Source organism: Candoia aspera, chromosome 8, assembly GCF_035149785.1.
Source record: "Candoia aspera isolate rCanAsp1 chromosome 8, rCanAsp1.hap2, whole genome shotgun sequence".
Classification (NCBI taxonomy): domain Eukaryota; kingdom Metazoa; phylum Chordata; class Lepidosauria; order Squamata; family Boidae; genus Candoia; species Candoia aspera.
This window is the reverse complement of record NC_086160.1, coordinates 34,673,417-34,745,505: the sequence shown is the minus strand read 5'-3', so window position 1 is coordinate 34,745,505 and position 72,089 is coordinate 34,673,417. Positions and strand designations below refer to the sequence as shown.

The following is a 72,089-nucleotide window of genomic DNA, read 5'->3' as shown; positions in this document are numbered from 1 at the left end:
CATGCTGACCCTAAGAAAAAAATCATATTAAGACAATACCATTTTTAGATCATCTAAAGCAAGAAAATAATATATAATCTTTTGAATCCATTCACCAGGCAAGATGGTAAACAGTTATATGCAAAGTAGTTTGAGTGTAAACAAAAATGGTGTTCAGGGAACCAACATCAAGGTAATCCCAGCAGACACTGATGCTGCCAGTGTTCATAAGACTGCTGGTTATTTTCCCCAGAGGGAGAGAGGGAAGGGAATGCTGGGCTATGCCATTCTACTCCAATATCTGTTCTCTCCAGATGTTGCCATCTAGAAGAATGCCCTGTATTTGCTTTTCATGGAGTTGTTTGAGCAGCAGTTATCTATGCATGATATGGCAAGGAATGTAATTATGGTCCTCTTAATCACCATAAGTAGAGATCCCTGGCATTTTCTGTGCTCTAGTTGTTCTTCACAATGAACCTCTAAAGTTTAGAAACAGCCATGCTGAGTCACCTTCTGCCTTTGTAACTTTAAATGTATTTATATTTATATTCTAGGAAAACTCAGAAGAAGACTCCAAGGAATGGCAGAGCCTTGACAACCCAATCTCACAGTTGAAGTCCTTGGGTAATAAGCATGCATTCATGCTTGACATCACAGGGACCTAAGACTAAATGGGAACATCATCTGCAATTATGATGTCCCCTATAGATAGATGTTCAGGGTTATATAAGTGGCCCATTCAAGGAAAGAGAATAGGCTGTATAAAGGAGGAGAGAGCTGGTCATTCAGAAGATCCACTACCACTTTCAAGAACAAGTGGTTCTTGGTTCTAGCATGGAGTTCTTTATGGTGTGGCAAAGCTTGCTAACCTCTTCTTAGGGCAACATAGTTAGTATATGAAAGAAAGAGAAGAACCATCTGTTGGCTTGAGCCATAGGTCAGAATTCTCTGTTTTGCACTACCTGCATGATACAGATGAAGGTGTGATGATGGGCTGACTCCTTTCAGGCAACCAATGTGTCTCTTGCCAACCAAGGCAAGGCTTTTATATCCAAGGCAGGTAATGTATGACAACTCATCATTAGTTCCTACATGAGTAATCTTCCTTCTGGCAAACTTCCCCTCACTGGACTAGGCCAACTCATACTTCAGGAGGACTGTACGGCCTGGAGAAAGACATTTCTGTCTTCCCCAAACTGCTAATACCCATCTGCTCAGTTCCCACAACTCAATCATGACTAATGGCAAGAAGTGAATACTGTTCCTCAGATAACGAATTCACTATGTCACACTCAGGTTCAGTCATTGAGGCACTGACTGACTTAAACAAATCATACTTTGATCCTTATTCATATTAGCTGAGAAATGCTTGCTAAATGGAGGAGTGCAAGGTGTGCAAGGTGGCTTACCTGAATGACTGTCCAGTAAATATTGCAGCATAGGAGGGATGATGTTAACAATGTGTAAGTTCAAAAATTATAAGGTCAGAAACTATCACAGCAATTCTAATTTGGGTTGATTTGTTGAGTTTATTTATGTATTTTGTGCACACTCTTGTGACTTCTTGATATTGAAGATTCCTTTTAAAATGAACTAACTCTTAATTTTCAAAGACATTCTAAAATATCCTTGTTAAAGTAACAGAAAAGCTCTCCTAAAATGTCCATATATGTATAAATGCAAAAAACCAACACAATGTCCTTTCAAAAATTCTATTTTCTCTATCCTAGATTTGGTTAGGCTTTTGTGCTTGTTGATATAGAGTTTTTTTGTTGGTTTGCTGAGCTTTTGATGTTTAGGCATTGTTGTGTACCTTGTACCTTACTAATGTTGCATGCAGGTTGCCTTTGCAACATTGAAAAGACCACCTGTGTTGATTTGGTTGCTGGTGTATAAATAAAGAACTGGTTGCTATGCTTTGCTGAAAAGCTGTTAGTACATTTACAGCTGATATCATTGCCAGAGTTTGGCAAAACAATAATCGTAGGGGAGGGTAGTTTCTTTTGTAATGCTGTAGAAACATTAATGAACGCTGTTTTTTTAAGTTAAGCAACTTCAATCTTTGTTTTTTACAACCAACATGACCGTGAACAAAGAGTTCTCTGTTTTGTCAGTTAAAATAATTTATTTATTATATTATTTATTGAATATAATATTATTTTAACAATATATTTATAAATCTATTAATATTAATGCTTCTTTTCCATTTTTTAAAAAATCCCTTCTTCCATTCTGTCTGCAAGTAGGCTGGATAAACATAACAAGACAGGAGTGCCATTAGCAGGAGAGATGAAATGAAATAAGGACCAAGTCTGTATAGGTGCTTTGGTGGTGGCCATGGTTAGGAGTATTTTTGTGCTCTTCAGTTGATGGGTCAGGTATTCTGTCCTCTGGATAAAGGATATCTTGCCACTGGTCCTGATCACCAGGGCTGCAACTAGGAGGGGGCAACCAGGACATGTGCCCCGGATGCCACACTGGTGGGGTGCCAACATGAGCACTGGGGAGGCACCAAAATAGGCACGGAATCCATGTTTGCCCCGGGTGACACAGACCCTAGTTGCGAACCTGCTGATCACATCCAGATTAGACTACCATAGCTTGTTACTCATTGCACGTTGGACTGTCTTTGAAAATTTCAGTTAGTACAAAACGTCAAGTTTGGTTTCCATACACTTGAAGATGCACAGCCACTCCTGAAAAATGAATGAAGGATCTATTGAGCCCTACGTCATCTTTCTTCCTATTTGGCCTCTTCTGGGAATGTTGCACTGCACTCACGTATGATCATTAAAACAAGACATTTCTGTGCCTCGCATGAGTTATGCAGGAGTCTAGCTTCTAGCACTGTGAAGGCTAGACTCAGAAGTATGGCTGTAATTAAATCTAGTACAGATGTGCTAATTTTTGCTTAAAATAATGCAATAAATTTCATTCAAGTGTATGTTAATATCTGGTACAATAACTTCTTCTCATTTGCAGATGGGGATTTGTGGGATTATTAAAACCAGTAGTGATAGCCAAAGCTATCATTATTTAATCAACAAACTCACGAACTTCAGTAGAATATAATCCACAAGTAAGGATATATAGCACTTTTTTAAAAGGAGCTTTTACTTTTTTCTAACAATAATCTTTCTGTTTTAGTATACTGACATATTTTAGGACACTTTTTCTCAGTCTGATTCAAGTTCATTACTTCTGCATGCTTTTCTTCTGCAAAATTAAAATGAAGTCTGCTACTTACATTGTGATTCAGGACCCCCCAAAAGGATTCCATTCCTTTTCAATCTGTGTGTAAAATTTTTCTCAGAGTACTCCCATGTAGCTTAGCAACTAGTAGAGACATTCATTCCTAAAGTAATGTTACAGGCCAAAATAATGACTGGCAAACAATGAAACCAAACTGGCATTGTTGGCATGCCTTTCATGCCAACAAGTAAAGCAATGCAAATTTGCTTCTCCTAGTTTCTTTTTCCTGTCTAACTGAACTGATGACCAGCACATATACTGTTTGAGCAGGAATCAGATTTGCTCCTGATATTCTAATAGACTTATTGACTCCAAAGTAGGCAAGAAGTACATTGAACTGCAAAGGCATAGCAAGAACTGCAGAATTCTGTGAAAGGTGAAATATAGTACCTCAATATCTTTATGCTTGAATGCTCAAGTTTACTCATTCAGCTAAGATTATGTACACATGCTCACATATATTGTAAAATTATATATGTATACTACACACACACACACACACACACAGCTCCATGAGGCTCTCAATTTAGACTTCACGCCTTCCCACATGTCACTTTTTCCTTCCTGATGTCATTCTCTTATTCCTCATTCAAGGATAAGTATAAAAAGTGGAAAAAAATCACTACATTTGGTGCTGCCACATGAAGAACCTTCAAGGATTGTATTCCTGGCAAGGATATGATTCAAGTGCATAATTTATTATATAGCTTCTCATTCCTACTAAAAAGCATTATGTGAAAGCCTATGTTGACCAACTCTTAATGGGTTGGTATGTGAAAGCAGTATGTGAAAACCTTGATGCGTAGTGGAATTCAGTATCTTTGGCACTATGTGGTGAGGACTCTGGCATATGGAAGACTGCACTTGGAATATAAAGAGCATGAAGTAGTTATATTAAAGAAAGAAAAAAAGAAATATTTTTTTAAAAGTATGAACTTGTGCCATCCAGTTTGTTATGGTTTCATATGAAAGTTGAATTCCATAGATTGGTGATAATTGCATGATGCACTCCAGTGAATGGTAATACTGGAAGAACCAAGAAGGAAATTTGGGGAAAATTAAGCAACATTCTGAATGAATGTGATCCAAGGAAGAAAAAGGTGTGTGTGTGTCTGTGTATATGTGCATGCACACACACACACATACATATATACTGTATATACACTATATACGGTATATATATATACACACACACATATACTCTGTGTGTGTGTGTGTGTGCATGCATGTGTATTTGGTGCCTTAAATGAATAAGTGGAAACAATATGAGACAGTATAGAAAAAAATAATTGAGACATTAGAAAAAAGTAACTGAGACATTCGGAGTCCCAAAAATGAATGAGAATGGTGGCTGTTTGGTGACCTTAGAAAAAGGCCTGCTCACTTTGAATATGTGGTTTAAGCATAAGTCAATCTATATGTACACTTGAAAGAGAAATAAATTTAAATCTGAAAATGCAATAGTTTAATTTATGATGAAAAATTATAAGAATTAGTGAATAATAGTAGGAAGAGAAGTTCTGAATGTGGGACAATCTATTATTTGTAGTGCCAGAATGGATTTTGGGAAGAAAATGGGCATGGAATGAAATGAAAAAAATGAAAAGAATTAGAGCAAAATCAGAATAACTGCAGGAAAAAGAAGTACAAGTATTGTATGAAAAGTATTAGAATTAATTTTCCATCAGAATGAATGACAAGTGGACATAAGGAAAAAGGATATAGAAGTTGCTTGGAACAGAGTGAAAGCAATTTTATAAGGGTACCATGAAAATGTGTAGAGCTACACCAATGGTATACTTGGATACTTGGTAGAATGTTGAAATGAAAAAGACTGGATGAGAGAAAATGCATATAAGACAATTATTGCTGCAGAACAGTTGAATGCAGTTTCTACAGTTGAAATGCATTTTCTACAGTGTTAGAGAGAAAAAAATATAATTGCAAAGAATGTAAGGAACCATCAAAATTATAAAAATGCAAAGTGATTTTGGTTGGAAAAAGTGTTTAGGAAATGAGTGAAAGGGCTAACCAAAGAACCTTGAGAATAATAGAATAGAAGTGAGGACATTCTGAAGATGTATTTTAGAGATTTGCATGAGAATGATAATGATATGCCAGAGCAGAACCAAAACAAATGCTATGTAAGTGTTTAAAAAAAATGATGAAAAGAAAGTTATATATGTTGTACAAATTTTGAAAAATGGTGAAGTTGCAGATATAGACAGTGCAACTGGATAATTACTAAAATATGGATGTGGTTTGTTTATGGAGTATATTGCAACTTTTTAAATTTATGTTTGAAGATTGCATCTGAAGCTGTCTACATAGAAAAACAAAAAGAGATAAAGAATGATTGGGTGATGAATGAATATAAAGTGAATAGTAGAGTGAATTACCATTATGAAAGATGTACTTTGAGGTAGTTTGGTGATATAGAGAGAATGAACAAGGATTGACTTGCAGAACAAATACATGAAAGAAGAGTGAATAGGCAACAGAAAGGGGAAGACTACTGAGATTATGGGAGGGTGGAGTTGATGGAACTGAAGAGGTGTGAGTATTTTAAAGAACAAAAGGTGTGATGAAAGCAAGGATGGTTTGCAAGCACAAAAAGGTATAGTGAAGGGTGTTTGTGTAAATTAGATTTATCTATATTTCTTTTTCCTTTCCTTATCTCCTGTCTTAATTTCTTTGGCTATTCCTTACTACTTTTATGCACCTCACATATTGTTCTCTGCCCTGAAAGGAGACAGTTATATATGTATACAGTATATGTAGGGACAAGAATATTAAAATAAATTAACAGTAAGAAATAGAGCAGAGAAAGGTCACTCCATGATTCAAATAAAATCAGGATAAAGACTACATGTGGTTCATCTTTAATGCTACAACTAAACATGGAAAATATCCATGAAGTAATAGTTTTAAAAATTAAAACAATGTATGAAGGTTGTATACTTTTTAGATGTGGCTAAAATTAATTTCTGTGCAATTTCTTAATGACATTTAATTATTGTCTTAGGGGTTTCTTTGAGATAGGGGAGGAACTGAATATGAAAGCTCCAAACTGCCTCTATGGAATTTGTCGTATGTTATCATTGTTACAAATGAGGAGGAGGACTAGTTTAAAACATCAGGAGACTCCGTCTTTCAAAGGTTTTCCTGTAAAAGATAATTATGACTGACTGCCACCAGTCAGGCTGAACTGCCTGAAAACTCTAGTTGAGAATTTCTTAGCCCTTAGACCTGGGATAGGCAGATGTTGTTGTTTAATAGTATTAAAGGTATCATCGCAGGATGTAAGCTGTTCCAAGATATTCCAATGCATCATTGTTGCCACTTTGTCATGCCGTTGTCTGTGCAATCTTCTTGCAGCAGCTAACTAGGTGGCCCACTGTTTCTTCAACTTCTTTGCAGAGGTGGCATGAGTGACTATGAGCAGGGTTTCCCGCTCCAGGAACAGGTGCAACTGAAGGACAACTTGAAGTTGTGGAATTATAACCTCATAAACTACTCAGGAAGCTAAAATAGAAGGATTTCGTTTGATATGCTTCTGAATATGACAGACAATAACTACCATTGACTACTGTTATATATTTTGAATTACTATTCAGAAACAGGTAAAATAGATTTGAAATTTTTATTGACTGATCATTTCCAATTTGGATTCTCTTGCCTGAGATTTTAGAGGTTTTTAGTTGCTTTCTAACCTTGGTGAGAAGTCTATTTTACTACACTACCAGATTTACTTAAATATGGTTGTACATTTAAGATGATCTTTCCACAAAATTGAAGCTGAGTAATGAAAATATTTTTTACTTCCATGACCATAGTTTCAATTAATCTGAGATAACCCACTCATTTTAAAGGTAAATAATTTTGATAGAAAAGAATTATCTTTCTTTCAAGTACATATAGGCAAGTAGAACTTCTCCAAGGGAGAAGAGAGTATTTCAAGTGCCAGTATGAAATAATTTATTGGAAAAGCCCAATTGTTTCCTAGAGATCCTTTATGTAAACCACTGTGAATATCCAAAATGTTATCCTTTTATACAATACATTATTATTGCATTTGAGGTACTCTCTTGCTCTCTTTTGGTGGTGGTGGGGGATTTGCATACTTGGTTTTTTTTCCTTCTGACTTCCCAGTTTAACCTATAGCACCAAGATACCTTCTTAATATCCTATCCAAGTACTAACTAGGTTTAGCTTTAATTCTTTTCGTTTTAATATTAGTATCACCCTAAATTGCTATTACCGATATTACGCTATAATATTGCTACCCACAAAGGGCACTAGCCAAGAAAACCAAGAGTCAGATGATTTAAAAACTGTCATACATTTGCTCTGGACAGCTGTTGTATAACAGGTTGTAGGCTATGTTGCTTGCATCTAAATCAAGGATTTAAGGACAAAGCTCAGTCAAAAACATCAGTAGTCTAATAAGAGAGTAGACATACATTGTGGGCAGTAAGTGGAAACGTTCAGCTTCCACTCCGTTGGCCTTATTTTTACCAGCATACACAGCTCTGTAATTTCTTTATGAGTCAGTGAGGGTTGTGTGGTTTTTACTTCTGAAAGTAAAATGTGCCCCAAATAATGCATTTCATGTGGCAGATGTCATCACAAGAAATCATATGTTTCTGAGCCAGAATATATGCTCTCTTTCTTTAGAAACCAGATGAAATGGAAAGATGTTCTCATTCCACAATATTTTACATCCCGTTTATGATTATACAATTCAACTTGGAACTGATTAAACATCTTTAGAAACAAATGTGTGACATTCAGGAGTCCCAGTTCCTTTTTGCCTGTGTGGATTCAGATCCTTATGCCAGGCCAAAGAACAGACGACTATGAATTGTTCCTTCCTGTTATTTTCTTAATTATACCCATTGCCTCCTATTTAACTCATAGGAATAGAAGTGATCAGAGGATCAGAGTTTATTGTTAATGATGGATTAATAGAAAAGCCAAAATCAGGATCATTTGAGGTGACAATGATCTGTAAAAGCTAGTTTTGGACAGTAGTAATTCACATTTCAGGAAGGCATACCCAAACCTAAATAAGTACTGTACATATTGGCAAAAAAATAATAATAATCATTTTTCTTTGGAAGGAGGTCACTGGAGGTCAATATAGTGTTTTATAATATTTTAGTTTTTTTTTACAGATATACCAAGGTCAAACTGATAAAACCCATGGAACATCCCACATTAGGGGAAAACTTAGTATAGAGGGAGAATAGACCATAAGGAGAAGAATGTTCCAAAGTAAGGCAATGGCTAAAAAATTATTTTGTGGGTCAGCACAAAGCATGTGGCATTTTTCATCACAAGTTCATATAAGCAGCCACTTAGTAGCAATTCTTTCTGTGACAGATCACACATCAACCCAAGTCCATTTTTTAAACCAGTCAAGTCAATCTTGGTTTTTTTTCCCCACAAAGGCAAGTTAGTTGAATTTCCCTTCCTTGACAATGCAGTTGGGCATGTTTTCAAGGACATACACTAGAACAATTTGAAAATGCATTGATGTAATCCAGGTTTCCCTAGTCTTGCCCTCTCTAGATTTCCAGCCAAGATGGCCAACAATTTGGGAAAGGCTGACACCTTTTAAGAGGATAATGGAGGAAAATCAGGTTAGAGCCTTCCCTGTGTTGAAATAAAGCAGCATAAAGAAGTGTGACTCAGACTGACTCATGTACTTTCTGTCTTCTTCCCTTGCTATCTCTTTCTGTCTCTCTTTTATAGCACTCTGTTCAATGGACAGTTCTAGAAAGTGTATGCGTTCTTTTGTGCCCTTTTTGGTTAACCCTGATAAAGGTATTGGGGTATTATGTTTTTTCTAATGGAGTAGAAAAAACAGCGCATTAGATATTTCTACATCCAGTTGTCCCAGACAGAGTCTGTCTAAATAGGAAGAATGCTTTCTATATTCCGAAAAGGAATTGGGGAGCCAAATGGCCTTATTTCTTCCAGCTATTAAATAATGCCACATAACTGGAGTGGGTGGTTATATTAAATCTACATCATCATCATCATCATCATCATTTTTTGGCTAAATTACTTTCTGCCTATTGATACATTATATTCTCTGGTTTGACTGATACAAAGGCTGTTATGCCTTTCCCTCTCTCTCTCTCTTTCTCTTTCTTTCTTTCTTTTCTCTACTAGGTCAGGTGTAGTGAGTTTTGCCAATGGCAAGAGCCAAAGTGACATCTAATGGCCTATGATTTCAGAATGGAGATGAGCCAACATTTTCTTTGACTTTGGTGAAACCTAACACCAATTGCACCTACAGTTAACAAATGCATTCAGGGCTGATCCACACAATTTGTTTGTCTAAGCGTGAATATGGGCCACTCAGGCAGGAATACACAATAGCATACTCTACCCACCCCCACCCGTCCAGGAAGGCGACCTGCAAACAACCATTTTTTGCTTCACATTAAAAGTAGTATTTCCTAACTGGTGCCATCTCAAATGGTGCTGTCTGGTTTGTGCTCTGCACTTAATTAAACACTCCACTCCAGTTGGTTACTGTGCACTGTGACAGAAATACCTTTTCTCCTCCAGTCACTGGTCACTATTCTCCACAACCATTTTTTCAAGTTCCATAGTGAAATGGTGAAAAGCTATGTTTCTTCCTCGTCCTCCTCCTCCTCTTCTTCCTCTTCTTCTTCTTCTTCTTTTTTACAAATTCACTAACAACGTAGTGTTAACTGATGAACCTGTTTTTGTTTAAAACCACTTTTCTCTTCTAGCCCAAATAACACGAACAATGGTAAAATGGTGTTTTCTTTTTTTTTAACCAGTCCAGGTAGTAAGGAAGCTGGGGAATCTACCAGTCAGGGATCATGGAAAACACTGCCTGGACCATGTGGCTAACGCAGATGAGGGGTTGAAATCTGGAAAACGATTTATGCTGGTTTCATTTCCAGCCAGCTCACTCATGGAGTCCATTAGCAAACATCATTTTGAGACTGAATTGAATTGGAACGACAGCATTATGGCTGTATCATCCTTTCCTATTTTAGGATTTCCTTGCTTCTTCCATATGCCCTAATTTTTGCAGAAAGTTCCCTAATAAAGAGTTCTGCACAACTGTGGATTTCAGACTTTTTTTCATGATGTATCAATCTAGCTATGATTTAAATCCTACATCAGTCTAGTCACTCTGTGAATCTGTATGAGCTGTAACTCATAAAAGAGTATGCCTTTAGTAAAATTTGTTAGTCAGAAAAAAGGGTACCAGGATCCTGTTTGTGCTCCAGTGCTGTTCAGATAACAGGATTCGTAAGATAATATTTCTGAAAATGGATGAAGGTATTTGAAGGTACAGTATAAGTTGATTGATTCATGATCAATGGTTCTGTGAAGGTGGAGAGGATGTTATATTTTAACAGCAGTTTCTGCTAAAAGCATGAAGATTTGTAAGAGTCTGTATCTTGGATCACCCTTTTCACACCTTTTTAGCTTTATGTTGTTAAAATTGTCGGATCTGTGCTTCTTATGGTCCCTTTTGTGCAGATGGATGAAAAAAAAATGCAGAGAATCCATGAAGATTGAATGTGCTTTGGATCCACATTTTATTTATTTATAGATTTATTTCCCATCTTTTGTACAGAAACTCATGGTGGTGTACATACTGCCCCTTCTATTTTTCCCTACAATGATCCTGTGAGGTAGGTTGGCTGAGGGAGTGACTGGCTGAAAGTCACCCAACTTCTGTGGCTGAGGGTGGACTAGGTCCGGGGTCTTCCTGTTTCTACTTACATATCTTAACCCTACACCACACTGGCTCTCTTCTTTTGACACAGTGGTGGTATCAGGAAAACATCAGATCCATGACTGTGAAGATGGTTATGATTCTGTGGAGACGAATGTTAGGGAATGATCCCATGTAAAAACAATTAAGACAAATGAGGATCTACAAGGACCCAACGTCTACTTTCTTCCAGTCAAATTCAAGAAACCTACATTATGGATTAGTGCACGGAATGAACTCAATCTAAACCTAGCTTCCAATCAGGACAAAGAAAGCATTCCAGTGGGCAAAATATGTTCCCATCGGAATATCTCCCCTCCCACTTTCATTCCGTGCAGCAAATGGATACGAACGTCTTAATTATCTCGGACAGCTTTTTGTTAGCAAAAAGCATTTGATCCACAGCCAGCTAACAATTCTAGAAACAAATCGTCCTGATTGAACTTATGTGCTAGTACTGGGATAATATTCTAGTTTTATGGGTTCAGGAGAAAAACTCCAACAGCCAAAAACTGCGAGGTGCGCGCGGAAGAAGGGAAGGGAGCGTAGCCGTCGCCAGCCCGTCGATGTAAACTTGAAGGCAGTAAAGCGACGGGGGCAGAAACGAGCAAGGGCAGACGCCACATTGCCACAGCACATGCGCAACAGGCTCGCACATGCTCCCTCTCAGCCTCTCAAGGAGTGTGCACATGCTCAGTAGCAAAATGGACGCTTTTTTGATGCGGGGCTCATTTTCATAACTCAGCGGCGGCTCTCGAGTCTTGCTTCGTTTTTCTTCCCAAACGGGCTGGTGAATTTCGCTTTGGCCATGGGCCGCTGCGGACTGCTCAGCCACCTCTGGCTATAATCCCGGGAGAGGCAGGGGAGGCTGGGCCGTCCCGGGCGTCTCTTTCCTGGCTAGCGGTAAGTCCTGCTCTTGGCTGGAAGAGCCGTATCGCTCAGCCAGGAGTTTATCCGTGCTCATCCGTTTAGAAAGGGAAGGGGAGGCTTCGGGCACACATGCGGAAGGCACCTGGAACGTGCCCAGCTGGTAACCCCTCCCGTGAGGTCCCGGGCTGGTGCGGCATCTCTCCGCTCTGCAGAGGTGGGCGACCGGCGTCTCTCAGCTCCATCCTTCTCCCCTCCAGAAGTACCTCCGTTCAGTACCTCGGCCAGCAATCTGAAGCTTCTGACGGGATGTCGCCCTTCCTTTCTGACAAGCTCCGTGGCCGGCTCTTAGCGAGCCTGGGAAGGAATGTGGGGACCGCGGGATCCCCGGGCGCTGCTGCTGTTGCTGAGACGCGAAGAAGAAAGAGGGAGGAACTGCGGGGTGGGGGACGTTTCCGCCTGGGGGGACGGTGCGGGTATCAAAATACAGGAAAAGCGGTAGGGCGCGAATGTGAGGGTCTGGGTCTGAAAAGACAGGCTTCAGTGCTCTGTTCGGGCCGAGGATTTGCAGGGAGGCAAATGATGTTCAGAGGCCTTGTTGGTTCGACAAGGATCAGGAAGGGCAAGGAAGGAACCGTGCAGTATTGCTGCATGGTGGGAAAAAAAGAAAGTGACATCTGTTGCTAAGGTAGCACAGGCAATCACTAAAGACTGCTTTTTTTAAAAGAAAAAAATAGTGTTAGAGATGCATCCTCAAATGCAAGATGCTATTTCTGTGCCTTGAAATCTGTTCAAGTTTTTCTGCAGATCTTCTGTGTGAAGATTCCATAAAGTGTGTTTGTCTGTGTGTATGAGTGTGTGTGCGCGCTTGTGTGTCTTACCTCAGTAATATTTGGTGATGCTTGATAACTTGAGAAAAGGTCACAAAGAACCCTCTATAGTGAATTCAGGAAAAGGTGTCAGGGAGACCTTCCTCTCACTGAAGGGATGAGCGGGTACCACCACCATCTACCACTGCTACAGCACAGGAGCATGTCCTTGGTCAAAGCCTGGATGTGAATATGGAGAGTACAGAGAACTCTATGCCTCATAATTTGACTGCAGTCCCTACCACTGTTGCTCTGGGCAGAAGAAGATGCTTCTTCTGTTGGCTGTGGAAGGAAGACAAGGATTCTGTTGCTACGGCAGAAGGGATATAAATATCCATCCTCTGCATTCAGAGTAAGAAGGAGAAAGAAGGATGGAGAAAGAGAGATACGCAGCTCATATTATAATGCTCAGTCACTTGCTCTAGAGAGCTAAGGCTGGTTAAAGATCATAAATGCAGAGGGTTTTTTTTTTCAGTCAATGTAGCTTGGAGCTAGCAAGCAATGTTTGTATTAAGTGCAAACAGTTATGCTGCTGCTTGTTTAGCTATGTGATACAGAATATTCAGTGTCATGCAAATAGCATATAATAATAAAACAGCTTCAGTGATAGACACCTACCATTATTATTTCCATTTGTTAAACATAAGGTTATTGATAATTCATGTAAGTATATTCACTGTAATAAAAAAAATCTATGAATATTGTAGTGGGAATGAATATACTACTTAGTAAACTTTCTGTTGACATTAATAGAACGACTAGGAGAATAAAATTCTAAATAGGGCCTGAAACTGTATCTTTAAAGAACATAATATGAAAATACAGTTATTACATATCAATGACTCAATGACTTAGTATAATATGTGGGAAAATTTTGGGACGCTTCTGTGGGTGGATTTGCATGCCTGTAGCTTTCTGTGGATAAACATTATTCTATAATGTAACTTTAGGTTTTATTAATAAAGGATGACCTTATGTTGAAAAGTTTGTGGTGGCAGTTAAAACATATAGTGCCCACAATCTAAAACAGCTTCAGTTAGCTTTAAAATGTTTGCCTTTTTTAGGTGTGTGTGCCTTCAAGTTAGTTTTTGACTCCTGGCAACTGCCTGGACTAGTCTCTGCAGTCTTCTTGGCAAGGGTGTTTTGGAAGTGGTTTGCCATTGCCTGCTTCCTAGGGCTGAGAGAGAGTGAATGGCTCAAGATCACCTAGCTGGCTTTGTGCCTCAGGCGGGACTAGAACTCACAGTCACCTAGTTTCTAGACTGCTGCCTTAACATTTACACCAAACCAGCTCTGATATATGTCTATTTTACCTTTCCCTAAATCATAGAAGAGCCAAATTAATAAGATCTAATAACTGATCATTAGAGTATAATCATATGTATATACAATGTTTAATAGTGTTTACTTCCTGTATGAAGTATATCCTATTTCTTCATTGAACCTCATCAAATTGTATTTCTGTTCTTTCTTATCTACTACAGATCAACTTTTATTCTGGGCTTCAAGTCCCCACAATGAAGTTTTTATTGGCAATTGTTGTGGTTGCTTTTTTGTCCTTATACGTTGAAGAAGTCTGTTCCAAAGAGAAATCATCAAAGAAAGGAAAAGGAAAAAAGAAGCAATATCTCTGTCCTTCGTATGTACATTACATTTTTATACAATTTATCTGAAATACTGCATCGATTCTCATTAAGAAATGGTCTGTAATAAAATGTAGGCTTCCCATAAAATAAGACAATTCACATAAGCAGTAATTGTTCACTAGAATGTATGATTTTTGTTAAGGATTTGCCTATGATGGTATCGATCTCACATAATTTGTTATGCAGGATGGAGTAAACCATGTTAATAAAATAGTATATAGAAACATATGAAGTTGCATTATTCCGAGTCAGACCATTTATCCATGTAACTCAGTATTATAACTGACGTTTCCTGGAATAACTTTCCAGGGTTTCAGACCAGGGCCTTTCTCAAGTTAGAATTTAAAGCTGTGATTTTGTAAATGCAAAGCATGTGTACTATCATTAAGCTGTGATCAAATAAGACTTCATGTAAGTTGATAATCAGAAACAAATATTATGATCAGAGCCTTAAAAAAGTCAATTTTTAAAATGTTTGAATGTTGTAAAGCATGTTAATCATTAATTTGAAAACTGCATGTACTATGCCTGTTAAGTCCTTGTGCAGGTAGTTTGATTTTGCATGAGCAGAAGAAATTACTGTGTTATGTTTTTCCATAAGTAGATAAAGCCAGAATGTGGCTTGCCAGGTAGATTGACATGAGAGAAATCCTCACCCATATCTTTACATATTTGAAGGTTCGGAGGATGTACTGTAACCAGCCTTAGCAAGCCATGGTCACAGATAAAACGCTGCTTCTGTTGACATTAGCAGCCAGCATCTGTGCAATTATCTGGCCAGCAATCTTGAGCTTGCACAGTGCAAAATTTTGTCCGCTTTTTTTTTGTTTGTTTCTTAATGCATAAATGTATAGCTTTATGCAGTGACTTTTTAGCAAATCACTTCACTGACCTCCATTATGAATAGGATCTCCTATTTCTATGCCTGAAACAGAGCAAAAACTTACTATTGATTTTCATGATTCCAGTAGGGCCCACCTAATATGAGTCAAGGATGGTAGTATGAGTTCTGTTTTGAAGTTTGGACAATACAATTTTATTTTGTGCAGCTATGGTTCTTTGCTATCTTTTGTTTTTCCAAACATATGAAAAGGGTAAATATATTGTAAAACTTTAAATAATATGGAAAAATGATAGATACACTGAATTTGAATTTAGGCCTTAGTCAAAGACACAGTTTAAAGCAATTGCTTCATTGGACAGTGCAAAGTCAGATTATAACCTCAGTAATATATAATCCAAAGTGATTATATCCTCCTAATACATATGCTGTTATGTTTTATATGTTTACCTTTGTATAGTGAAAACCAGTATAAATACTGTACCATCTTTTTACAAGATACTTATACATACGAAAATGTTTTATGGATATAAAAATATATATAGTTATCAATTTCTAAATCCATATATAGTCTTAATTTTTTATTTTATAAGTCTTAAAGACAAACCATTCCATTGAAAGAAAAGTATGACTGCCTATCCTAAATTATGAAGTATTTAAAAGCTTCTAATTTATAGGTATCTAAATTAATATATAAATAATTTAATTTAATATTTATCATCACTTTCATGAATGTTTATAATTTTCTGTGTGAGAAGTTCTTTAATTTTACTTCCCAAATAAACTCTAGACAAACTGTGATCTCTTGGTCCATATGAATACAATCTTAGATATTGGAAATTAGTTTTGTTACAAATTTGCACTCTGACAAATGTGAATTGATTACTGACAGCAAATTGCTACTTTTATGAGTTCCTTATTTAATACTGAAGCTTTCAAAGTTATACAGAGCTTTTTTTGAAGTTAGTAATCCTTCAGATTCTTCTAGAAGTGTGATTTTGCCTAATTGTTAGGGGAAAGCAATGTCCTATTTCTACTTCCTATATTATTTACACTGCTCTGCCTGGAAAACTACTGCAACATTAATCTCAATGTGTGTTTGAGTGGGTGGGTCTGGGTCTGGGTCTGAGTCTGAGTAAAGGAGTTATGAAATGGAGGGACTTATATCAAAAATGAAATTTAATTTAAATAGTTAATATAGTTAGTAATTAATATTTACATACCATATAATTTCCCTTCTAGCACAGTTTGTAAAAAGTTATAATAAATTTGCCTCAAGTTAAGCACACCTGATCTAGAGGAAAGTATACAGAAGACAGTAAAGCTAGCTAAGTGAATAGATGGAAAGATGGAAAATTATGTGTGGAGGAGGATACTTGAGAAGAAATGAAAACGTGGGAAGGAGGATAGTAAGGCTTGTTAGAGCCATTTGTTCTCTCCAGGAAGACCATAAATAAGTGAGGGAATGATAGCACTGAATGAATGAAGTCAAAAGATCAGATTCAGTAGCAAAATTTGGTAGGATCCAAATCTAGATTATAACAGCTTCTCCTGTCATTGGAAAAATACATACTGTAGAGTCAGAAGTCCCTGCTAAGTAAGGTGGATAGTGCAGTAGAAAGGAGAGATTTCTCCACAATCATTGTCCAGTAAGGTCTACCAGCTACTGAATTTCTTGGGACTAGAGAGGCTGCTAAAAAAAAGGGGGGGGTAGTAAAATCTACTCCTGCCAATCAGGACCACTGAAATCAAAAGCATTTTGAAGTATTTTGTTAAAGCATTTATTTCCAATCAGATCTACTTCACATACTGTCTGTCCAATTGTCTATCCAATTTCTTCTGTATGAAAAGCACCATGTATTTACAAAATGATGAATATAGACAACCAGCTTTTAAGTGTTAAGCAAGTCTTTGAGCTTCACACACAATCCATATCAGTGGGAGAAAAGCAGCTAGATTTCTTTTTATCACCTGAATTTAAGCAGATGGTTTACAAAATACACAGTGCCTGGGATCATACATTAAGAAAGCCATTATGTAGTTTATTTTGTGTTGGTTTAATATGAACCCAGCTATCTGAGTGAATGCTTTATATAGCACTACTACCAACATTGAAGAGAAGTCATAGTTAAGTGTGAATTTTGTCTATATTTACTAGCTTTCTATATAGGTTTTAGAAAACATTTTTTGATATCTTGAAATTGTTCTTCCAATTTTTAAAATATTGTTTTGAATGAAAAATAAATCAATTTTCCTAACTGCTTGTTAATTTGAACTTTAAGAAAGTTATATACTTGTGTATATAAATATGAGAATTATGCTGTAAATTTCATTACATTGGTGCAAATATTTAAGTGCTTCTAAAGTAACTTAGCATGAGATTTATATGCAGTCTAGATTCCTAATCATACGTTGTTTTGGTTGAAGGACAAACTAGGCAATAAGCAATTCATTATGAATTTTCATAAGCAATTAAATATTCTTGGCTTGTATGCTTTCTGGTTCCATGTACATTGTTTCCTCCAGGCTGGCTGTCAGCTAGATACTATCTTACTGTTTAAGTTGACTAGAGCAATATGATGCTGCATGAATTATTATCAGGGCTGTATAGTGCTTTGGAATTGATCTCCAAATATTCTTTGGAGCATGTGGTAACACAAACCTAACTCCTGTTTGCAACACCCTAGAGAAGCCACACCTTTAAGGCAGATATATGATCTTGGGGGAAAATATACAACTATTTTAAGATGTACAGACAGGAGCTAAATGGGCACTTCTGTGCATGCTGAAGCATCTTTGGAGATCAAATACAAAACATTGCATAGTCTTAATTATTATGTTATATGCAAATATTTTTCCAAAACACTTTTCTGTCTTCCAAATAGGAAAATTCTTGTCATAAACCTTCAGGCTTTTGTTTAGTTTTAATGATATAATTATTGAGTGATTTGAATAACTTTTTTCTGTCTGTTTTGATCTCAGTCAACTTGTTTCTCAGTTGCACTCTACGATACTGGGCATCAAAAGAAATATTAAACAAAACTTCAAAAAATCATTTTTCTTTGTTTCAAAGTGATATTTTTAATACTATCTAATTAATTAAATATATGATGTCTTTTTCTCCTGATAGTAGAAATGATGATACAAATTTAATTACATTGCTTTTATCTGATGTAAGGATTGCAACAGATTCATACTAACTCTTTGACTTATGCTGAAACTTTAACAGATGCTGTTCGTATTCAGCTTTTATCAGTCATGTGGCTGAGTCAAATTTCAATACTTTATTACAATATTTTAATTTGGCCTTCCTCAACTTGATCCTCTAGAATAATTATGTTAAAACTATGACAGAATTCACACCTTCTTTTTTGGGGACTGCAGCTCTGATGAACCAGCTACAAAGGATATTAGGTTAGGAAAAATTCCAGTACCATTTTTTCCTCTTGAAATGCAAGCTGTGAAAGTGAAGGTAAAATCTTCCTTCCCAAATTTGAAGGTCTTAATTAATTAGTAATAGATAACTAATTTTAGGTGGCTAATCTTTCATTTATGAATTGAAAATATGAAGTGATTAATCAGAAATAAGAATATAGCATTCCCATTAACGTGACTAGAACAGAAATCCTTCTGGGCTCTGCTTTATCTTCTTATAGTCCTTTTTATACCTTCTGCTAATTACTGAAATGAAATCCTTACTGGAATATCACAAAACAAAATAGGCAGAAAGTAAAGGACAGGGGAGAATACTAGGAGAATATATTTTTATAGGGGTTTTCTTGTGTGAAACATCATTAAAATTTGGAGAATCTGTTGTTCTCATGTCATACTTAATCTTCATTTGCTTTTAGTCCTGGGGTAAACTGCAGGGGAAGAATATTAGTATATACCAATAATTCTTGGAATAGAAACAAGTAATTTTCTTCTGTTTATGCCTGTGGTAGCACAATTTATTTTTCATATAAGTTTGCAGATGGGAGAAAAGGACATTAGGGCAGATTCATTACTGCACATGCATTTTTCATCAGTGTTATGCAACAATGTAGGATTCCTAGCTTGTTTGAAATATTAAGAAAGAAAGCTGAACCACTGCCATAGCCTTTGGAAGAGTCTCCAAGCATTAACTAGCTGCTGCCACTATGACACACATTCAATTATTTAAAAACAAAGGTGGTCCTGTTTTCTGGAAGACATTCCAGCTGCCATAATAAATGGCAAATCAATGGCACTCACATAGAACAAATCAAGTCCTTAAATACTTAGGATCCTCTTTCATTCATCTTCCACATGGAAGCAACAAATTGGCAAAGCCTCATCTCGTGTATAGAGGGTCTCAGATCTGATGGCAGATATGTTAGCCATAAAGGCAGCAATCCTGTCTGAATGGCAATTAAATTGTTCAGACCTACAGTACTCCTCCTTTACTCTATGGCATGCAATTCAGCCTATTACATATTACATTTCTAGAAGTAGTTCATTCTAGATTGAATCATTCTCCATGCCCCTGAGTTATCCCTAAAGCTTTATTGAGAACTGAACTAGGTTCCTTATCTATAACGACTTGAATGTGAATTTGCCATCTGAGATACTGGTTAAAATTAAACTTTTGTAGGAATTCTTTACTTCAGCTTTTTCATACAGATAAGAATTCATCCAATTCTTCTTGAGGAAAGCCATAATAAATTATTTTTCTTTGAGTGGTCTCTCCATCAAGCATTAATAGTGATGGGTATGGGCCAGGCATTTCAGAGGCAAAGCAATGCGTTCTAGATCTTGATTTGTAAATTCAGAGACCCTCCCCCCCTCACTCCAATTATATGTTAAGGATTTTTTTTTTAATCTCAGTCCCTTTGATATTCCCAAATTATTTTTTAAGATACTTTTCCATTCACACAGAAAGGCATTCATACTAGCAAGATTTAATGCCATACCACCAAAGCTTGTAGAAGATGATTTAATAATATGCTCTGTTTAGATTGCCACTGCAGATGCTCATGAAGTAGCCACTTTATCGATAGCTCACATGCTGTTTCAGTGTCCATTATATTAGAATTGGCAATCAGTTCTGATATATTCTATTTTTGCCAAACATATGAGCTGGCCTGAATCTGAAACTGTGCACATTTTATTAGCAGATAACATTTAAAAAAAAATAAAATAACTTATTTTACCTGTTTTTATCACATTTGTTCATTTTCTTAACCTGTTTTATTACTATCACAGTGTGTATTTTGTTGATTCCTTCTGTGTTGTCTCTGACCATAAATGTATAAATAAATAAAATTGCAAGAAATGTTCTGAATCAGAGAGAGACATCTGATTAAGGAAACGGACATCTTTTCTTGGCATTTGATTTCTATGAGAGCAGCAGTTACCTTAGAAAACATCTGTTAAGTTTTGTTAAAGCAGTATCCTATTCCCTTGTATTACCTGGCCCTGGAACATATTGGAATCCAATTAACTGAATATTGGTCAGGAAGTCTAGATCTATCAAGGGAACCATATGTCTGTCCCTACTTACTACTTACTTCAATGGTATTCCCTGTTTTTCCCCAACCACCAGTTCCTGGCAAAATCTATCAATGTTTGTTTTAAAAGATGGTATCAGAATTTAGAACTGTGCTCTCTGAAGTCAGGCAACCTGTGGCCCTCCATATGTTGCTGACTACAACTTCTAGGACTGACATAAAATCACATCATACCTTTGGCATATCAGATTAATGGGCAAGGTATTTGAAACAGGGGTCATGATTTCCCAGCATGCCAATTTTTAAATAGTGAAATAATCACGCAGGCTACCAGCAATCATTTACTGTGTAACACTGAATCATACTGGTACAATAAATATTTCTGTAGGCAACTGTATAGTTTTTTGAGTTTGGGTTTGGGTTTGAGCTTCATAAGCTTGCTGAAACCTTACATAAAGAAGATAAAAGCTTTACAAGCAGGTTCAGAATTGTTCTGTCAGATAAAACTACCAATCAGAGAAGAATTCAAGCCAAATTCTTCAACTTCTCACTGGCTCCAGGTCCCAATCTCTCTTTGCATATTAACAATCTATTGCTGTAGATCAGATGTAGATGTCTCCTTCCAATACTGTATAATAATTCTGGATATCCACCAAGCCAAAAAGGTCCATGTTACTGATGATACATTCCAAATATTTGTGGAATGGCCAAGAACATATGCATCTTTAGTGCACAATTATTGATCCTGTTGATAATCCTGTTGATTTCAATCCAAAATAATGGAAAATATGTTTAGAATAGACAGTAATAGAAAAATCCAAATTATATTTGAACTGCATAAAATGGCAAGGTGATTGCAATAAACCCTTATTAAATTTAACTGAGGTGTCCAATATGTCCAAAACCAATACCTTATTGTTGTATTAACCTAATTTTAAGATAAAATAAAACTTTACATTCTTAAAAGCAAACTGCCACTGATTTCTCAAGCCAGTACCTTCAAGCTCATTTCAGATATTCTACTATAATTAATTTCAATTTTATTTATGTCCATAGTCTTCCTCTGAAAATATGATACTGGCTTAGGAGCTTCACTTGATTCCTCCCCAAATCTCCAGGTATTGTAGAATCTTAGGAACCACAAGGGCCAAATAAAAAGTCCTTGGGTTGTACAAACTGCCAATAAGCACTCTGAAGTAAATCAAAAACAGATTTTAATTCAATCAAGTTTTAAAAACATCTCCATCAGAACTGAATGTATTGTAAGTGGTCCAGTTTACCCAGAAAACTTGATTTATTCCTGTTTTTAAACTGGCATAATACCATAATATAAGCTTTTCATGTGTAAATGACTCAAAATTATATCTGATCTAATATTTACTATGTACATCTTATTAAGTTAAAGTGTTGAAATAATATCTGATCTTTAAAAATATTTTTTTTGTTTTTTGGTGCCTTCAAGTCAGTGTTGACTCCTAGTGACTGCCTGGATAAGTCCCTGCAGTTTTCTTGGCAAGGTTTTTTGGAGGTGGTTTGCCATTGTCTGCTTCCTAGGGTTGAGAGAAAGTGACTGGCCAAAGGTCATTCAGCTGGCTTCCTGACTAATGTGGGACTAGAACTCATGGTCTGCTGGTTTCTAGCCTGATACCTTAATCAGTTCACCAAACTAGCTCCACATCTGACTGACTATATTCTATATACATCTTACTAAGTGAAGATGTTGAAATAAATCCCCACATAAACAAGGAATCCAATACTTGCCAAGATTTCAATTAAATAACGATAAGGTCAAATAATAATAAAGTTGAGCTCAAAAAGGAGTTGAATTTTGAAATTCTTTACTACAGACAATAGTAAAGTTAAAATAAATGTCAAATGGTAAAATATGGAAACTTGGTTTCCTGACAAGTAACTCTAATTTATGTCCTGAAAATCTCACAGCATACCTGCTATTCCCCCCCCCCCCCATTCAATTGTGTCCAGTTCTTGGAGACTGACTGGACAAGTCCCTGCAGTTTTCCTGACAAGGTTTTTCAGAAGTCATTTGCCATTACCTCCTTCCTGGAACTGAAAGAGAGAGACTGGTCCAAAGTCACCCTGCTGGCTTTGTGCCTAAGGTGGGACTAGAACTCACAGTCTCCTGGTTTCTAGTACCATAACCACCACACCAAACTGGCTTTCCAACTTGCTATAAATTTGCTTAAAAGAAAGTGATGTACTATAATAAACAATTGTAAATTAATCTCATATCATCCAATATTACAATAGATATTGAGAAATGCCCTTCCATCAAATATTTCTTCCAAAATCTAATCAGAAATTCTACTTATAAAAACAGCAATATTGACAATTATGACTGTCATACACCTCCCCAATATAGATATTCTGTAAAAGCTGTTTATATTGAGGGAGTATACAAGTATCCCACAAAAAAAGCAATTTACATCCCCAACTTTTTAAATTTGGCCCAATTATACTGGTCTAAAGACCCCAAACCTTTGATACTACATTTTACAAAGGAGGCTGTCATGAAAAAAAAAAATTAATATTAGAAACAGTGACCAAGAAAAAATGGTATACCTCTTGACCACACAAATGGCAGTCAGCTATCTTAGTTAGTCCTCAGTGAAAGAAGTCGAGCAAATGGTAAATGAATGATTAATAAATAAATAAATAAATAAATAAACTAAATGAAGAGATAAAATTAAAAATAAATCTATACTCCCAGTTTGTCAATAGTCAGGCATTATGTAGAGCATTCCTAATGCCCCTTACATTAAAAACAGATGATGATGATGATGATGATGATGACGATGATGACAATGAGGAATATTACATGGGATTGGGGAAAAGAAGAAAAGAGAATTCTGCTGCCTAACCTACTGAAATATATAGAGATATCAAACAAAGCCAAATATACAAGAGAGAAAGAGAAAGTCAAGGAAGAACAAATGATAGAGGTGCAAAAAAGCAAAGTAGGGCTACTAAAGGATTTATGTCCTGTATCTGTTCCTTGTAGCCAAGGTCATACAGATAAAAACAAGCCAGCTTAATTAGGAAATGGAGATAAAGTTTAATAGCCTGAAGACAAGGAAGCAACAAGCGAAAACATGTAATGTGTTTAATCCTTCTCCAAAAAGACTTCAGCAGAAATTTAAGGAGCTAAGACATTTTTATGCTTCCCCATGATATAAAATCAAAAGTGTCATTTGATTATGCCCAAACAAAGGCATCTTGAATCCTAATAAAATATTGAGTAGTATTTTCTTCAGCAATATTTCTCTACATATTAAATATCATTCTATGTTGTTCAATTTCCTTAGTGTAATATGGGAAAAACATAAGATATGTTATTTGCCCATTTAGTCACTAAAATGAATTGGCCTTTGTAATATTTCATTCCTTACAGGAGATCTAAGAAATCTCACAATAAAAGGCTGAGCTTTATCAGCAATATGAAAAGAAGCTGGAATGTGGTGATATAAAGTGATAGTCTTTGTCAAAGCCAGCTCTTTAACATTAGGGCTTTCTAGAAAGAAAGAAAAAAACTGGTTTTTCTTTGCTTCTTCTTCATACATATGTATTAGCTGAGCAAGAGAGAGAATCCAAGAACATTATTGGGGATAAATCAATGTGAATTGTAAAATACTGTATAATGTAATCTGAAAAGTAAATTATAAATTAACAGACTTTTCATGATCTTCTTATTTATATCCTCTCATCTCCAAACGAACAGCCTTTGCATCTTTCCCAATTGCTTCTCAAACTATTGCTGTTGTGAAGGGAGTTGCTGAATTTACTTGGTTTCACGCAAACCACAGACCCTCTCCTATAAAAAAATAGTGTGCTTCCTAGTTCTAATTAAAGTGGAAGTTAAGTTTTTATAGTAATATAAATACTGTGGGCGATATCAGAGAATTGTGATGCCCATCCAATTATAGCACAATTTTAACCAGAAGTCTTTTTTACTTTGTTTTTGTTTTTGTTTTATTTTTTATTTTTGCTTTGATTTCTTCAAATTGTTTAGAAGTTACCAGGATATTTAAAACTATCACTGTAGACAGTAGCTTTCTCCTTGGGCTCATAGCTATTTACTTTATTTCCCACTTTTGATTTTCTTCATTTTTTTAAATTAATCAATAAGTAAAAATAAATGTTAGCATGGTGATTAACTAAGTTTGTTGTTGTTTATTCATTTAGTCGCTTCCGACTCTTCGTGACTTCATGGACCAGCCCATGCCAGAGCTTCCTGTCGGTCGTCAACACCCCCAGCTCCCCCAGGGACGAGTCCGTCACCTCTAGAATATCATCCATCCACCTTGCCCTTGGTCGGCCCCTCTTCCTTTTGTCTTCCACTCTCCCTAGCATCAGCATCTTCTCCAGGGTGTCCTGTCTTCTCATTATGTGGCCAAAGTATTTCAGTTTTGCCTTTAATATCGTTCCGTCAAGCGAGCAGTCTGGCTTTATTTCCTGGAGGATGGACTGGTTTGATCTTCTTGCAGTCCAAGGCACTCTCAGAATTTTCCTCCAACACCACAGTTCCAAAGCATCGATCTTCCTTCTCTCAGCCTTCCTTATGGTCCAGCTCTCGCAGCCATATGTTACTACAGGGAACACCATTGCTTTAACTATGCGGACCTTTGTTGTCAGTGTGATGTCTCTGCTCTTAACTATTTTATCGTCATTGCTCTTCTCCCAAGGATTAAGCGTCTTCTGATTTCCTGACTGCAGTCAGCATCTGCAGTAATCTTCGTACCTAGAAATACAAAGTCTTTCACTGCCTCTAGGTTTTCTCCCTCTATTTGCCAGTTATCAATCAAGCTGGTTGCCATAATCTTGGTTTTTTTGAGGTTTAGCTGCAAGCCAGCTTTTGCACTTTCTTCTTTCACCTTCATCATAAGGCTCCTCAGTTCCTCTTCACTTTCAGCCATCAAAGTGGTATCATCTGCATATCTGAGATCGTTAATGTTTCCTCCAGCGATTTTAACTCCAGCCTTGGATTCCTCCAGCCCAGCTTGTTGCATGATGTGTTCTGCATACAAGTTGAATAGGTAGGGTGAGAGTATACAGCCCTGCCGTACTCCTTTCCCAATCTTAAACCAGTCCGTTGTTCCGTGGTCTGTTCTTACTGTTGCTACTTGGTCGTTATACAGATTCTTCAGGAGGCAGACAAGATGACTTGGTATCCCCATACCACTAAGAACTTGCCACAACTTGTTATGGTCCACACAGTCAAAGGCTTTAGAATAGTCAATAAAACAGAAATAGATGTTTTTCTGAAACTCCCTGGCTTTTTCCATTATCCAGCGGATATTGGCAATTTGGTCTCTAGTTCCTCTCCCTTTTCTAAACCCAGCTTGTACATCTGGCAATTCTCGCTCCATGAACTGCTGAAGTCTACCTTGCAGGATCTTGAGCATTACCTTACTGGCATGTGAAATGAGTGCCACCGTTCGATAGTTTGAACATTCTTTAGTGTTTCCCCTTTTTGGTATGGGGATATAAGTTGATTTTTTCCAATCTGATGGCCATTCTTGTGTTTTCCAAATTGCTGGCATATAGCATGCATTACCTTGACAGCATCATCTTGAAAGATTTTGAACAGTTCAGCTGGGATGCCGTCGTCTCCTGCTGCCTTGTTATTAGCAATGCTTCTTAAGGCCCACTCAACCTCACTCTTCAGGATGTCTGGCTCTAGCTCACTGACCACACCGTCAAAGCTATCCCCGATATTGTTATCCTTCCTATACAGGTCTTCTGTATATTCTTGCCACCTTTTCTTGATCTCTTCTTCTTCTGTTAGGTCCTTGCCATCTTTGTTTTTGATCATACCCATTTTTGCCTGGAATTTACCTCCAATGTTTCTAATTTTCTGGAAGAGGTCTCTTGTCCTTCCTATTCTCTTGTCTTCTTCCACTTCCGCGCATTGCTTGTTTAAAAATAATTCCTTATCTCTTCTGGCTAACCTCTGGAATTTTGCATTTAATTGGGCATATCTCCCCCTATCACTGTTGCCTTTTGCTTGCCTTCTTTCTTGGGCTACTTCTAGTGTCTCAGCAGGCAGCCATTTTGTCTTCTTGGTTTCCTCTTTCTTTGGGATGTATTTTGTTGCCACCTCCTGAACAATGTTGCCAACTTCTGTCCAGAGTTCTTCCAGGACCCTATCTACTAAGTCCAGTCCCTTAAATCGATTCTTCACCTCCACTGCATATTCCTTAGGAATATTAGTGAGCTCATATCTAGCTGATCTGTGGGTCTTCCCTAATCTCTTTAGTCTGATCCTAAATTGTGCAATAAGAAGTTCGTGATCGGAACTACAGTCAGCTCCAGGTCTTGTTTATACTGACTGTTTAGATGTCCGCCACCTTTGGCTGCAAAGGATGTAGTCAATCTGATTTCGGTGTTGTCCATCTGGGGAAGTCCATGTATAAAGCCGTGTCTTAGGTTGTTGGAAGAGAGTGTTTGTTATGCACATTGAGTTGTCTTGGCAAAATTCTATCAGCCTATGTCCTGCTTCATTTTGTTCTCCCAGGCCATGCTTACCTGTAATTTCAGGTATCATTTGACTGCCCATCTTAGCATTCCAGTCTGCCGTGATGAAAATAACATCTCTTTTAGGTGTGTTGTCCAGTAGGTGCTGCAGATCCTCATAGAACTGCTCTACCTCAGCTTCTTCAGCATCTGTGGTTGGGTCATATATTTGGATCACTGCGATGTTAGATGGCTTGCCCTGAATTCGAATTGAGATCATTCTATCATTTTTTGGATTGTATCCAAGCACTGCTTTAGCCACTTGACTATTAATTATGAAGGCTACTCCATTTCTTCTGTGGTCCTCTTGTCCACAGTAGTAGATCTGGTGGTCATTTGATGTGAAGTGGCCCATTCTAGTCCATTTCAGTTCACTGATGCCCAACATATCTATCTTTAATCTTGACATCTCACCAATAACCACATCCAATTTGCCCTGGCTCATAGAACTTACATTCCAGGTTCCAATGGTGTGTTGATCCTTAGAACATCGGATTTGCCGTTCATCACCAGCATCATCGGCCGCTAGCCGTTGTTTCGGCTTTGAGCTAGCTGCGTCATCATGTCTGGGGCTAGTTGAACTCATCCTCTGTTCCTCCCCAGTAGCATTTTGACCATCTTCCGACCTGGGGGTCTCATCTTCCGATGGTGTACCGAGATATCTCTGGTTGTACTGATCCATTTAGTTTTCACGGCAAGAATACTGGGGTGGTTGCCATTACCTTCCCCAGGGATCGCATTTAGTCTGACCTCTCCGTCATGACCTTCCCATCTTGGGTGGCCCTTCACGGTTTAGCTCATGGCATCATTGAGGTGCTCAAACTCCAGCACCACGGCAAGGTAACGATCCTTTGCTGAAGTTAACTACATTAACTGAATATATTCTAAATGATTTTAAATATAAATACCAACATCTTACATTTTGCCAGGTAAACAACTGGCAAACTGTGCAGAACTTTCCATGCTGAAATGCTACAATCTCTGTACTATGCACAGGATGGGAGCCTAGCTGTTGCACTTTGCATAGAGGGTAGTGCCATGTTACATTTTTTTAACAAGAGGTATAAAAATATTTTAAATATATAAAGGACTTGTTGATTAATTCATTGATTATGTGCCATTAAGTCAGTTTCAATTTTCAATGACTACACAGATAGATTTTCCCCAGGATGATCTTTTTCAGCCTCAGGTCTTCCAATGGTGCATCTATTACTGCTGTGATTACATCCCTCCACCGTGCTGCTGGTTGTCGTCTTCTTTTTCCTTTCACTTTCCCAACATTGTAGACTTCCCAAGAGAGCTAATTGTTCATATAATATGTCCAAAATATAATAATTAGAGCTCGGTCATTTGTGCCATAAGAGAACACGTTAAAAATACTTATGTAATCTATATCAAATTCTTTAGTTTATGCATATTGGTATATTGGTTAATTCAGCTAATACATCCAAAGGTCCTTCAAGCCACCATTTTTACTGGTATATTTATTTCCATTTTCAACATTCCCTGTTCATATTTTATGATAGCTGTATTGTATATGATCACTCCCTAGTATTGCAAATGTCTGTAATTTTGATCTATGAACTTTGACTACACAGCTTGATGTCTGGGTGTTTGCCAAGAACTAATATTGCAATGGCAGTTGGGTGTGCTCACCACCTTGGCATCCTTTTTCTAGTCAACGAACTATGATGCACGGTATTCAGCTGGCCTTTATGAAAGGCTATTGTCAGGCTTCTACACAGGAAGCAGAAACATACAGGTATTCAAATATATTAAAGCTCTGAAAAGTACATTTATTGTAGAAAAGCTAATGAAATACACCAGCGCTATGGTGTATCAAATGCAAGCCTTATTTATAGTGAAAATAAGGTTTAAAATTTTATACTCTTTTATCCTATTTGTAGGGACTAACAGGCTTGAAGCCACTCTCTTCTGATTAGGGAAAAATGAGTTTTACCTATCTGTTGCTTTGGTAACAGACTAGTCTTGTGTCAGGCTTTTTTGCTTCTGACCTTGTGAGAAGTGCCTCTCACAATTATTCAGCTGAGACAGAATCATGATATGATTTTTTTAAAATATAATTTTTAACTTTAAACTTTTGAAAGCTAACATTGCCACTATTTGGATAGTGAAGACTCTCTTAACACCTATGTTATAGACTCAGATGCTTCATCTCCTTCATGCATAGGTTTCCAGAAATCAAGCTATGCTATTCTTTTGCAGCAAAAGTAACGAAAATCTTGTAGAACCTTAATGATTAAGATTTATTATTTATTATTGCACACACTTTCATGTAACATACTTCATGTATGATACTTTCATGTTTCATTTATTATTGCGCATGCTTTCATGTATTATACTTCAAATGCATGGAGTATAATTTTTATAAAAAATTAAGTTTTCAATGCTTTGTTAAAATAATTAAAAACTATTGATAGTTACTTTTCAATAAAAATGGAGGAAAAATAATAAGTGAAGCTTATTTTTTAACAGACAGCAATCAGCTGAAGACCTTGCTAGAGTACCTGCTAATTCTACAAGCAACATCTTAAATAGACTTCTGGTTAGTTACGATCCCAGGATAAGACCAAATTTCAAAGGTTGGGTAATGTATAACAAAGTAGATTTATTTTAATTTGTTTAATTTGTTATTCTAAATGCTTGTGACAACAATAACTTGCATTTTATTTATTAACCTCTATAAATCAGGGATGCGGTGGCACTGCGGGTTAAACCGCTGAGCTGCTGAGCTTGCTGATCAGAAGGTTGGCAGTTCGAATCCGCGTGACGGGGTGAGCTCCCGTTGCTAGTCCCAGCTCCTGCTCACCTAGCAGTTCGAAAACATGCAAATGTGAGTAGATTAATAGGTACCGCTTCGGCGGGCAGGTAACGGCGTTCCGTGTAGTCATGCCGGCCACATGACCACGGAAGTGTCTATGGACAAACGCCGGCTCTTCGGCTTTGAAAACGGAGATGAGCACTGCCCCCTAGAGTCGGACACGACTGGACTTAATGTCAAGGGAAACCTTTACCTTTACCTATAAATCAGCTAGACATTTGTAGAGGTGAGAAGTGATGAGATTTCAAACCACAATAAGCAAGGAATAAACTAATCTCAGTCAGATTATATATTTAAATAATCCAGAGAATTGAATTGCTTTAAATCAAATTAATATAGCATTATATCAACAGGAAAAATTTATCTGAATTGTAAGCTGAGCTAACTGTATTTTAGTCATTATTCTTTCTTTCATGTGTCCACCTAGTATTCAGTCATACTATGTAATTAATAAATTGTTTCTAATTTTTCTTGTATCCTTTCCCAAGTTCTCTTCATAAAACTGGGAGTATGTTCATTAAGGAATATAGAATGAGATTTACATTTTTCTCTGTGTTTATAAATCTTTTATTGAAGAGTCCAAAACAAAAATAAAAGGAAAGGAAAAGAGAAAAGGGGAAAACAGAATAAAAATTCTTATGCATATATTTTAGGAATTCCAGTGGATGTAGCAGTGAATATTTTCATTAACAGTTTTGGATCAATACAAGAGACAACTATGGTGAGATTGAAGTTTCTTATTTATTTATTTATCTTTCTTCATTAGTAGTGCTTGATGGGCAACAATGTTAAAAGAAGAAAGAATATCAGAATAATTAAAATTAAGGCAATTAGAAATAATCAACACTCAAAGTAATGTGACAGATGACAATATTAGAGTCAAATTATTTTATCAGCATTTACGAAAAGTTTGGGTGAATACATAAAGGAAATGTAAATGTTAAGGAAAGAACAGTCCTAAGTGGGGGCTGATCCTATACTTCTGAAATCCTCTGTTTACTCTATCAGCATAAGAGGTTAAGATTTCCATTTCTTCTGGATGTTTTTTAATTTTAAAAAATTTCCTCCCAGGGCTGACATAGCTTAATGGACTGATCCATAGCTATACAGAGAGGATATGTCAGGTGTCTTTGTATCTGGTGCTTCTGAGGTACCAAGTGACTCATTCCCACAACATTTAACTTAGTCTCTACCAGCAGTCTTTTGGCCAGTGGTTCCCTGTGTCACTAGAACACTTTGTAAACATACCAGAGTTTTTTAATATTCTTCTCTATTTGAATTTTCACCAAAGTGCTTTTATCCTTCATCCTAGCTTGTCTTTGTCAAGAGTTGGGGTTCTACCAAATTTTATGATCTAAAGTGAACCAAGTGAGATATTTAATGAATTTTCAATAAGGTTTATTAGAGGACACTTCCACATTGCTGCCAAACTAAAATTTGGCAATGGGAAAAAAAATTAAGTGAAAATGGGGTGGGGGTGGGGAAGGATGGAATTTAAATTCAAGGAAAGAATAGACTGAAACATGCAAGTACTTTTGTATGCAAACAATACTGCATTGTTGGCTGAGAACCCAAATGATTTGCAGCAAGTAATATATAGACTGTGTATGTATATGAAAATTAATGTAACAAAGACCAAAGGTAGACATAATTATGTTTCATGATAAGACGAAATGAACAATTGCAATTATACATACATTTATTTATTTAATCAAATGGAGGGAAACTAGAGCAAATAGATGAATTTTTATACTTTGGTAAAATATTTACCAAAAATGGGAAAAAGGAACAACATTCAAATGCTGGTTGAAAGATAGTGGGTAATACAAGTCTACTGTAAGGAATAATGGTGAAAGAAATGGCTGTATGAAACAGTGTGTTTCTGTCCATTTTGTTATATGGAACTAAGTTTTGTATATGGCAGGAGGAAATACCCAAGTAAGTTGTATGACGTGGAAATAAATTACTTAGGAAGTCTGTGAAGTAAGACAAGAAAAGGTAATACCAAGAATGAATGGGTACTGAGTGAATATAGAATAAATACAAAAATGAGTGACCACTGTAAAGGAAGTATTTTAAGATGTTTTTTGTGTTATGAATTAGTACTGAGTATTAGAACAAATGTATGAAATAATGTTGAATTTTTTTGAGAAGAAAGGGAAGACTAAGGAAGTCATGCTTAGAGTTTATGAGATGCTCAGGAAGACAGCAGTAAGAAGTTTAAAGAACAAAAAGCAAGGTATGAAGGTATATGAATATGGTGAAAGCAAGTGTGGTTTGCAAAGATAGAAAGTTATGAAGAGGTATACTCTGCCCAAGGCCTGGTATCCAGGGCTCCAGAGACTCTGGCTTCTGGCTGATGCTGCTTTATATATGGTCAGCCTGTAATAAAGCTGGCCTCATCCATGATATAATTGTAGATGAGAGGCCTAACCTTTTTTGCATTACAAGTAGTCCTCGCTTAATGACTGCAATTGGGACTGGGATTTGGGTCACTAAGCGATGTGACTGTTAAGATATCATGTGACCAGACCCGATTTTATGACTGTTTTTACTGTGGTTGTTAAACAAAACAGCATAGTAATTAAGCAAATTATGCTCTCATTAAGTAAATCTTGGCGGTTGTTAAACAAATAAATGGTTCCCCATTTATTTGGCTTGTTGGAAACCACCTGGGAAGGTCACAAATCATGATCACATGACTGTGGGAGTGATGCAACAGTTGTAACTTCAACTGAGGTCTGAAGTCATTTCCCAGTGCCTGGACATTGTGAGGTTCTGGATGTGGGAGAACTATCTCCAGCTCAACCTTGGCAAGGTTGAGTGAGTGTGGGTTTTGAAGCCCCCAGGTCTGGAAATTTTCCGTTTTTAATTCTGTTATTATCTCTAACTTCTTCAGTCAGTTCACAATTAGGGGATCCTCTTGGAGTCAAGGCTCCTGCTTGATGAGCAGGTGGCAGCCATGGTTTGGGAGACCTTTGTAGAGGTTCACCTTGGGTACCAATTCTGCCCATGCCTAGACTGGCAAGCCTTGCTCATAGTGACTCAGGCCTTAGTCACTTCCCATTTGGATTACTATAACATGCTCTAAATTCTACGTTCTTGGAGAATTACCATCTTCGGTTGTGCATGGGGTTGCATTGCCCCAGATGGACCCAGTGTATCATCAGGAGGTTCTCCTGGACTTGCAATTCCTGCTTGAGAAGCAGGTGGCAGTCGTGGCCAGGAGGGCCTTTGCACAACTGCAAATTGTGCATCAATTGTACCCATTCCTGGACCAACATGTCCTTCTCACAGTCACTCACACACTAGTCACCTCCCATTTGGACTATTGTAATGTGTTCTACATGGGACTGCCCTTGAAGTGTATCCCGAAGCTTCACTTGGTTCAAAATGCGGTAGCCCGCATAGTTTTGTGCAAGTCTATATTCGCGCATCTGTCACCTCTTTTGTGGGAGTTGCACTGGTTGCTGATTTGCTTCTGGGTCAAATTCAAGGTGCTGGTTATCACCTGTAAAGCCCTACATGGCTTGGGGCCTGGTTATTTGAAGGACCACCTTTCCCCAGTTACGTCTACCCAGCCCACCAGAATGGGAGGCAGGGTATGTTGCGGGTCCCATCTATGAGGGAAGTTCATCTAATAGGACCACAAAAAAGGGCCTTCTCCATGGTGGATCCATGCCTATGGAACATTATTCCCTCCGAGTTTAGATTGGCCCCCACCTTGATACTTTTCCAAAGGGCCCTTAAGATGTTCTGTCAGCGGGCCTGGGGACCCCAGGCTGATACGAAGTTGATCAAGTGGCTGATTTGATTGTCTTTGTAGCCACCATGGGGATGGGTGATCAATGGGTTTTTTATACTGTGGATTTTAATTTTGTAAGTCACCTGGAGTCACCATGTATGAGTTGGGCAGCCAATAAATTTATCAAACAAACAAACAAACAAACAAACAAACAAACAAACAAACAGGACTGCCTTTGAAGACCATTTGAAAGCTGCAGCTGATCCAGTGGTATAGGTAGTTTTTGGCAGTTCTTGTTACAGTCATATAACCTCACTGCTCTGCAAGCTGCACTGAGTAAGATTCAAGGTGTGGTTATCATCTATAAAGCCCTACATGGCATAGGGCCAGGCTATTTGTGGGACCACCTCTCTCCCATTGTCTCTGGGCTCTATTCCAGATTTAATACAGAAGGCATGTTTCCAGGCCACTCTATCAAACTATGTCTCCTTGTGTGTTCAAGGTTTTCTTCCCAGGAGATCAGCAGAACGCGTTACCAGCGCCTGGGGTGGGGAATTTGAAACTGTTGGGCGAGGGGAGGGATTATGTTTGCACCGAGGGTTTTTAGTTTGTATTTGGCGCACTTTTGCTCATTCTCAGCTTTCTTTGTATTTGCATGCTATTCTTTAATAAACCAGATATTATTAAGCTCCTGCTTGTGAGTCTGAGTATATTAGGATAGGCAATCATTACAGGTACAATGTCCCTTCAAGTTTTTCACATTTCCAACATTAACTAGAAGTACCTTAATACATGTTAGTTATTTTCTTGTACATCATTTTATAAAAAATTTCTTTTAAATTATAACACAAAGTGAATTTCAATTCTTTTGCCCACATCCTCTCCCATTGATCCATCTGTATATTATAATCAAAATTTTTGGCCCATTTTATCATGCAGTCTTTAACCTGTTCTTCTTCCATTTCAAATCTCAACAAAAGTTTATACATTTTTGTAATCACATGTTCAATTCTAATTACCTTTTTATCTATATTAAATCTTTCTCTTAATTGTGGGTATGAAAACCATTGAAAACTGAATCCCTCTACAGTTAATTGTTCTCTTGACTTCATCTTAAATTCTGTGTCCCTGTACTAACAACTCCTGTATTAACCATTTTTCCTTGCCCACTATTTCTTTTCTATAGAATGCTTCTTGTGCTGAAACCAATAAAGGCATTTCAGACCCAGCCTGAATTTGTATTTATTCTATATTCTTAATATGGCACTTCTTACACTGTGATTTTTAATATCTACATTAACTTTAACTTTATCATACCATAAAAAGCCATGCCACTCAAACCTCAGGTTATGTTCTTCTAATTCTAACATTCTCTTATTTCTCAATAGCACCCACTCTTTCATTCAAACCAAACAGCAGGCTGCAAAATACAGTTTAAAATTCAGCAGTCCTAGTCCTCCTCTTTCCTTTGCATCTTAGAGAATTTTATATTTAACCCTTGGTTTCTTCTCCTGCCATATAAATCTGGATATATCTTTTTTGGCATTGCTTAAAAGGTACACCATTTTTCAAAACAGGTATTGTTTGAAATAAAAAAATATATTCATTTTTCATTGTTAATTTTAAATCCAGCTAATGCACCAAATTCCTTTAGAATTTAGAATAGATCTATGTCTTTTAGAAAAGTATGTATATTCTTTGGAATCACCATTTTTATGTTTCCATATATCAATAAGCTCATAGTTATTCATCATTCCAAAAAAAATATTTTTAGTAATTTGCCTTGTGTTAATTTAATTTCTTTTGCAGAGCTTCTGTCTTTTTTTGGGCAAACAATTCCATTCCAGTCTCCCAAGAAACACCAATTATCATAGGACAATTCTATCAGTTTTCAATAAGTCCCTTGAAAAATATAGCTTTGTTATCATTTGGGGAATATATTCCCTATATCATTATCTTAGTTTCATTCAAATTAATCTCAACCCCTACATATCAGCCATGATCATCTATCCTAACAGGCAGGAACCACGCTGAGACGAGGAATAAGTCTCTAGTGTTTTATTACTGCTACATTAGATAGAAAATCCTAACAGACTGAAGAAGCGTGAGAAAATCCATACAGATAAAGCCCAAAAGTCAAGGTGGGTCTGTTCTGTGTCTCTTTGAATGACTGCTCAATTCCTCACTACTATGCACGCGTTTTTCCCCCTGGATAGGCGCCCCCTCCTGCTCACCATCAGTGCTCATGACATCATCACTCATTATCAATTTTGGTTGTAATTGTGGATTTATATACCAAACAACTCCATTTTTCTTGGTTGACCCTGCTGAAACAAATTCTTGTCCCAATTTTTTATAAATCAGATCTTTTTTTCTTACGTGTGTTTTCTGTAGGCAAATTACACCTTGCTTTAATTTTTTCAAATAATCAAATACCATTGTTTTCTTTTTTCTTGGGCATTTCCTCCATTTATATTCCATGTTAGGCATTTAAAATCCATATTTATATTGTAAGCTTAGAATAGTCTATGCCTGTAGTACCCAACAGAGTAGTCTCTTCCTCATTCTCTTGCTGTATTTGTTGTATAGTTGTTCCTTCCTGTTGCTCTGATTACATCTCCATTTCCTCTTTGAACCTTCCATAGAAATCTCTCTCCTTTTGGACTGAATTAAGTCGGCATCTCTGCTACTTAAAAGTTAAAATCACTCCTTCCAATATGTTCCAATGGGATGTATCCTCTTAAACAAAATTCTTGCTCTCTTAGTTCCAGTAGTGCCTCGTTGTCTAGATCGTTTTCCATCTCTCAATTTATTTTTTCTTATTTTCCAAATTTTCTATTTTTTATTTGATTTGTTTAACCTCTCCACTCATCCATATTACAGATTCTTCAAATTTTTTATTCATCTTCTCTTCCATATTTGCAAATCTTTCTTCTATTCTCCCTTCAAGTGTAGTCAGACTCTTTTTAACTGATTCAGCCACTGAAGCAGTGACTGATGCTGTGACATTCTTTACCAATTCTTAAAACATCCTTTGTAAAATCTCTGACATAATCTCTTTTTCTGTTAATCCCTCTGTAAATGATCCTCTTCTGTAATTTTTGCTGCCTTTCTGGTAGTGGCCATTTTTCTTTCTCTAATTTATAATCCAGGAAGGGGAGGTAAAAAATAAAAGAGAGGCTTTTTTCCCCCTCTCTCTCTATATATTGTAACTCTTTAGTCCCTTTTGGCACTTCCATACTTCTGTAGTCATGTGGTCTTTCACAGCTTCCAATTTCCTTTATCTCTTTGTTTAACAAAGTCATCCAATCATCTTCTTTAGCAAGTTTAAACAATCCTCTTTCCCATGGAGGTATAATTAATCTAAATTAATTCATAAGTACTTTAAAATAAACAATATTCCAATTTTAACTGTCACCTTAGTCTGTTTTTAACTTTCTTAATTCAAACTTGACAAGCTTTTTGCTTTTACTTCTTTTTAAATCAATTTAATATTTCCTTAGTTTTTACTTTAATCCTGCCCATGGGTTGAAGGTGCATTCAGCATGTGGCTTAAGGTACTCTGCTGCTGTAGATCTCTGTAACTTTAAACTTTAAATGTTCTGTTCCAACATGCAATAGAAATTGGATTACATGAACCCACTGTCGTTCAAGCAGGCTCCACTTGAGCCTGTGAGCTTGATGATTTATTCTGTTGCTTCTGGCACCCTACCTGCAAATCACCTGCAGGGTCCCTTCAGGTCCTGCTGGTTTCCTCAAGAGGAGCTGCCTTCCGAAGCAAAGTGGCTTCAGAATTTCTCCTTTTCTGGAGAAGCTCCGCTGGCCCAGGCTCACTGCCTGACTGCCAATCTTTACCTTGGCATCATCCCTGCTATGTGAAGATGTGTTAGTCTGCCATTTTCTCCACCCATCCTACCCCAATATATTTCTTTTTCCATTGTCTTCCTTAGTCCTTAATTCATCTGGCCCACACTTTCTTCTTTTCTAAGCTTTATATTGTGTTGCAAAGGAACAATATAATATATATCTACTCTATGTATTAAATGACATTCATCTGTTATCCTAATCTTGCCCATTTGTTTGTCTGGGCTATGCCAAGTTTTTGGAGTGTAATCACCAGCAAACCATGCTCAAAATTCAAACATGGCCTTAGAAATGCACTATTCTCATGCATTAAGTATATTATTTCTTGCAAGCACTGGGATTGGGTGAGGCTGGAGTCCAGGACAGTCCAATATGGATGTGTGGGGAGGTGTTGCCTCTGGGTGCTGGGAGTTGCTGTGGTTTTTATAGCTTTTATGTTTTATTGTTGTTTTGTGAACCACCCACAGTACATAAGATATGCAGCTCTATAAGTCTTCTCAATGAATGAATGAATGAAATAGACATATATGGACAATCTAAATGTGTTTGTTTGTTTGTTTGTTTGTTTATTTGTCAAAGTTCTCTGCCACCCATCTCATACACAACGATTTAAGGTTTGCATGTTGTTGCTGACTTTTCTGTCAACTGAGTATACTGATTATCTTCTTTAGATGCAAAGGTAAGATATTAATCTAATAAATGTAATAGTTATATTAATATGCTTAATATATTTCAAACAGGATTATAGAGTTAACATCTTCTTAAGACAGAAATGGAATGATCCTCGACTTAAGTTGCCCACTGATTGGAGAGGATCTGAATCACTAACAGTGGATCCTACCATGTTTAAATGTCTGTGGAAGCCTGATCTCTTCTTTGCAAATGAAAAGAATGCTAACTTCCATGATGTCACTCAAGAAAATATTCTCCTATTTATATTCCGTGATGGAGATGTCCTAGTCAGCATGAGGTACTTTATACGTTCTGCTCATTATGAATGGTTGTAGGAAAACTCCATAACTGTAGACTTTTTGTTTTAAATAATGTTATCATGAGAAAAACAAGGTGCTATACAGCCATAAAATGTGGCTGCTTTACTGGAACTCAAGTGAGAATGCTTCTTGGTTCTTTCCTATGATAATTGTCTTCAATCTATCATTTTGTCACTTATCCAGATCTGTAACTGGGCTTGGAAGTTACCATAGTCAAACAAACTGTACCATTGTAATACAATGTAGATTGCATTGTCTCAAGAAAAAAGTTTCAAATGGACTTCAAATTTTTCTGCTTTTCCCTTCCATTGAAATGGTTGATTTTTTTTTTTTACATACAAACCACAATGACAAGCACATGGAATAAAATAAGATTAATAATGGAATAAAGAAAATCACTGGTTATAATCCATAGTAAAATATTAATATATACTTGGGTAGCATCTAGAATAATATCATTTCAGGAAAATTTCAGTGTGAAGAAATAAATGATAGAATCCAAGAGTGGTATCTAATGAAATTAGAAGATAGAAAATCTGGCATTAAACAGTCAAATGCTCTTTCTGCCAGGAGACACAAAGTAGGAGATAAAGCACAGTATGACTGAAGTCAACATCACACAGATACGCTTTCTGGAAAATTGGGCTCCAGACTGGGCTAGCATGGGCTACCAACTCCATATGGCATTTCTAGTTCTTCATAGCATTGGGTCCCTGAATTATTACTGAGTGTTATGCAGTTAAGGCTTCCTAAATCTTGCTAGAACCCTGGGTAAAGTGACATAAATAAAGTAAGATCATAGCAAGGACTTCTTTTAATTGTTTAAATTAACATCTTGTTTCCCTCGAATCTAATTTTAAGAATATGAAATATCTTCTTTGGATCTGTATATGTAAAAATGAAAGGACATCATGGAATTGGATTTCAGTTATAGATACTTTAATTGGAGCATTATAATAGTATTATGAATCCTAATTTAGGAGCTAGCATGGAAAGGCCGGTACAACATACTCAGATGTGCACCTGCATTGAATAATAATTAGCCTTAAATTGGAATGACAAAGACCAAGCTGAGGTATGCAAGAGGCCCAACAGCCCCATTTCTGTTTTCCCAATATCCCCAGTATTATGGGGTCAAAACTTAGGGACAAAATGACAGTGTTTGCCTTACACACACACACACACAGATATGTTCAGCTTCCAGGCAGTTTAATGCACCAATATTGAGTTTTTCTTTCTTTTTTCTTTTTAAGTAAAGCAAACCAAAAAGGCTGAAAAATCACCATGCCTCTTGCAAGCCACAGAATCAAACTGAAATGTAATACAATTGCTAGCTTAAGTGAGCATACATTTAATGCACATACACTGTATAGTATGACTGCTTCTTACTTCCTAAAGAAGTATTTTTCTGTTATTTATGTATGTATTTAATAAAAAGGAACAAAGAAATAGAAAGGCAAAAAGACAAAAGAGGAAAGGAGTACAACGGTGAAAATGGTGTGTGTGTGTGTATACACACACACACACACATACATACACTGTATATATATATGGATTTTTGTGTTTGTATACTGTATATGTGTTTAAAATTCATTTTACTCAACAGTTCTAATAAAGGTTTATCTTATTTCATTGTAACTATCCACACATAATCTCTGTAAGCAACCTGTTTCTAAACTACGAGCAACATTGCCATGTAAAGTCATACATTTATCTTCACGCTGTTGAAGCTCTCATCTATTAGTGATAAGAATGGACAGAGAATCAATTTCCAGCCATCAATTTCCATATAATAGTCATATAGTTAAAAAAATATGGACATTTAAAAATATAAAACCTTAGCTCAGGTTAATGTGTAATTTAATTTTTCCAGACGGTAACTTTAAAACATAGCAAAAACATATTTGAATGAAATCTTATTTTCATTGCATCTCTAACTACAATCATTTACTCTTACCATTTCTATACAAATGCAATGGAGGTCTAATAAGTCCAAAATATTTTGCTAATGTTTTAGAAATGTAGAAGATCTGGCTTTTTTTTGGTAATTCTCTGCTAATTGACAGAAGAAGTCACTACTCTTATGAGCACCACTATTTCCATGGAAGCCTTGTCGAAGGGAAAACAGTGGCATGGAATCAATCTAAAATGTTCAACTTCTCATTGCTGATTAGATGGAAAGCATTATGTGGCATCTCTTACATTTGAAATGTATATCACTGAAACTAATAGTAACGTGTCATACTTCATAAGAACACTCTAATAAAGTATAAGTTTTAATGTTCTCATAATTCTGCAATGTACATTGTGAATATGATTTATATCTAGTTTATACTGATTCATTGTATTAATTAACATGAAAGAAGAAAACAATATTTGTCTTTGTAACTCATACCATATTTTGAATTGCTTGCAACTTTCACTTTATGTTTCCAGATTATCTATTACTCTCTCATGCCCGTTGGATTTAACTTTGTTTCCTATGGATACACAGCGTTGCAAAATGCAATTGGAGAGTTGTATGTAAATCTTGTTTTATATAATTTACATCTATCTATCTATCTATCTATCTATCTATCTATCTATCTATCTATCTATCTTGTTTAATACTTTATTATGCATGTTCAGTACATTAATACACTGATAGACCTTCACGTCATCCAATAGTGCACCCATCATTGCTGTAATGTAACCTTGCTGGTTCTTCTCTTTCCTTCCACCTTTCCCAGCATTATAGAATTCACTAGAGAGTTAAATATTTGCACAATATGTCTGATGTAAAGATAATTTGAGCCTGGTCATTTGTGCCTCGAATGAGAATTCTGGGTTGATTTGTTTGATGATCCATTTGTTTCCTTGGCTATCAATGTATTCTCAGGAATTACATAACATGACCAAGTGGACTTTTTGATTTTTTTTTTTTAAAATACTCTGTCCCCTCCTACAAACTCTTTGGAAAATGATGGAAGATTTTTAAAACTCTCTCTCTTTCTGCATGTATGTATAGATACATGAATGTGTCTGGGTGGGTGTAGGTGTGTACATGTGTATTTTTTCTATATTATGATTATCATTATTATGATCATAATCAGTCTGAGGCAGTCTACTGCAGATTGGAAGCCTCTTCAGTGAAGGGCATGGACCATAATGTATCAGGCAGGTTCAGTGTGGGTTGTTAGATGTTTTTTGACTTCCTAGTCTAAGCTAAGAAAGATTGACTGCCCCAAAGTCACTCATCCAGTTCTGTGCCTAAGGGAAGACTAAAACCTGTGTCACCCTACCTCTAGACCAGCAGGACCATACCACACCAGGTCTTGTATATATCTTTGGTGTGTTTGTGTGTGTCTGTATCTCTTTGTGTATATATTTGCTAGCTAACCAGGTCAAAAATCTCTTTTAGTAGTATAAGTTCTAAGGTATCTTAGCAGAGTGCCCTAATCACTGCAATGAAACTTTCCTATAAATACAGTATGTACAGTGTGTAGAGTGTACTCTATGTGTGTGTGTGTGTATAAATAGCACACACCCAGAGAGAAAAATATATTAAGTAAGCCTGCACTTCCATACACATGGACTTGAGTGTAATCTACATTAAATTCTGTAGGATTTATGTTTGATTTATGTTTAAATAAAAACCTTCGTATGATAGCAGTAATGTAAATTGTAAAGGTGTGTGATATACAGTATTTTATCAACACTGGTCTGAATCCTTATTTTTTCATAGACACTATTATTTCCTTTGAATACACATAATTTTTAGACATGTTGAATTCCACTTAAATAAAACAATTACTGGAAATAGATAAATAATTAAGAAAATGCAAAAGCAGATAATTAGAAAACATTTGCTGAATAAAATGTAATGTTTGTAATCAACAAAAATATTTAATGGATAACTTGAGGAAGATGCAAAGTCAGTAGCAAAGGCTATAATAATTAGATACCTCCTTAGGGGAGGTAGCTGATCCTGCCAACTCCACATATTGCTTATCACCTTAGTCACCTTTCCCAGACCCAAAGCCACAGTTGCTAGAAGTTTTGCTACTTCTACTTTTCAGTCATCACTCCTTTTCCTTCTCTCTTTCTTGTATTTACCTCAGTCAGAGTGCTTATTATTAGTAGAAAAGCTACTAATCTTAGCTTGGGAGGGGTGATGGGCAGCCACCATGCTAGCTACTCCAACGCACAAGATCTAATTAGGCTTAATGAGCAAGGGGTCTGACTGACAACAGTGTCAGCACAGAGAGACTTGTAAGAAAAAGCCCTATTGGTGGCACCATACTAATTCACCAAGTGAATTCAAGTGTCAGTAGTATGCCACAGTGGACAAATTCTCTCCAATAAAGAAATAATATCTAAAGGAAGTATCAGAGAACCATTCAGATTAGAAATTTATTATTTTGGCATCTGGACCTAAAACTGACACTTCTTCAGATAATCTACTTCCAAGCTCTTTAGGTCAAGACACAGCACTTTCCAGAACTGTATGTGGAAACAGTGAAAATCAGTGAATGCATTTCAGTACTGGTGAGATATGATCAGCATAATGAACACCCTTTAATAATTAACCTGCCAGATTCTGAGACACAGTATAAGAAAAGCATGCTTGTATATAACTGTTGCATTTATTACTTCCTGCCACATTATCTTCTTTTTTTTTTCTGTTCAAAACATGCAGTTGGTTACACTACTGATGATTTACGATTTATCTGGCAATCTGGTGATCCTGTTCAACTGGAGAAAATTGCTTTGCCCCAGTTTGATATTAAGAAAGAAGATATTGAATATGGCAACTGTACCAAATACTACAAAGGGACTGGTATATATTTTAATTATTTCATTGATCCATTCATTACATTATGTGATCAGGCTTTATTCATTTATCCTAATATGAAAAGTTAAGGTTTTTTCCCTTATGTCCCTCTTCCTCTTCCTTATGTCCCACTTCCTCACATAACTATGTTGAGAGTCTGGCCTCCATTTTGTATTTTTATTGTCTCAGGTGACTATTTAAATATTGTTTTAACTTCATCATCTAACCTATGGCCTGGTGTTGCTTATGATCTTCCACTCACTACTAACAAGGCTCAAACCTGCCTAGCTTCTGAGTTCAATTTGACCAATGATATATAAGATTTTAATTACGTGGGTAGATCCTTTATACTTCTTTTTTGTCTTAGTATTCTCCTGTAAATCCTGAAAATTCATACATATTGTAAAGACATGTCTGGGAGAGAACGAGAAGGTGGCCAAAGACTGCACAGTTGTTGAAATTTGGGTATGACATTTTGTGTTTGAGGGTTGGCTTTCCTTCTTCGTAAACTATTTGAAAGAATTGTCATTATTACATCAAACTGCCTTTATATAAGAAAAAGTTTATACTATTCATATTGTTGTATAGGAATGTGATTTTTTTTATTTGGAAAAAAAAGGCTTTATCAGAAGAATTTCTGATCTAACACAAACAGATAATCACATATACAGCTATAGTCTGAAAAATAAAATAGGAATTTGACATTCTGTTGAAACCATTTACAAACAGCAAAGAAAGCATTCCACTGGCTCAAATAATAAAAGAAAGGAATATCATATAACCAGGATATGATTATATTCAATTTCACTCCCACCTTCATTTTTTCTTTGGTGGAATTTTGCAGTTTTATTGACTTTTTTTTTCTTTTAAGTCTTTATTAGTCTGGGGGGAAAACATTACATTTAGAAGATGGCAAAATGGAAGATGGATGGTGGCAGCTAGAACTACTAAGCTGCTACCACAAAGCAGGAAGCAGGACCAGGGTATGAAGACCTAGAGCACTCCTTGAAAAGGAGGTCTGGGATCTCTAGTCTTCTACCCTACAGACCTTAAAAGTTTGGTACAAGGAGATACTCAACAACTTTATGCAAAACAGGTGTTATATTCCCGAACAGTTCAACTGTTCATAACAACAGTGTACTGTTCTCATTCTTTCCTTAATGTACACCTGTCCCCCACATCTGGTCACCATTTTGTATCTTTGTTATTTCAGACAATTATTGGAGTGGACAGTGGGAAGACACACACATGCACAAACATACACACATGCATAAAGGGAGGGGTACTGCAATTATTTCTGGTGGGTTGAGAAAAAAACTAATATGTTTTGTATTGGTGATTTTTTTTTTCAGAAAAGATGTATTTTAAGAAACATTGGCTCAACTACGGTCACTGCTGTGTTTCATTCCTCCTCTCTGTTTTTGATTATTGTCAGAGAGTAGGAATTTCACTTGCTCACTCCCTGCTGCCATTATTCTTTTTCCCCTTTCAATTTTACTGTTATATTAGTGGAAGCATTCTTCTTTCTTCTTTCTCCCTGAAAGATTAACTAGCTAGTAAGGCTTCTAATGCTGGTGCACAATGCAAAACATTGGTTTGGCAGTGCACTAATTTCTGTCAAAGCAGTATCTCTGGCCAATTAGGCATCAGCCTTTTAGCATACTGCCAAAGTGTCCACTGGAATATCAAAAAGGTAAGTTGAAGGAGTTTCTGTTGCTCCTATTTGCAATGCACCCCCAAAGTGCTGCCTGGTGGATAGAGATCACACTGTTATTGTCACTTTTACTTAAATGTTGGGTGGCCGCAGTCTGGGCTACCACTATCTTTTTTTCCAATTGTAGGCTTAATTAGGATAGGCTCAGAATTGAATAAAGCTTCAAGTAAATTAAAATGGAAAAGTCAGTTAAGATAGAACAGGGATTTTTGGCAACATGCATCAGTAAACCAAACTGAATTCAATGGGACATGCTAAAGCATTTATAGCTTTGTGTTGCTGTTTTCTCCAAAGGCTATTACACATGTGTAGAAGTGATCTTCACTCTGAGAAGACAAGTTGGCTTTTACATGATGGGTGTCTATGCTCCTACACTGCTAATTGTTGTGCTTTCATGGCTATCATTCTGGATCAATCCTGATGCAAGTGCTGCAAGAGTGCCATTGGGTAATCTATATTTTCTGCTATTGTCAGGACCACTCAATGTCACATGTCCATTTGCAGTTGCCTCAGTAGCAAGATATATCAAGGATACTGAAAGCAACTGTGTTCTCATAGCATGTTCTTCACTGTCATCCCAATCTTCTCTTTTTCAGTTCCATATATGTTGCCTCCACTTTTTAAAAGACAAGATCTCTAGCCTTTAAGCAGATTGTTCCTGTATCTGCTCATTATATCACCAGGGACGTATATGAGTGCAACAGTGAGTAGAAAATTGAAAGGGATATCAGTTTTGGCTGGGAGTGGAATAATGGATTATTGATATCTAAAGAACCATGAAAAATATAGGTTGTTTCTACAACATTTGGCTCTATATAATTATGGGCTGTTGAAATGCTGTAATATGTAGTATTGAATAGAAGGATATCACAAATAGAGTGTTTCAGGAAAAGTTACAGAAAACTTTTACCCATTTTTATTTTCTCTAATTAGGCATTAGAAAATATACATAGCTCTAGATAGAGATGATCTTGGGGAGAGCAAGTTGTCCTTTGAGCTCTTCCAAGCAACATACAGATCCAATTACCAGATAGCTGGAGGTAAACCACAGCACTGCTGACTCTCTGGGACAGTGGCCAAATGCAGGAGGACATGAAAATGATGGCCACCTCATTCTCAGCTCCCAATATTATTTTATTTAGCGATGGTGGAGAAAATAATTATACAGGGCAAGTATCCATGATGGATTAAGTTATGGCTTTAGATCACAGGTAGCTACTTGATAATGGGGCTGGAAATTGTCCTTAATATAAAATCTAGGTAGTAGAACACTAGAATTGCATTATTTTCTCATGGCAGCTATAAACCTTTCAAAATAAACGTAAGATTTCTTTCCAATGGAAAGAAATTCCACAATGGATCTTCTGCTGAAAAGAGACTTCAGCATTTCTTGATCAGTCCAGAGAAGTTACAGTGGGTTTAGTTTTCATAAATGAGAACCAGAACTAATCCTATTTCTATATGGGCCGTCTTTACAGTCTGCTATTTTAAATTTAGCTAATTCCTCTCTCATAAAAAAATCCAACAGGATCAGGATCATACATGTTTTGGCTTCTTCTGATACTGGTACATTTTGATTTCAGAGCAAAGCTGCTACTCTTCAACCTCTTCACTTAGGTTACATATAGTATATTTTTCCTTTGAAATATATTGTCTGATCTGATTCTTTCTGTCATTGTGAGATTGAATTTTTCACCCTAAATTGAAGATAAATAGAAACCGTCAGCATTCTCATATTCTTCAGATATGTTGGACTGCAGTTTGCAGAAATTCTAATCAGTATGTCCCAAGAAATGTTGATGATGCTAGGACAAGGAAGGGTACTATAGAACACAGATTTTCAAAAAACAATATTCTTGGGACTTTACTGTGAAAGAGGGGCATTTAAATAGAATACATATTTTCAAAGATAGCCAAATAATAATCTATTACAATAAACTTTTTATATTCTTGTATGATATATAAAATATATATCTTGTATGATATATAAAAGAGCCTTGTGTGATGCAGAGTGGTAGGTGGCAGTATTGCAACCGAAACTCTCCCCACAACCCCACAAGTTCGATCCCAGTGGAAGCTGGATTCTCAGGTAGCCAGCTCAGGTCAACTTAATCCTCCATCCTTCTGGGATGGGTAAAAAGAGTACCCAGCTTGCTGGGGAAGGTGACGACTGGGGAAGGCAATGGCAAACCACCCCGATATAGTCCGCCAAGAAAACGTCGTGAAAGCGGCATCCCCCCAAAGGGTCAGACATGAGTCAGTGCTTGCACAGAGGACCTTTCACCTTTTTTTTTCACCATGATATATAAAATCACTAGTCCAAATTGATTGCTGCATTCCCTGCAGGAGAATCTGGATGCCTGTCTGACACTCAGTTGCTATATTACTCCATATTTTTATCACATCTAGAATTCCATTTGATTGACAGTTTGCAAATTCATGGTAAGGAAAAGTGACACCAGCAAAACAATAGATATTTGTCGTGATATATAGAGCTTCTAGCAACAAGAGAAACCATTTCCAGCTGTTAGTGCTATGTATGTACTCAGAAGGATTATGTATTAATTTATTTAATCAATTCCATATCTCACCCTATACATCCATATTCATCTCTGCAAAACATGTGGTACATCAACAACTTCTATTTCCTTTGAGGAAATATCATCATTTATAAAATGGCAGCAGAAATGTTTGAGGGTTAGCAAAGTGGAAAATGGTTAGCAGTGCAAGAACATTTCAATTACATAGTATATTGTTGGATTTTTATTCCTCTTAGGCATCTTTTCAGTGCTCAGTTTGGCATCAGAATGTACTACTCTTGCTGCTGAACTCCCCAAAGTATCATATGTGAAGGCCTTAGATGTATGGCTGATTGCATGCCTTCTCTTTGGATTTGCTTCATTGGTTGAGTATGCAGTGGTCCAAGTCATGCTGAACAATCCAAAGCGAATTGAAGCTGAAAAAGCAAAGATTGCTAAGGCAGAGCAAGCAGAAGGGAAAGGTGGAAATGCAGCTAAAAAGAATACTGTGAATGGCACAGGCACCCCTGTGCACATCAGTACTTTACAGGTAAGAGCCTTTCTTGGTACGTTATTAAATCACTCAACTTCAGTTCCTGGATCTCTTTGAGTCTAGGGGTCTTTGCTAAGTATGCAATCCTAAATAGACTGAGGATTTTATATAACCCAGCATTCCTACCCTTCCAGATGGGCTGTAACTCTTATTTCCCAAACTGTGATCACTACTGGATCTGCTGGGTGAGGATAACGGAATTTAGTCCAATATGTAAGCCGCGGCACCTGGTTAAATAAAATTAACCTTAAAAAATCAGACCTTATGAGTCCCTGCAATTGTGGTCAACAACTTTTCTTTTCAAATTTGCCATGAATGGAGGGAAGGGAAGGGAAGGTTATGATGCACAGAAGAATGATGTATTTCATAAATGGAAATTACTGTATGTACCTTCATTAAGAGAATGCATTTATTGTTCTATCACTAAATTAAGAAAGTATATACTATTGCTAAGCATTAAGGGAACTATGCAAAATTAAATGTATTATTAAGAAAAGGTTGAAGTACAGAAAGTTACTACTACTTAGTTCTGGCTGACAATCAGGGAAATATATAGTTTAGATATTGTTCCAGCTTGTAGGAAAACAGGCAATGCTAGAGCATAGCTGGAAAAGGAATTAACTATCTAACACCATCTAGTGATTCTTTATGGCATCATCAGCATCCATAATGGATTATTTTTATCCTACAAAACATATATGTAAGATACTTTTCTGAATTGACATGTTTAATACTTTGTTTTAATTTTAATATATAAATATACTTCTGAAATACAGAGAACTGTCTTTGTTAACATTTTGTAGTTCAGATAGAGTTCTCCTAACATATAAAAAATATAAAGATTCTGCATGTAGGGCCCATATGTCCAAGTTATCTCCCCTTGACAAAATATACTATTTGAAGCTGATGAGATTATTCCCATTTCTCAGGCCGGTTGAATCTGTGCAGTGTTTCCATTCTCACTTTATTGGCTAAGAAATATGTTTCTTATGAAAATGAAGTTATTTTTGTCCTGTCTAGTGAATAGCATATACAATGCCTGAATGGAGCTGAAACCTGCACTTTCTGACTGAATCCACACTGTAGAATTATGTTTTATATTCCAATTTACAGTCTATCAGCCTCCCTTAATATGGCTAGTAGGATTGGTAGGAGTTATAACCAAAAATTACTGCTACTGTTTAAATGGCATATCAGTTGTCAAAACAGGTTGTCTGAAACAAAAACATCATTCTAGGCAAGACATTTATTCTTACCACAGAAATTCTCCCAACAATGACAGTTGTAGTTTCTCCCATCTTAATGTATCTTTTTTAAATTCATTCCATGTCTTAACATTATTTTGAAATAACATAAAATTCATATTTGTCACAGTGATACCCAGATATTTTACCTTCTTCTTAATCTTAAAACCCATTTTATTCAACAATTCTGTTTGATTTTCTGTTGCCATATTTTTTGTTAACATCTTCATCTTCTGTTTATTAATCTTGAAACCTGCTATTGAACCAAATTCTTTTTATTTGTCAATTAATATTTCAATTCCCTTTAAAAATCTTCCAGAACTAACACCAAGTCATCTGCAAAAGCCCTTAACTTATAAGTTTCTTATTTAACCTTTACTCCCACAATGCTCTCATCTTGTCTTATATCTCTATTCAGTATTTCAAGAACCAAAATAATAAATAAGAGACGAGACAGTCTCTATCCTTTTGCTAGATCTCCTTTAACAATTATTTGTGCTTTCTGTAAAGCGTAAATCAATCTTACCCATTTTATAAAGTTCTCTCCAAAATTCATATCTTCTAAAACCTTGAACAAAAGCATTACATCAATATTATTCCTATTTGTATAAAGGAAGTGATATAGCTCTAGAGAAAATATATGAATATCTAAAGAAACAAAATTTACCAAGGAAAGCCCAGTTCAAATTGTCAAAGGCCTTCTCTGCATCTAAGAAAATCAATGCGGCTTGTTTTTCATTATATTGTGCCAAATATCCCAAAATGTCCAGCACATTTCTAATATTGTCCTTTAACTGTCCTTTAGGTAAAACCCACATTGATCCTCATGACTAAATTCTTGCAAAATTATTTTCAGTTGTGAACTACTTGTAGTCTATTCAGTAATGATATCAGCCTATAGTTTCTCATTAAAGTCAAATCTTGTCCCTCTTTAGGTACTAATGCTTTAATGGCCTCTTTCCAACTCTCTGGCATCTTTTTCCCTGTAGGATAAAGTTAACTGTGCTTTGTAAAAGCTCATCCTCAAAACATTTATAATAAAAAGCTCATAATCCATCTGCCCCAGGCACCTTTCCTAGTTTAATCTTTTTATAGCTTCAAAAACTCCCCTTATTGTTCATTCATAATCTGTCTCTGTTCCTCTGTAATCCTTAGGAAATTTTGTTTCTAGAGAAAATATGAATATCTGAAGATATGGTACTTCCTTTATACAAATTGGAATAATAGTGATGAAATGATTTTTGTATGGCCTCATTGTTCATTAATACAGTATTTCCCTCTTGTAATTTCAACATAATTTTCTTTTCGTTTTCTTTTCACAATTTATATTTATTTATTTATTTATAAAAGTGACTCTGGGTGGCTTACAAATAGAGAATCATAAAAACCATTGTAAAAATACAAGAAATACAGGAAAGTAAAGGAGAAAAAACTAAAAGGTGGAGAGAGCATCTTCAAACCACCAACCACCCCAGAGCTGCCTACCAGTATTAGCTAGTTGGCAGAGCCAGGCCTTAACGCTCTTCTGGAAGGCCGGAAGAGTAGGGGCCAACCTCACTCAGGGGGCAAGATGTTCCGCAGGGTGCTAGCCACTTCCCTGATTTATTTGCAAACTCAATTTTTTGTTTTTGCTTTACATAGTTCATTTTTATTTCCATGTCTCTTACTGTTATTATAGATAATTGTCATTGTAAAAGCTTAATTACTTTAAGCTTAAATACTTACCTTTTTTCTTCGTTTTCTGTTTTTCTTTTACCTTTTTTCCCCTTTCTTGACTTTTAGCTTTCTACAGTAGACTCTCAGTTAACGGGCAACAATAGGGATTGGTGGATGCCGGATAAATGTAGTTTCTGGGTGCTTGAAACTTACTATTAAATTTTATTTAAAGTATTATTTATTTGATTTTTTTGCTGGTTGCTTGAGAGTAAGTTCCGGTTAACTGAGATTCTACTGTATGATTTATTCAATTTTTTTTGCCATTTGCTTGAGAGTGCCCATTGCTTGAGTTCTGATTAACTGAGAGTCTACTGTATTTGATTTCCTTCACTTTTCTTTTTCTTATTATACATTATTTTGTCTTAGTTTTTAACTTCTTTTTAAAAAATATTTAATAAAAAATACATATATATAATTACATACATACATACAAACATACATATATATATATAGAGACAGAGAGCCAGTTGGTGTAGTGGTTAATGTATCAGGCTAGAAACCAGGAGACCATGAATTCTAGTTCTACTTTAGGCACAAAGCCACCTGGGCGACCTTGGGCCAGGCACATGCTCTCAGCTCTAGGAGGTAGGCAATGTCAAACCACTTCTGAAATCTTGTGAAGAAAACTGCAGGTACTAGTTGCTGAGGATCAGTCATGACTGAACAGATTAAATATATACTGTATATATATATATACATGTCCTGTTCAGACTATGAGGCAGCCAGACAGAATGATTATCAAACTCTTTATTTAAAACAACTATTTGCAGTAGTAAAGTCCTGATGAATAATTAAGGCAAATCAATTTCAATCAAGACCACCCAAGCAATGATAGATGAACAGACAAGGCTGCAGGATCAGACTGTGGCAGAACAGCAAGGCAGAATTCAGCTAACTCTGATCGAAGCTGTCAGACTTGGTGATGCTAGAGTGCATGGAAAGGCAAAAGCTGAAGGCAAGGTTCCGTGGACTGGCACACAGATAGGATCAGGCTGACATGCGGAGGCTAGGCAAGACTGGCCCCTAGGCAAGGCTTGGCTCTGGAGGCTAAACTGGGTTGGACCGAAAGTCTAGGCAACTCGGAGATCTGGAAACAAGGCTGGACTGGACTGAAGAGTCTAGGCAAGGCTGAGATCTGGAGGCACAGCTGGACTGAACTGGAGAGTCTAGCGAGACTGAGAACTGGAAGCAAGACTGGGCTGGACTGGAGAGTCTAGGCAAGGCTACAGACTGGAAGCACACCTGGAATGCGCTGGAGGGATACGGTGAAGCTTGGAGCTGGACATGAGGCTGTGCTCCACAGGAAAGGCAGGGAGAGGCTTGACTGGAGCTGCTTATGCAGAAGGCAGGTCTGTGGTAGCAGAAGACACTGGTGCTTGTTCCACACTGGCTACAGGCAAGACTTCTGATGCTGGTAAGGACTTTTCCACAATTGCTGTGAGCTCGAAGGATTGGTTGTCTCTGGCAGCTTGCTCCTCGCGCGCCTGCCTTTTAACACAATCCTTTCTGTGACTTTTCTCTCCTGCAGCCAATCGGGCTGCCTTCTGATTTCTTCTCTGCTCTCCTGTCTCGAGCGCTGATTGGAGGATTCAAATCCCCCTCTGGAGTTTGTCCAATCTGCGTCTGCAAATTCTCCCACTCTGCTGAGTCACTTCCTGGTTCAGCTTCTCCAAGTCCCTCCTGATAAGTTTCATTTTCCCCTTCTGACTCTGGATAAATTTCGTTTTCGGAGTGAGAAGTAGGTTCAAACCTATAAATAAAATCACTATAAGTATTCATGATAGAGAAGCTGTTCTAGAGTTATGAGAATAAGAAATACCTCTATCTGTCCAATTTGTCCTTACTATGCATAAGTTTATAAGCATATAAAATTCTACTCTTTAGACTCCTAAATTATCCCTTACATTTTAGCCTTTTATCATATAGAGATTTTCCATCATCATCACAACTTGAGTTTCCTTTTCTTCCTTTCCTTCTATCTTATTTTTGACATGGTATGATTAAATTCATTTCATTTATTTATTTATCTGACAGTATTTATAACCCTCTCTAACCTTAATGGGCTGTATGCGGAGAAACAATAAAATAGAAACAATATCTATAAAAGGAAATACGACAACATGTGAAGCAATCATTTACTCATACTTTCTAACTTAAGTGCCCAGAATCAACTAAAGGCCAAAAAGATATTGGAATAATATTGATTAATTTCCCCCATCTGTACCTCTGAGAAATAATATTTCAAAATATGGGGCCCACTATGGAGAAGACCTTTGGCTAGTCCACACCCCATATACATACAGTATCTTTGATTATTTTTTCCATACTGAGTTTCTATTTTTACTGAGCTCCTCCTCATGAATTCAGGTTTTATTTTCAGCTCAGCCATTGCTAATAATGCTTTAGCTATTTATTGAAATGAAATAAGGTAAATAAGGTAAGCGACATATCAGGAACACTATTCTGCTATACTAAATTTAGAATTGGTTTATTTTATTCTAGTTTTATATATTTGTCATGTTCTGTTTTCATGATGTAAACTGCTAGATGTCATTGGTATCTAATGGTATAAAAATGTAATAAATAAATAAAATCTATGCCTGATTATTGAAATAATTTTGTTATATTTTTCAAATATAAAAGTAGGATGTGTGATGTTCCCTTGGTTATTTAATATATTTGTGGATAATTGTATAAGGAATACTTGCAGTGATGGCAGAGATCTGTTGGTTTGAGACATGAATGGACATGTAATTTTGTATGCAGGTTATTCCATGCTGTTGACTGAGAACTGGAATGATTTGCAATGAATGTTAAATAGATTATATACTAAACAAGGAATATGGATCTGAAAAATAATGTATCAAAGTCCAAAGTAGCTTGTTTGACAGGTACAACAGAATTAATGATCACAAGTTATACATAATTGTCAAAAAACTAGTGCAGGTAGCTGAATTTAGCAGGATGTTAATTATGGATGGAAAGATGGAGAAATTTTAAGTGATGTGAATTATGGTAGAAAATACTGGGTGGTATGTCATCTTGGTGAAGAAAAAGTGTAAAAAAAAGGAAAAGTGGTGTATATTTTGGCTACTTTGTCATATGGAAGTGAGGATTGGATATATTAGGAGAAACATAAAAGTTAAATGTCAAATGCAGTGGAAATGGGATATTTAAGAAACGTGTTTGTTGAAACAAGAAAAAAAAGGATCATAAATGAATGAAAATGTTTACAGAATGCAAAAGTAGATGGCCAGTATGGAAGAAGTACACAGAAGTAGTTTGGTCATATAGAAAGAACATACGCAAATATATGAAGGAACATTCAGTGGGTCAAGAGGAAAGAGAAGACTGAGAAAGCCATGGTTGGATGGAGCTAATGAGATCTTCAAAAAAAGAAAATTAAAGAACAAAATGCATATATGAAGTGCTTTATGGATGTGGTATGAGCAAGGATTGTTTGCACTGATGGAAAAGTATGGGGAGGAGTGGTGAATGGTATAAACCAAATTTAGCTATATCTGATTTTCTGATTGCATTCCTTTAATTTCCTTGGCTTACTATTTCTTACACTTTTTCTGCATTCTTTGTAACATTGCTGATCCCAAAAGGGAACAGTGTGATGGGTTTGTATGCCTGTATTTAATATTTTAGTAAAACAAAATATGATCTGAAACAAAAATGCTAGTAATTCTGACATGATGAATTAAAAGAGAAAACAAAACTGTTGCCAATATGTAATTGTAAAGAGGGATTGCATTGTTAGCTTTGGCAAATCCACAAGAATTTGAAAAATTACATTTTTATCATGATAATTATAGGTAGCTCCTTCATATCTAATATAACAAAGACTGAACTGATCATCTGCTAAAAGAATAATAACTTGTGCATATAATGAATAGATGTCTAAAAATAAGTTTTTCCATATGTAGTCAGTTCTACAAGAGAAATATGCACATCTCTTGTGTATTTTGACTGAGAGATGTGCAATTTTGCTTCAGGTACTGATTGGTAAATATGTGTATTTGTGCTGTGGATATAATCCAATGTTATGCAACAATATACAATACATTTGTACAATGGGACTTCCACTTTCTTTCCTACTACACCCCTTTAAAATATATTCTGGAAGTGAACTTTCTGGAATAGTTTTTGAGTGCATGGGGCCTGGAGGAAGGTGAAAAATTAAGAAAAATAATCACAGCCATTTATTCCATGAACAGAGAGTATTTCATAAGTTTTTCCAGTTGTTATGCATTTTATATATTTAACATTTGTCATCCATCATTTGTGCAGTTTCCAGTTTCTTCTTATTAATATTACTGAAAATGTCTGTAATGGTTTTTTAAAATCCATATGGCAATTGTTCAAATTGATAAACACAAGTTTTAGTCAGGCCAAGTACTTGAAACTTTATTAACATGCATTTTAATTAGCTTTATGATAACAGAACTTTTGTCTGTTTGATAATGATGATTTAGGATAACCAGGATAATATATTCAGCTGGAAGACCATGGTGGATGGAATCTGCATGGAGCCAGAGAGATTTTTAAAGCATTTATGTATCATATTTAATAATCTAATCTATAGCATTTTATAAAGCACATTTTAAAAGACAAATTATTTAATGGAGAAACATATTAAGTTAGGCTCTAGAAACAAGATGGGGATCCAGTCTGTGTAACATTCCTGTGCTGCCTGGTAGGAACCATGCCTGAACTGCTGGACCTGACTGTCAGGCTAATGTTGGAATTCCCTTCATTATTTGTACTGGGGAATTGCAGTCGCCATGTCTTGAAGGCAGGGTCAAGAAGGTCCCAGAAATTTATGGTCTCCATTGCAACTGTGGGCCTCTCCCAGGTAACTGTGAGTCTGACCCACATAGGTAGACATATATTAGAACTTGTTTTTGCTTCGGAAGAGTTATATGACATGAAGGAAAAGGCAGTTCCATCAGGCACCAACTGCGTGTTGGGGCAGAAAGGTGCCAAGGATGCTTGATGAGCTTGCCCCCAAGAAGTCTCTTTTGCTTTGTGGATTTTGTGATACTCTTTAGTTTATTGAGGAGTTTCAAGAGATGAAGGGAAACAACTTGTCTGGAACACCAGTTGAGAGAGAAAAAGTGAATTTGAGTATGAATAAGAACTCAGTGTTTGATGCTTCAATGTGGCAGTAAGGATGGTGAAGTGTTTGCGCTTCTTCACTCTTACTGTATCAGTGGGTTGTCATCTGGTGGTTTTGGTTAAGGCTACTTAGACCTATTTAAAAAGGTTAAGCAGAAACCTAACTTCTGTAATGCTCCTGAAGGACACTTTGCTGACAACATTGTTCAAATTTGCCAGTCTTGATTCCTTGTGGGCAAGGTCTGAAGTAGTGTCCTGGGCAGTGTCTTGTACTGTCATATGGGATTCTTTTCAGCCTATGGATTCTAATGAAGGGGGTAGGGAGCTCTCTAGCATGAGCTCTGCCACTTGTGAGTCAGGAGTATGCCCCTACTGCTTCCTTTGGGGGGTGGTCTAGGGGTGACCACATAGCTGGATTTGGTAGGTAGTCAATACCTCTGAGGGGAAAGGAGTTGTGCCCTTAAGGAAACTTTGGTGCTCTGGCTGTTAAAGAGGCCTTTAGACAACTACCAATCTATCCAAACCTTACTTTTTTAGGGAAGGTTAATAAGATAGTGTGGCTTCAGGTATGGAGCCCGCTAGAGGAACCCCTTTCAAACACAGTTCAGGTCCGATGAGGATTAAAGTTGCATTGGCTGCTCTGATAGATTATCTGTGTCAGGACTAGATGGAGGAGTGTACCTTTTCTGGTATTTCTTGACCTCTTACTGGCATTTAGCACCATAGATCATGGTATCCTATTGGATCCTCTGCAAGGGTTGAATGTGGTTCCCTTCCTTCCTGAATGGGCTATTCTAATTAGTGAGGGATTCAATTCTTGACTCACCCATCCATCTACATACTTTTTTAATACCTTCATGACCCCATTGAGAGAGCTTATCCTTTTAGTTCAGGATGAACTGATACGCTAATGATAATCAGCTGTGCATTAATACGTGGGCCAAGCCAGAGATATCACTGAAGTCTTGACTCAATGCTTGGAGGATGTGGAGGTCTAGAAGGTATAAAACAAACTGAAGTTAAACCCTAAGAAGATGGTGTTGCTGATGTTGAAAATTATAGAGTCCTAATGACATAGATACTGTACCAGTTCAACTAAAATTAGTTATAAATCTAAGACCTGACCCACATTGAATTAATTTTAATTTATGACCATATATATTACTTTGTAGTGAAACACTTCACCAACTCACAACTTCTACAACACTGTTTTTTATAGGTTGGAGAGACCCGATGCAAAAAAGTTTGTACCTCCAAATCTGACCTGAGATCCAACGATTTCAGCATTGTTGGAAGCTTGCCAAGAGATTTTGAACTGTCAAACTATGACTGTTATGGAAAACCCATTGAGGTCAACAATGGCCTTGGGAAGTCTCAGGCAAAGAACAACAAGAAGCCTCCTCCTCCCAAACCTGTCATCCCATCAGCAGCAAAACGAATTGATCTTTATGCAAGAGCACTATTTCCATTTTGCTTCCTGTTCTTCAATGTCATATACTGGTCTGTCTATTTATGATAAACCTTTTTTTTTTAAAAAAAAGTGTGTGCAATATCTGCCATTTCATTACATCATGAAGGCCACCCTGCAACAACTATTTGCATTCGCAAAACAATATATTGAGTATTAGAAGCCAAATGTAACAGGGAAGGGAAAGGAGTAGCATCGTGCATTTGAATGAAAGCATGACACTGCAATGTCTGTGCTTGACCAACTGTTGTATATAAATCTACAGCATACACATCTTGCTTTAGGAATATACTGTATGAAAGACAACGCATACTACATACTGAAGCTGGAGAACACTCCCTTGTGACATAATCAAGAGTCAAAGTGTTTCTGACAATGAAACTGAAGTGCACGCTGAGTATCAGTAAGATCAATATTCTAGTATATGTAGTATTTAAAAATTCTCCTTATGACTTTCAAAGACAATACCCATTTTTTCTTGTATAAAGTTAAATGGCACTGTGGAAGAACAAGCTGATGTTGTAATTCAAAATGTGTAGACTTTGTAAGTGAGCAAAGTATATATTATGCTGATCTTGTCTATGTGAAAAATAAAGATCAGAGAATTACTAGTTTTGCAAAATCATGTCATTTATCAAAGTCACACTGCTTCATTATAACATTTGAAAAAAATGCTGCTGAATATAGCAAATTTTGATTTTGGCTTATCTCCATGTTCCTTGAAGAAGTTTGGGTCTGAAGACTTCATTCCTTCCTATGAGTTCACCAGTAGAATAAACTTAGTCAAATTAGGCAAAACAGGATATAAACTAGTACTTATCAGTAGAAAGGCCTCTATAGCCCAATGTGTATGCTAAATTACTTAAGGGAAGGGAAAACAATCCAAAAAAATATTAAGATGTTGCTTATTGATACTTCCATAGAATATAATTGATGTATCCAAAGTAGTATCTGTAATGACAGCTATGCACAAGGCATATCCTCAATATATGGCTTGAATTTCACACAAATAACAGAAGATACCATAGTGTCACACAGTTTTAATGATCTGCTTCTTCATATATCAGCAACCCTCACACCCAGCAAGAATTCAAAAAATTAAAATTCAAAGATTTATATCTATTAAAAGATATAAATAATAAATAATAAATCCTCTTTTTCTTCTTATAATCACTTTTTCAACACAATAACCTCAAAAAGGAAAAGAAGAACCACAATACTGCATTGTATATGGATAGGGTGGCTTCCACGAACACACAGTCTTCTAAAGATACAAATTTTAAATCTGTACAGAGAGAAAAACAATTAAAGAAAGGAGCTAGGACATGCAACAAGACACCTACAGATGCACAAAGTTAATATAACACTCAGTGGGTCATTGCACTGGGCAAGGGGCTGTAAAACAAGATTGGGAGTTCAAGCCTCACACGTTTGCATCTCTGCTAAAAGCTGTGGTAGAAGAGGGAACTCCTAGGACTTGATAAAATAAAGGCAAAAAACACTATAATAACTAAAATAGAGGGTCAGAGACATAGTGGGCATCTCTTGGGGCATCTAACCCTAATATCTAAACAACAAAATCAGGAGTACAAGATCTGAAATATACAGTAAGTTCTAGCCTAATACATGGATGGATGTACACTTTACCCGCCTAAGCACCCAAGGATGATTTCAAGGCATTTTCACATTAGAGAGGGGTTCCTAAACTTTTTGCCATCAGATCTCTCTTTAATGTAATCTTAATATACACACCTCCCTTAAAAAATCCAAACACCAAAATGAATACAAATGAACAATGAACAACATAATGAAACTTTGGGAAAGGTGGATTTATTGTAACAACATAACTAAAAGGTTCTTCATGCCTCCCCTGGACTCAGCACCTCCCCAAGGGAGAAATACCTCACAGTTTGGGAAACCCTGTGTTAGAGGGTAGTGACACACTCCTCAGTAATTCATGACATGACCAATCAGAGGACCACTCACTCCTTCATGCGTCAATCACCTCTACTGGACCCATTTTTTCCTTAGGTAACCTAGGTAACTAAATCCTCCTTCCAGTTACCTTAATAGGCCTGCAAGGATGCCACCTGATTGGCCAGGCTTAATTGTCTATCCTCATTTGTCCTTCTTGTCCGGCATCCCTTTTTCACTTACTCCAACTTAGCTACTTCATGCAGCACCTATATTCATCACACTTGTAACCCCTGCCTTTTCACAAACAGAAGAGATGGAGATTATCTTGCTCATGGGCTAATCTGGATGCCAGTTTGGGTTTATCTGCCCCATGCAGCTTTAAATAAGGTCCCATCTTCTTCCTCAATGCTACTTGTTTTTATTTTTTATTTTATGTTTAATACAACAGCTAATTATTAGCAGCTAATAATTTCAACATTAAAACTCAACTGAAAAATCTCCAATAAAGACATCATGTGTACCTTTATAGGATAATTCTTGATGTAGCACTTTCAAGATGGATTGTACAACAAGTCCCATCGTTCATTTTCTCTGTAAATGATGGGAATGGCATTGCAGTGAATGCCTAGTTAGAGAAAGCTGGTGTAACTTTTCAGCCAGTATATCTTCAGTATAGGATTGTGTCCTTAGAATGCCATCTGTAGCAGAGTACAATCTATAATCTCCAAGTATACTATGCAATTTTAATGTCTCTGTTTAGTGACCAACCATATAATCTGAAACACAAGAACTCCATCTTTTTCAGAGCCATAAAAATAGGCCATAACAATTAAAATAACTGCAGCAAGCAACCCACATTGTTGTCCTCCCCTTAGTTCTCCACACCGAAGTTGTATAGTAAAGAACAAAACAGTTTTTGAAAAAAAGCTTTGAAATCTACAGGCTTTTCAAGACTTGCAATTGCAGTTATACCACCAAATAAAATACAGTTGTCTTTACATTTGACAGTAAGAGGACTCTTGTCATCTCCTTGAATCATATTTGTGGCACCTTTCATCTCAGTAAAGAGTTGCTGTTCAGAGGGTGCTGCTTCTTAGGCCCAAGGACAGTAGCTTAGTATCTTTGCCAGTGAGGGCCTGGGGGTTATAAGAATTTCCCACAATGATGTGGAACATTTACCACCAGAGAAATGGCCAGTTATGGGGCAACTTGAAAGTGGATTCCTTCTTTGGAAATATCTTTGTGAGGTTGCAAGTGTCCCCATTCTGGCCATTTTTCTTTCCAAAGGGGAAAAAAATGTTAAAGTTATAATGCAGATGGTATTTTGCAGTTTGTTCTCAAGTGGCTGAGAATATGAATACCCTCATATAGTCTTTTTTCCATGGTCTGCAGCCTTCCTATCTTCTCATGCTTCAGGTACATCTCAAGGGAAAACATCATGAGTTAACTCCTTCCATGGGGGTTTTTCAAAGAGGGAACAAAGTCACCAAGAAAAAACGAGCACAGGATAAGAGATGAATATCTAAGAGAGAGGAAAAAACAAGTAAACCATCTCTTCACAAGGATAAAATGAGCTGAAAAAAGTACCAAAATAAATTCTAGAGAAAAAGAATTGTAGACCCTGAGAAACTTCACAGAAATATAGACCTTGGATAGTTATGTCAATGGTTCCTGGTTTTTTTCTTTTTCTTTTTGGAAATATTTTTATTTTCGTAATGTGTAAATTAAAAATAAAGAAAGGAAATTACACTGAAAGTAAAAAAAAGAAAGAAGTGCAGAATAGAAACAAACAAAAAAAGAAATACAAATATATATATATAGAGAGAGAGACATTTAACAAAGCAACTTCCAACTTCCTTTACAAAGGATATATACAGAAAACTTTTCATACAACTCTTACTTAACTTTATATTATTGCTTCTACTTTTCCTGATAATTTATAATTATAGCTAATCATCAAAACCATATGTCACTATTGACTTTGTTCAATTTCATGCAAAAAGTCAATGAATGGCTTCCAGTCTTTCTTAAAATTTTATCAATGTTTTTTCTTTTATAATAGCCATCAGTTTCACCATTTCCCCAAATTCAAAATGGCCCTTGTTGAGAAGCAAACCACTGTACTTCATTTTACTAAGATGTGAATGTTATTGAAGACTTGCCTTTTCTCCCAGGCCTTTTTGTGAGGGGGAATGAAATCCCCTTGAACTGTGTAGCTGTCTTTCTTTCTCTTTCTTTCTTTCTTTCTTTCTTTCTTTCTCCCTCTCTCTCTCTGTTCCTATCTCGTTTTTGTCATCTTTGCCATCTTCGATTCTTTATTTTTATTTCTTATTGGGGGTTTTGTATTTGTAAGCTTCCCAGAGATGGTGGAAGTTGGGCATCATAGAAATTTAATAAAGAAATAAGCAATCTAACTAACAAGCATTCTGTCTTATAGTGGAATCTCAAGTTGTCTGACTGACTTATACAACTGAGTTCACACATTATGGGAAATTTTAACGTACTTTGATTTTGCTTTGGGTGTTGCAAATCCAGTCAGGTAGTTTGTACACCATGGTTAATGACTCACTATGATGTTGGTATTAGTCATCTTTATTCCATGTATTTAAAAAATATTACATGTTAGTATAGTATATGAACTTAGCCTTCACACAATTTCTCTGTTATGTCAATGGAAAGAGCAAGAGGACACATGCTAAGGAATTGTTCAAACTATCAGTATGATTGTTTATTTATTTATTTATTAATTATTCACATTTTTATTACCACCCATTCCCCCCAAGAGGGGGCCAGAACTGTTTATCATAAAATAACAAGACTGCCTTAATTTTAGCACAACTTCAACTACTAGCCATCAAGAATAATGAGAGATGGCTTTTCCTAATAAGAGCATTTTAGAGGGGCTGGACTTCAGTTCCTATAATCCTCCAGTAAACAGGGATTGGATTCCAATACCCCTGGAATTAGCTAGCTAAGGCACAGCTAGTTTGAATTCTGATTGTTTAATGTAGTTCTTAATAACAGTTTAATAAATAATATCAGTAAATGTATTAGACATTTTATGTAATATCTAAATAAGCAGAATTAATAGAGTTAAACACTTTGCAAAATTGTTTTTGGAGGTAAAACAAGCTCAATAGATTTAAAGCAACATGAGCAATAAAACCTGCAATTTGTCTCATAGTGCATACAGCAGGAAGAGATATGCCTGAAAACAACATGCAATTTATATATACAGACTGTACGGAATATGCTAGGCATGTTCTAGATATATACACAAACCCAGCATAAATTTCCTCTGACCCACCTGCTTGTCAGATAACATAAGCACAGAACTGCCTGCTTTATTTCTTTCCCATCCTGCTTGCTAGCCTGTTTGCCAGTGCTCTGCCAGCATAGAAGTCTTCCCTTTGGATAGGTTTTGATCTGGCTTAGATGTGCCTACTTCACATTTACAGTACAGTATTATGGAACTTTCCCAGCACAATCTAATTTTGCTTTCAGTGTTGCTGGTCTTAAAATTCAATTACTTGCTTGTTCAGCTATGAACAGTACAGGGCTGGTTAATTCTAGGCACAGAAACAGTATGCAGAGAATTAGTAATCCAGATTTGGACTGTAAAAATCTGAATGACTACTGGCTGACATCAAGATATATGGAAAAATCTAATTATTTGCTGCCATCCAATCGTTACATGGAAGTTTGCAGCCCAGATCTGCTAGCTTTGAATAAATACTGTTTATGCCAAATCTTATAGATCTCCATAAGCACTAAACATAAACAATATAATATATACATATATTTATATTGCATCTTTTATATGAAGAGCTCAAGGTAGTACATGTAATTCCCTATTCTTCTATTTTCCTATAGGGAAAGAAAGACATGGTCCTCTTTGGATGTATCAAAGTATTGCGGAACAACCCTCAGAGTCAGAACTGGAGCTTTCCAAATAAGCCATCTGTGCTATTTAGGGTCAATTCACTGCAGAGCCACAACTTTATTTTAAACCAATCTAGTAACATGCTGCCTATTACAAGTACACAGATTTTTAGCTTCTTTGTGGTTCCAATATCTGTCATTACCCTCTTTCCATCAGCATGCCATATGCATTTTATAACCATGTATGTTTTTCTCCAGCAATCTGGATGCAGACAATCAAGAAATCAACATACCATTGTTGGAAATGCTTCATGTATGATGTCATGGTTGTGCCACTGAGAAAAGCTTTGGGAAGTATTTTATTATAATTAAATGAACTGAATCAGTGTGTTCACACTGCGGTTTACAATCAGATCAACACAATGTCCTGTACCATCACATTATCATAATCCTAATAAGCAATCCAATTCTATACTATCCTATAGAATTCTATAATACAATCCAGTGAGATTATTAACTGGATCATAAAGTACTCACCTAGCCAGAAGCTACCTTTGACATTCTATTTTACTCCATATTCTGATTGTATAGCTTTATTCATTGAATCATAGAATACTGTATTATATTGTCTTCAGCATTAAATGTATGTAAAATATTTCTCTCTCACTCTCTTCCTCCCTCTCTCTGTCTTTAAAGAGGAACACCAAACAAAAACAAAACAAAACAAAAAAATTCAGAAGCATTAAAAAGGTTCACAAGGTTGACAAACAATTGTTGCCAAAAGAAAATGTTCACAATTCAAAATAGATGGAAGAAATTATTATTTTCACTAACACACAACACTCACATATGAACCAGAAGAGAATCAATTTATACATGAAAGCCACTTGCTGAGAATCTGATTAGACGTGACAATTGAACTAAAATTATTTTGGCTCAGGAAAGAGGCTATGTAAAGAGTGAGTTTAAATAAAACAAATAACTCTGCTTATTATCATAATTAAATTAGAATAATCAAAGACAATTCAGAAATAATTTGAAGGTCATTTGGATTGCATTCCTGTTGTTTCCTGAGGGCCTGCTAACAGGCCTAGAGAAGTAGCTCTATTGCTAATTTGCTAACAGAAAGGTCAGTCCGCTAGAGGATAATACTGTACAATGCTTCAGTTCCTTGAAAAAGGTTCCCTATTGCAAGTGTCCAGCTCATGGTACATAGAAAATCCATTTGTGTCAAGGATGTTGAAGACAGGTATGGATCTGTCAGATCCAAAGTTGTCAAGTCCATAGACAAAGTCCATCAGTAGAGAATTCCTGGAGGCTCATAATTATTTATTTCCTAATGTATAACCACTGTGGGGGGGAAGTGAAAAAAATTCCTCCTTCACCTCTTACCTGGCCATAGTAAAAAAACAACTCCCCTCAAAAAACAGAATAGTGAAAGTTGTGTTACTATGTCAACAGACCTCATTTCTACAATATAAATGCAAGATAGGATTGCTAAGCCCTAACTTTTTTACTATAACAGGTTTGCTAAGTCAACATTTACATGAAGCCATTGAGTGAATAAATCCATTGTTTAGGGACTGGGGTAGGTATCAGAATCATCAGTTTACTGATGACTTTCCAGTCTAGATGTCTTCACTAAGCATCTGAGAACAGTTATATTTACCTGAAATAGTATTTGGAGAAAACACTCTCCAAATGAGGTAAACAAATTAAAACTGAATTTAAGGACATAGTGAATTATCTTCAAACCATGTAGAGGATCAGTGCAGATATGGATGAAGTATACCTAACTGAGCTGTGTTTATGACTCAAATCCGCCTTATGATCTTTCTGGATCTATCCTGGATTCATAAAACTCAGCTGGTAATGATGGTGGCCAGAGCTGAATTTTGCCAATAGCGTTTGCAATGCAAAGTCTACTAGATCTTGGAAAGAGCATCCTTCCATACTTGTTCATTATGTATTGACCAATATATTGCCTTCTGTGTGGCAATTTTTTTGGAAAACAGTCAGGAAACTTCCATAGTCATAAAATGTGATAATTCATTTCAGAAGAGAAACTGGGAAGCATGAACATATGCATGTGCTGCCTGTTTTCAGAGTGTTTCATTACAAGAAAACCTATTTTAGTGATTACCTGTAGGTTGGCCCCTGCATTATTCTCATTCTACAGAAACTACCAAGAACAGGGCTTTCACAGCATGACTTTTTCATTCATTTATTTGATTTTTATTGTGCCACAATCTTGTGCCTCTTGGTGATTACAGTGTGACAAGAAAAATAACAGAAATTTTAAAAAGACACCATAAAATCCAAATTGCAAAAACAAAATCCAAGTAGGGGAGAAGAACAATAAGAGATCCAGGTGTTGTTACTGATAGGGTCTTCAAAAATCCCCCTAATAAATTCCTAAAAACTGCAAAGAAGGAGGCCAGTCTGATCTCAGTGAGGAACCCATTCCATAGTGCTGGCACTGCTACAGAGAAGCAGAGCCTTCAGGTTTTATCTCCTTTGACATCCCAGAAATGTGGAGGAAAAAAGAGCCTCTGCCTACAGAATCTCAAGGCCAGGATGAATCTGGATGAAGGAAGCAGTCCCATAGTTCTGCAGGGACCAGATCATGAATGGCCTTTTAGGCTAACACCAGCACTTTAAACTGTACTCGGAACTGAACTGGCAATCAGTATTATTAATGTTACACTTCCTTCTTATTTTGATTAGGAAAAAATCAAATGCTTCTCTTCTCCTCTACTTCGTACCAGCAGAGTATCTTGGAAGAACCAAAGTCCAGTTTCCCCACTGTAGACAAGGCCATTCCTTCTGCCTGGTTTCTCTTCAGATCGTATAAATCTTACAGTGTGCTTTTCATATTTTAATGATTTTGTTTATTTAAACTATTCATATACTATCTATCGTGTGCTATATATCAGGGTAATATAAGTAGATAAAGAAACAACAAATAAATAATGAAAATGCCTTAAAATACATTAAGAAATTCCTTAACATTGTATTTAATATACAGTGGAACTCTTCAATCTAATCAAGAGTTTGGTAGCATCTTTTCTGACTAACAAATGTTATTAGAAGGCATAAGCTTTTGTTAGCTACAGCTCACTTCATCAAATGCATATAGTGGCTAAACCGATGTAGGATTTAAATTGGGATGGGGACAGGAGAAGGGAAGACAGGTGTAGTTTCGCCCTCTAATATTATATATGGTATGATCTGCTGGCAATGTCCCTATGGATTCTCCTCAGACAAACAGGAAAACTTTGGGCAAAAGAATTAATGGACACAAGTTTGACATCAGGACTCAAACCAAGGACCAAGAAAAATGTATGATAAAATGGGCTAAACATTTTGGTTACAATATACAAATGGAACAATGGGAAAATGTGTGGTTAAAAGGATTTAAATTTACATTATGTTATAACCTTAAATAATTTTTTTTAATAAAATGATGTATCATTGGTATATGTCACCAGATAAATTGTCTAGCATGTATAAAGGTACTTCAGGTTTATGTTGGAAATGGGAACAACATGAAGGGACATTTTATCATGATTGGTGGATATTTTAAAAAGCCAGAAAGTTTTATATACAAATACATACACTAATTCAGAGAATCTTAAAGATTAATATACAATTGAAATTGGAGGCTTTTCTTTTGGGATTGATGAACAAAGAGCTGAAAAAAGTCATGGAACTTTGTTTTTATATATGGTAACTGCAGTGAGATTATTGTATGCACAAAGATGGAAAGATTCAGCATTACCCACAATGGAGGAATGGTTGAACTTGCAGAGATGGCTAAATTGACTTCCTTGATTACAGAAAAGACAATATCCTTGTTTATTCCTGACTGGAAAGCCCTTATTGACTTTTTGCATGAAAGGGAAAAAAATGAACTTATCACTTATGGTTTTGTTGATTAGAAAAAATATGTAATAGAAAAAAAGAGGTGTTTTTTTTTTGTAAACATACAGTAGCAGGTAATTTTGTATTTGTACTTATAATTGCCATAAAGAAAATCAGAAGCTAGTTCTTTCTATTTCTTTTCATTCTTTCCTTTTGCACTTTTGGCTTTTTCTTTGTTTTCTTTTATCTTTTCTTTCTTTTCTTTACTTTATATTAGTTCTTGTTAGTTTTTATTTTCTTTTTAATTTTTTTAATAAAAATTATATGAAAAACAAAACAAAACCAAGGACCAAGTAACATCAGAACATTTCAGGATCCCAGGACACTCCATAGCAGACCTCAAAGTAACTGTAATGAAAAAGTGGGACTTTTACAGCATCATTAAGTGAGAAATTATTGAATCTATATACAGCAAAAAGTTTCAATCTCAGAAGGTATCAACACATACAATGGGTTTTTAACACATTACAACTGTTAGTTGACAAGGTACTTGTAAGTACTGTGTCTCACATGTAACCTGAATCTGGATGACTAGCCCTTCCCCCCTCCCTCACCCCAGTTAGAACCTATATCGGCCTAGCCCCTCTATGAGCCTGATGAAGTGGGCTGCAGCTCACAAAAGTTTGTGCTTTTTAATAAAATCTGTTACTTGTGGAAGATGTCCCAGAAACTCGATTTTTTGCCATTGTAGTTGCACACTGCTTTCTTCCTACAATGTCTACAACACAATCAGTGGCCTTTAATTAATGTAACACCTGGATTATAAATTCTCAGATATTAACACCCATAATGTGCTTAAATTTCAATGGAATTATAATGGGTTTGTTTCATGGGCAGAGATGATCTCAGAGAATAGGCACCGTTATAAAGAAGGGTATCAGTGTTGTTTTTAAGCTTCAGATGTTTGCCTTGGTTCTTAGGACTTAAAGGCTTTCAAGTGAGAGGTATTTTAAAAATTATACATAAAATTGCAAGATTGGCATAGAATATCTTGCCTGAAATCTTTCAAAGAACTTGAAACCAAGCTTAACAAAAAACAAAGATGTTTTATTATTTGAAAGGTAACACATTCATATTATTACTACCATAATAGAAAGCTGGGGAAACATGCTGGTTGAAATATGGATTTAATAAAGCACTTGTTGTTAGCGTTGGCTTGCAGATACTTCTAAAGTGTATCATCATACCATTGCTATGTTTTTTTCAGAGATTGTCTACATCAATTAATCAAGTACTGTCAGGAGGTGATACATCTATTTGTCTAACATAGGTCAATTCAGACTTGATGAGGGCAGCCACATTCACTGGTCATATGTCTTCCCTACTTATATACAGATCAAGGGACGGGATAGGTGTTATAATTTTTTGATACAAAAGATGTACAGCTGAAAATGCAGAAAAATATATCCTTACTTATATTGCTTCACAACAATCTAATTCTGATACCAAAATTAAACTTAATTAGACCATTTGGGCATATAATCAAGTATTGTCAGCTCTTAATGGCAGACACTCTCCCAGAAAAGGTTTTTTTTTTTTAAACCCTCTCCAAATACCTGTTGCTTGTTCTAAAACCTAGCTGGATTTGCTAGGGTTTGAACCTGCAAAATGTGTCTAAATGCAAAATATATTTTCTTTCCCTGAGTGGTAAACTTTCTTGATCCAATCTGGGAAAGATGAAGATTGCGTGTATATGAGAGATTAAGTTCTTACCCATAGGAACATTTTTGTTGCTAAAATTGGTCACCTTGTGTCTGCTTTTATTTGTAAATAAATATGGTGCTCCTGTTTACTTTGGCCTTGATTATCTATTTATCAAATAGATAAAGTAAACCCAATTCCAGAGTGTAATAAACTGATCTGTTTATTTGAAAAGGCAAAAATATAAATACCAATTATAATGTTATATTTCCTTTAAAAAATAAGAGACTGACATTCATTAACTTTTGAGGCTCAATTTTGCTATCTTTGAAATCAGACTCATTTGCCAATTACTGTCCTATTGTTAACTTGAGTTTGAGTGTCCCTAAGCAATTATTTTTGTAGAGTTAGGGCAATTATTTTCCCTTTTTAAATGAGCTCTAGCTAGTAGAGAAATATTTCCCCTCATATCCAGAGTCTTGGACCATAAGGACTTTATGCATATTTTACAAAATTGTAAATGTAGTCGGTTCAGTGTGAGTAAAAAATACCATATTTAACAAACATTCACAAGTGTTACTGAAACATGTTTTCCTTCATCAAAGACTGACTTTTTGAATGATTATTATCATTACTACACTAGGACAGCTTTCCCCAACCTGGACTGTAACTTCTAATGTTCTTCAGCAATTACAGTATGTCCACAGTTGGCTATGCATGAGACTTCAGTTCAGGCACATTGAAGGGAGAAGACATTAAAACTATAGATAACTGAAAAATGTCTTCATCTGCAGGATTCTTTATGATTAAGGATCTCTAAGATACACTCTTGTTATCTGGAAGGTGCAATGTGATGAAAAAGAATTTGTATCCATAAAACTGTAGAATGGTTTATGAAATTAATCTTAGTTACTCCAATCTATAATCTAGTCTACATATTACACAGGGTACAGGATCAGTTAACCCAGGTTTAATATGCAACAGGGCTATTCAGTACATCAGGTTTAGGTTGGTAAAGGTGATTCAGAGCACAAAGGGCATAAACATAATACCTGTCTACAATTCCTTAAAGCACCTGGAAGTTTCTCTGAGATTGTGTCACAGATGTGGTGGTGCTGTGTATTTAAGAATTGCCTAAAACACAAGGAAAATAAAATATAACTTTTTTTAGGATGGAAGTGTGAGATTTACTATTCTGTGTGAGATTTCATTAACAGAGAATTCTTTTCTAAATCTGATTGCAATTAGAAAAATGGAAATTACCAAACAAGATCAAAACACTAAACTTTGTCTTTTATCTGTTATACTTTTAACATAATAGTGGGGGGGGGGGAGATGACTGACTTATTAACACCTTTGTTTTATATTTATGTTTGTTTTAGATAATTGATGGGGCAACTCTCCAATGCTGTTCTGTAAATAAAATGACAACAGAATGACCAACTAATAGCATTCACTAGGACTAATGATCTCAGATTATAAATTACCTGCAAAAGAAATTTTGAATCTGATCCTGAACTGTTCTAATGAAAATCTTATTAATTTCGATGGAGCTATATCTTACATATATCTTCTGCTTTGAGAAACCCAACTTGGAAATAAAAAATCATCAGTATAAACTTTCAGGATTGATCTGATTCTGTCCTAGTATTTTTTATTTTACTTAATCGAAAAAGAGGCTTTAATTTTGATGAAGACTCATTAGCACTTAGAACCAAAATCTGTTTTGATTGCCATGGATCAGAAAAATAACCTCCAAGGAAGAGGAGAATTCCCTTTTCCATTACCAAAAACTGAAACACATTTAGGGGAAGAGAAAGAGATATAATATTGAAATGTATTTTCAAAATAAGAGACATAAGGCTACTCAGCTAAAAGCATTGAACAAACTGACTTTGAAAATCCACAAATGTTGATGAAGAAAAACATGTCAGTACTATCAAATGGTTATAGCCCACCCAATAATCAGTGTTTGAGGGGGTCCTCCTATGTGATGGACAGGGGCAGACAAAAAACATGTTCAGGCTTCTTGCAAACTGGAGGCAGCCTAAACCCATATTTTTGCTCTTTGAAATTTAAGCTTGCTCATCAACATTTGTGGATTTTCAAAGTCATAGACAACATGAGAGCACTCTGGACAGTCTGCTCATAACTATCTGATAGCTTCACTGAACATAAGAACAGCCAGTGCAGAACTTCCTCCACACCCTGAAAGGAAGGCTGAAGCTGCCTGCAGGTGGCAGTAGTGCTGGGTTAATGGTGACTCTTTCAATCAATATCCCCATACTCTTCCTCAAATTTAAGCAGTAGCTAGTCACTGAAAAATTATAATATTCTTGCCATTCCCCATTAGAATCTGAAATGAAAAAAAGGCGCATTAGGGGATTAGGCAGTATCAAATTCAAATACAATAGGAGAAACAAAGTGTTTGACTTTTTAAAAAAATGGAAAGTGAAGCTAAATGTTTTAAAACAAAGAATACTCTCCATCATTGTAGTTGAGAGTCTGTAAGGTACAGAGTAAGGTACCATAAATAAATTGGTACCTAAAGATATCCTATTTAGTATTTAGGAAATATAAAACTGCACTCCAGTCTTTTTAATAGGAATAATTTGTATTTTAAAATGTATGTCGACTTGCCCTAAAATTCAAACACTATAAATTACATTGCTATCATTAATGGCTTTACTTCTCTTTGCTCTAAATCAGAGCTTCTTACACTGTTTTAGCCGTTTTTTTCCAGACTCAAATAATGTTGTTTCCCTGCGTCCCGCCCTCCCCCCTCCCCCCCCCACACACAACCTCCTTCCCAAAACCAGGCTGTTGTTTTACACAGGCATGGCAGTTCCAAACTGGATCCTCACAACTCAAGCAATTGCAAATTGTTCCATTACTCCAGGATAT

General features: G+C 36.3%; 1 protein-coding gene across 2 annotated transcripts; it reads left to right on the top strand.

The window, feature by feature from the left end:
• The first annotated feature begins 14,232 nt into the window (after positions 1–14,232).
• On the top strand, positions 14,233–58,432 carry GLRB (glycine receptor beta). 2 transcript variants are annotated; one of them, XR_010068410.1, is made up of 9 exons: positions 14,233–14,380; positions 29,724–29,830; positions 30,723–30,790; positions 38,419–38,648; positions 41,107–41,189; positions 43,349–43,489; positions 45,492–45,644; positions 45,794–45,900; positions 47,974–48,072. XR_010068410.1 is itself a non-coding variant. In XM_063310149.1 (9 exons), the coding sequence occupies exons 1-9, from the start codon at positions 14,259–14,261 to the stop codon at positions 57,867–57,869; spliced, it is 1,494 nt and encodes a 497-aa protein (XP_063166219.1). In that variant the 5' UTR covers positions 14,233–14,258; the 3' UTR covers positions 57,870–58,432. The 2 variants fall into 2 exon arrangements, 1 of the variants encoding a protein (XP_063166219.1); XM_063310149.1 differs by lacking the exon at positions 45,794–45,900 and adding an exon at positions 57,573–58,432 and having other exon boundaries at positions 47,974–48,266.
• The last annotated feature ends 13,657 nt before the right edge of the window (positions 58,433–72,089 follow it).

Bases quoted from the DNA above. Each gene is read 5' to 3' on its own strand.
- GLRB (XM_063310149.1), top strand. From the start codon at position 14,259: ATGAAGTTTTTATTGGCAATTGTTGTGGTTGCTTTTTTGTCCTTATAC. The intron at 30,791-38,418 runs GTGAGATTGAAG...TATTTCAAACAG, and splicing joins CAATACAAGAGACAACTATG to GATTATAGAGTTAACATCTT. The intron at 41,190-43,348 runs GTATGTAAATCT...CAAAACATGCAG, and splicing joins CAAAATGCAATTGGAGAGTT to TTGGTTACACTACTGATGAT.